The sequence below is a fragment of the Neltuma alba genome, unplaced genomic scaffold (assembly GCF_004799145.2).
Source record: "Neltuma alba isolate B1F8T4 unplaced genomic scaffold, ASM479914v2 tig00012838_pilon, whole genome shotgun sequence".
Classification (NCBI taxonomy): domain Eukaryota; kingdom Viridiplantae; phylum Streptophyta; class Magnoliopsida; order Fabales; family Fabaceae; genus Neltuma; species Neltuma alba.
In genome coordinates, this window is record NW_021637227.1 from 151,584 (window position 1) to 220,835 (window position 69,252).

At 36.7% G+C, this 69,252-nt stretch overlaps 9 protein-coding genes, 1 non-coding gene and 2 pseudogenes across 13 annotated transcripts; 3 read left to right on the forward strand and 9 right to left on the reverse strand.

The window, feature by feature from the left end:
• The first annotated feature begins 229 nt into the window (after window positions 1-229).
• On the forward strand, window positions 230-3,978 carry LOC114731605 (probable methyltransferase PMT27). The gene is made up of 8 exons (XM_028918818.1): window positions 230-1,754; window positions 1,842-1,991; window positions 2,198-2,468; window positions 2,553-2,663; window positions 2,744-2,918; window positions 3,016-3,282; window positions 3,499-3,693; window positions 3,777-3,978. Exons 1-8 carry the CDS (start codon window positions 345-347, stop codon window positions 3,976-3,978), a joined length of 2,781 nt encoding a protein of 926 aa, XP_028774651.1. The 5' UTR covers window positions 230-344.
• A 103-nt stretch (window positions 3,979-4,081) lies between these two features.
• LOC114731616 (uncharacterized) lies at window positions 4,082-4,811 on the reverse strand. The gene has a single exon (XM_028918831.1). It carries the CDS (start codon window positions 4,749-4,751, stop codon window positions 4,404-4,406), a length of 348 nt encoding a protein of 115 aa, XP_028774664.1. The 5' UTR covers window positions 4,752-4,811; the 3' UTR covers window positions 4,082-4,403.
• Window positions 4,812-8,832: 4,021 nt separating this feature from the next.
• LOC114731619 (epoxide hydrolase A) lies at window positions 8,833-11,350 on the forward strand. The gene is made up of 4 exons (XM_028918832.1): window positions 8,833-9,331; window positions 9,437-9,619; window positions 9,713-9,951; window positions 10,960-11,350. Exons 1-4 carry the CDS (start codon window positions 9,050-9,052, stop codon window positions 11,216-11,218), a joined length of 963 nt encoding a protein of 320 aa, XP_028774665.1. The 5' UTR covers window positions 8,833-9,049; the 3' UTR covers window positions 11,219-11,350.
• A 141-nt stretch (window positions 11,351-11,491) lies between these two features.
• LOC114731613 (folate transporter 1, chloroplastic-like) lies at window positions 11,492-16,964 on the reverse strand. Of its 2 annotated transcripts, none has more exons than XM_028918827.1 (11): window positions 16,547-16,964; window positions 16,363-16,439; window positions 15,547-15,623; window positions 14,880-14,973; window positions 14,308-14,401; window positions 13,631-13,704; window positions 13,136-13,246; window positions 12,224-12,295; window positions 12,090-12,110; window positions 11,904-11,971; window positions 11,492-11,685 (listed from the first exon to the last, which is right to left on the reverse strand). In XM_028918827.1, the coding sequence occupies exons 1-11, from the start codon at window positions 16,662-16,664 to the stop codon at window positions 11,553-11,555; spliced, it is 939 nt and encodes a 312-aa protein (XP_028774660.1). In that variant the 5' UTR covers window positions 16,665-16,964; the 3' UTR covers window positions 11,492-11,552. The 2 variants fall into 2 exon arrangements, with proteins under 2 accessions (XP_028774660.1, XP_028774659.1); XM_028918826.1 differs by having other exon boundaries at window positions 13,136-13,249.
• A 1,098-nt stretch (window positions 16,965-18,062) lies between these two features.
• On the reverse strand, window positions 18,063-25,176 carry LOC114731601 (succinate dehydrogenase [ubiquinone] flavoprotein subunit, mitochondrial). The gene is made up of 16 exons (XM_028918813.1): window positions 24,968-25,176; window positions 24,477-24,644; window positions 23,805-23,892; window positions 23,386-23,532; window positions 23,158-23,298; window positions 22,683-22,768; window positions 22,495-22,587; window positions 22,356-22,419; window positions 22,093-22,236; window positions 21,354-21,541; window positions 20,172-20,346; window positions 19,912-20,082; window positions 19,546-19,615; window positions 19,346-19,466; window positions 19,221-19,258; window positions 18,063-18,492 (listed from the first exon to the last, which is right to left on the reverse strand). The coding sequence occupies exons 1-16, from the start codon at window positions 25,061-25,063 to the stop codon at window positions 18,390-18,392; spliced, it is 1,893 nt and encodes a 630-aa protein (XP_028774646.1). The 5' UTR covers window positions 25,064-25,176; the 3' UTR covers window positions 18,063-18,389.
• Window positions 25,177-28,272: 3,096 nt separating this feature from the next.
• TRNAH-GUG (transfer RNA histidin (anticodon GUG)) lies at window positions 28,273-28,344 on the reverse strand. The gene has a single exon. It is a non-coding gene; the product is annotated as a tRNA-His (tRNA).
• Window positions 28,345-30,662: 2,318 nt separating this feature from the next.
• On the forward strand, window positions 30,663-33,526 carry LOC114731580 (transcription factor bHLH110-like). 2 transcript variants are annotated; one of them, XM_028918785.1, is made up of 7 exons: window positions 30,663-30,932; window positions 31,078-31,588; window positions 31,896-32,015; window positions 32,127-32,222; window positions 32,321-32,386; window positions 32,955-33,014; window positions 33,281-33,526. In XM_028918785.1, exons 1-7 carry the CDS (start codon window positions 30,823-30,825, stop codon window positions 33,383-33,385), a joined length of 1,068 nt encoding a protein of 355 aa, XP_028774618.1. In that variant the 5' UTR covers window positions 30,663-30,822; the 3' UTR covers window positions 33,386-33,526. The 2 variants fall into 2 exon arrangements, with proteins under 2 accessions (XP_028774618.1, XP_028774619.1); XM_028918786.1 differs by having other exon boundaries at window positions 32,127-32,192.
• Window positions 33,527-33,580: 54 nt separating this feature from the next.
• LOC114731606 (phosphatidylinositol/phosphatidylcholine transfer protein SFH12-like) lies at window positions 33,581-39,274 on the reverse strand (annotated as a pseudogene).
• Window positions 39,275-40,138: 864 nt separating this feature from the next.
• LOC114731621 (AAA-ATPase At5g17760-like) lies at window positions 40,139-48,865 on the reverse strand. 2 transcript variants are annotated; one of them, XM_028918835.1, is made up of 3 exons: window positions 48,846-48,865; window positions 41,679-42,636; window positions 40,139-40,969 (listed from the first exon to the last, which is right to left on the reverse strand). In XM_028918835.1, the coding sequence occupies exons 2-3, from the start codon at window positions 42,627-42,629 to the stop codon at window positions 40,457-40,459; spliced, it is 1,464 nt and encodes a 487-aa protein (XP_028774668.1). In that variant the 5' UTR covers window positions 42,630-42,636; window positions 48,846-48,865; the 3' UTR covers window positions 40,139-40,456. The 2 variants fall into 2 exon arrangements, with proteins under 2 accessions (XP_028774668.1, XP_028774667.1); XM_028918834.1 differs by lacking the exon at window positions 48,846-48,865 and having other exon boundaries at window positions 41,679-42,753.
• Window positions 48,866-49,272: 407 nt separating this feature from the next.
• Window positions 49,273-52,387, reverse strand: LOC114731600 (AAA-ATPase At3g50940). The gene is made up of 2 exons (XM_028918812.1): window positions 51,153-52,387; window positions 49,273-50,117 (listed from the first exon to the last, which is right to left on the reverse strand). The coding sequence occupies exons 1-2, from the start codon at window positions 52,176-52,178 to the stop codon at window positions 49,623-49,625; spliced, it is 1,521 nt and encodes a 506-aa protein (XP_028774645.1). The 5' UTR covers window positions 52,179-52,387; the 3' UTR covers window positions 49,273-49,622.
• A 1,566-nt stretch (window positions 52,388-53,953) lies between these two features.
• Window positions 53,954-60,691, reverse strand: LOC114731607 (protein HYPER-SENSITIVITY-RELATED 4-like; annotated as a pseudogene).
• A 2,728-nt stretch (window positions 60,692-63,419) lies between these two features.
• On the reverse strand, window positions 63,420-68,576 carry LOC114731620 (UPF0261 protein mll9388). The gene is made up of 9 exons (XM_028918833.1): window positions 68,395-68,576; window positions 67,434-68,081; window positions 66,800-67,006; window positions 66,268-66,483; window positions 65,939-66,155; window positions 65,007-65,254; window positions 64,322-64,500; window positions 63,978-64,231; window positions 63,420-63,773 (listed from the first exon to the last, which is right to left on the reverse strand). The coding sequence occupies exons 1-9, from the start codon at window positions 68,524-68,526 to the stop codon at window positions 63,622-63,624; spliced, it is 2,253 nt and encodes a 750-aa protein (XP_028774666.1). The 5' UTR covers window positions 68,527-68,576; the 3' UTR covers window positions 63,420-63,621.
• Window positions 68,577-69,252: the final 676 nt, after the last annotated feature.

Below are 69,252 nucleotides of genomic sequence, written 5' to 3' on the forward strand. Positions count from 1 at the left end.
TACGGGTCCAGTCTAAGCTTTGGGCTTCTGGATAATCACGGGGTGGCCCAACTCTTGGCCCATTGTTAGGGAATGAAGACTGAAGTGAAGTCTCAAGACTCGAGTCGCTTCTCGTCTGCCCCGACGCATGCATGATGCGCCAATAAAATCCCCTAATCCGACTCTTCTGGATCTTTGAATAATTTTCCATTTTCCGAGTTGCAGCACTTGCCTAGGTCATTTCTTCCCATCGTCTTCAGTCATTCGTTCATTTTCGTCGCCTTTCTCCTCCACACCTCCCTCCATGGTCGTCTTCCTCAACAAAAAATCAAACCCTATTTCATCCCCCCCGAGTCCATAATCTCATGGCATTGTCTAAATCCCGGAACAACAGGAGGTCTTCATTGTTGTCTTATGCACCAACCTTAATCGTCCTAGTCGTGATTGCAATTTGTGTTCTCGCTGTATGGAGGATAAACCTCAATCCCGTAGATCAACCTCAGAAGCGTACCACTGTCATTCGTAAGGCCATTGATGCCTCTGAAACCCAGAATGACATCTCTTCCTTCATGGACTCGGCCGAAATCACCTCCGGAAGTCATGACCAGAAAATCAATCGTGGCTATGAAGACAATCCTGATCATCTCTCAAATGGCGCCGTCAAGTTTGATGACGGTATCCTCAATTCTGACGTCAACAAAGATCCACATGACGACCAGAGTTTTACTAGTGAGGCTCAACTATTAGAGGGAGATACACTGACTCAAAACGAAGGGGCATCCGAGACAAATGAAGCGGATGCCGACAATGATCGCCAGCGCGCTGATGCGAAAATGTCTGGGTTTGAAGAAGTTCAGGGGAGTAGTATTGCCGGTGAAGCTTCTGATGGAAACCAAAATGATGCAGAAGCGAATGCTGGAGTGCAAGATGAAAACTCGGATATGAAGGAAAACAAAGACACTGAATATCAGAATGTTAATACCGAGGAAAATCAAGAAGTAAATGCAGAGCAACAACCAGATGTTAGGAATTTTGATAATCGAGATGAAAACTCCGATACAAAGCAAAACAAAAATGCAGAAGATCAAAATGAAAATGCCAATGAAAACCAGGAACAAAATTCAGGACAGCGACAAGGTTTAAATCATTTTAATAATCAAGAATCTAAAAATGATGAAGATGAACAGAATGAGAAACAACTGAGAGAAGACAAAGGGGAGATTGCAGAGGAAGATGAAAAGCAACAAGATCAGAAACAAGACAACAGCTCTAACGCTTCCCTAGACTCCGACATCCACAGCACGTCTACAGATTCACAGCTAGAATCCCATGCAGCACTTGAGGACGAAAGCTCTCAACTGACCAAGACAGAATTCGAACAGGAGACACAGAAACCAAAATTAGGAAAACAGAAGCGGACGAGTGGAAACAAAAAAGCAAAACAATCAAAGGAGATCAAATCTTTGTCTGAGGTGTACAATAAGTCATGGTCAACCCAAGCAGATCAATCGCAGAACGAAAAAGAGAGACGGAAGGACGAATCAAAAAGTACAGAGTCAGAAAGTTTACAAGAGTACGAGTGGCGTCTCTGCAATGTCACGGCAAGTGCAGATTATATTCCTTGTTTAGACAATGAGAAGGCTTTGAAGCAGTTACGCAGTACTATACACTATGAACACAGAGAAAGACATTGCCCAGAGGATGCACCAACTTGCTTGGTGCCACTTCCGAAAGGTTACAAGACGCCTATTGAATGGCCTAGTAGCAGAGACAAGGTGAAGTGCTTCAACATAATAATTGAACCATTGAACGAATTAGGGGCCTTCAAATAAAATTAAAACCATACTACTGTGTTTTAGCAGATATGGTACTACAACGTACCCCACACACTACTGGCAGAGGTAAAAGGGCACCAGAATTGGGTGAAGGTGACAGGTGAGTTTCTGACATTCCCTGGAGGTGGCACTCAATTCATTCATGGCGCTCTCCACTACATTGATTTTATTCAAGAGGTAACAAGCTACAAATCTTTTTGACCCGACCATTTGATGGTACCCACCTAGCACCCAGCAAAACGCATTTAAAAATTCATTCCATGCTAGCTCAAAATTTAAATTAAACATTACTTATGAGAATTTAAGTTGTTAGGTTGAACTCTCTTGCCAATAAAGCTCACATCTCTTGTAATTTTGGTGGATAAAATGGTATGTGGTTGTAGGCTGAAGCTAGTGTAGCATGGGGCAAGCAGACTCGTGTGGTTTTGGATGTTGGATGTGGGGTCGGCAGTTTTGGAGGTTATTTATTCGAGAGAGATGTACTTGCAATGTCTTTTGCACCAAAAGATGAACACGTAGCCCAAGTGCAATTTGCTATTGAGAGAGGAATACCTGCCATATCTGCAGTAATGGGTTCTCAAAGGCTGCCATTCCCTAGCATGGTCTTTGATCTTGTACATTGTGCGCGTTGTAGAGTGCCTTGGCATGCAGATGGTCCTCACTAACACTCTTGTTCTATTTAAAACTGATACTTCTACTTTGATTATAGCTTCTGAGAAATGTATAACTTTGTTCAAGGTGGCTTGTTGCTTTTGGAATTGAACCGTCTTCTTAGACCCGGCGGTTATTTTGTCTGGTCTGCTACTCCAGTGTACCAAAAGCTCCAAGAAGACGTCCAGATATGGAATGGTAGAAAAATACATACGTAATCTGCACTGAAAAAAGATGAGTAATATATACGAGGCTGACCTTTCCTAATTTTCTTCTAGAAATGTCCTCACTAACCAAGTCAATGTGTTGGGAACTCGTGACCATCAGCAAGGATAAACTTAACAGCATTGGTGCGGCCATTTATCGCAAACCCACTTCCAATGAATGCTATGAGCAAAGGCAGCAAAACATTCCTCCAATATGCAGTGATAATGACGATCCAAATGCATCTTGGTAAATCATTGCTTGAAGACGACAACTTCAGAGAAGCATCACACTTGCAGATTACAAATCAGAGTTCTAATCTTGATTAGCCATATCATATTTACAGGTACGTACCTCTGCAGGCTTGTTTGCACAAGGTGCCGGCTACCAAGGATGAAAGAGGGGCTAGATGGCCTGAGGCTTGGCCTAATCGGCTGCGCAAAGTCCCCTATTGGTTAAACGATTTGCAAATGGGAATCTATGGGAAGCTACCTTCTCAAGATTTCGTAGCAGACACTGAACGTTGGAAAAACGTTGTAGATGAGTTGAGCAACATCGGCATTACTTGGTCTAATGTGAGAAATATCATGGACATGCGAGCTGTCTATGGAGGGTATAGATAAAACTCCGGCTGCATCCTTCATTATGTGTATAAAAACTAATAAAGCCGTATTGTTCACATAGTTGTGAACAGTTGGTCTGGAGTTCTATGCAACACGAGCATGAAATCTAGTTAGAATATATATATATATATATATATCACACACACACACACACACATATATATATTTATATAGCCATCAAAGATAAGCCGTGTTTGTTTTTGCAGATTTGCAGCAGCTTTGAGGGATCTTCCAGTTTGGGTACTGAATGTGGTGAACATAGATTCTCCGGACACACTTCCTATCATATATGAGCGGGGTCTTTTTGGAATGTATCATGATTGGTGTGAATCTTTTAGCACCTATCCACGAACGTATGACCTATTACATGCAGATGGACTTTTCTCAAAGTTGAAGAACAGGTAGGCATGGAAGTTGTGAAATTTTCAACCTTCCACCCTATAGTGAAATTACTAATCCTGCTTTGTTGTTTTTTGCCCTTCAGATGCAATCTTGTTCCTGTAATGGCAGAGGTTGATAGAATAGCAAGACCAGGAGGTAAATTGGTCATCCGCGATGACTCTGACACATTTGGGGAAGTGGAAAGTTTATTGAGATCTCTACATTGGGAAATAACCTCCTCTAAAAGCCAAGAGGGTTTGCTCTGCGCCAAGAAAGGCATGTGGCGACCGAAATCTGTGTCATGACATGGGACAAACATGTACAGTTGATTTAAGAATTTCAGTGTAAGAATTTAAATTTTTTAATGTTATCTATCAAATTAACGACCAAAAACTAACCCCCGTTAGATTGGATTCAACATTCATATAGAGATATACACGTAGGTATATATAGTGCATCCACATATTATGGTCATTTTCAGCAGAATTAGAAGATAATGCAATTCCCGGGAAGTCAAAATTCAGCACATTTTCTTGATTAGAGCAGTTATGAAATAACAGGAAGAAAAATACAAATTCGTGGGGATGAAAATGAATGGATAGGAAGGACCTGAGATCAAATTGCACCCCACTTCATTTTATAGCTGTAAAAACAGCATGATAGTTCAGCAAATTACAACAAATCTGCCATCACAGGCGATGACTAAACAATCGGAAGTTATCCAAGAATGCTATGATTTAGGAGTCTGATTTTGTTTATACAGCTTATTATATTCTTCAAGCTCTTCATAGTAGACATCCCACACGCAGCGGACGCATCCGCTGCCACAACAATCACCGGGCAGAGGCTTCTCCGGCGGCGGAGGGACTTCTTTAGGTAGCGTCTCTGAATCTTTCTCCTTTCCATCAGCTTCCAATTCCGATCGAATCGGCTGGGAATCTGCCTTTTGGGCCATGAATTTTGGGTTGAAAACGGGTTGGGTAAAGAACGGCCGTGGATCTGGAAGCCGATTGCGGAGGACAATGAAATTGGAAGAGACGCATCGATGGGTGAGATGGCCGCCGGCTCCCGCTCTCATGGCCGCCACATTCTCCCCCTTTAACAACGAACCGAAACGCCAACTGTTTCCTGATGTCGCGTGAATTGAACGATAACACCTTTCCATACAAACCAATAAAGCGAACCCAAATTTTGCCTCTTTTATAGTCTGCGGCTTTACGCTGACACGTGTGAATCTTTAAGTCGCCCACCGGCTATTGACCCCCACCCCGCAATCTTCAGTTGGCCCGGCCCCCCAATTACCCACGCGGCAAAATGGCTTCCTTTGGGACAAGGCCGCCACAAATGCCCCGTCGATAATATGTTCATTTCCAAAATAAAATAATATAAAAAACTAACTCAAAAAGTATTCTATAAACTCCTTTGGTATTCAGAGAGACAGGGAAATAGCTATGCTATTTCCCAGTATATTATATAATTAAGTCTATTGGTATAAAAAAATCATATGCGGTAAATATACTAGTCCGTTATCAATCTCTTAGTCTTTTGACATGTTAATCTAAGTAAATACTTTGTGGTCGTTAAACTTATGGATTTGCGATATATAGTATTGAGGGGAAAAAGCACCACAGTCCTTGTATTGATTTTTTTCCCCCGACCTTATAACAAGCTGTAGGTTGAACATATTTATTGTCGATTTATAAACAATGTGAACTATAGCAAATGTTGTTTTAGTAAATATTTTGATTATTTGATATACTGATACACTGATTTCTGTTTTCTGCTGTGGAATTGGCAGCTGACTTAAAAACTCGTTTTTAACTGAACTCAATTGTGATGCTACTGGCTCAAGTTACCGTAGGAATGATGTTTAACACATAAATGTTCTCTTGGGCTGTCTTCATAAAATGACCCAATTGGAATGATGAAGGATAAGCCTTCCTCTGCTTTTCGGTCGTATTACCTTCTTGGATCGTTCCTGATCATTATTGCGACTCCCTGTTCTGCTACTTCATTGAACTCGGGGAAGGTCGCAAATCTGTATTCAATTACTTCTTGTAGTCTTGCTCCTGGATGCCTTACCCATGACATTGTATAATTGATCAAAATCTAATACTTAATATAAAAATTAATTGACTAAATGAATAGATTAAAAAAAATTTTAAAATTAATTATTTGTAATAAATATATATTATCTTCTTTATAATATTTTGTTAATCATATGTATTGACTAGAATTACGATTTGATAAAAATTTCAATATATACAACTACTAAAAAACTATTTTAAAAATAAATAAATATAAAAAATAAATTAAAGTTCGGGAAAAGACAGAAAAAATGCACCTCCAACTCCAAAAGCCTAGAAACGTCCGCCCAATTCCACAAATCTCATTTTGGTACCATGAGACCAAATTGGGATTATTATGTGAAAGGAAAAGACCACATTGCCCTTCATTTTAAATATTATTTTTAAAATATCACAGCCCCTACTGGCCGGCCGGTCACTGGACCTCCGGCAGCGGCGGTCACCGGAGCTCCGGCGACTAGCCGACAATTGGTCACCGGAGCTCCGGCGGTCGGAATTTTTTTTTTTGAAAATTTTTACAACTTCAATATAACGGTTAACAACTTTTGTAATGCTATTCACAACTTCAGTATAGCAATTAACAACAGCTTTTCTGGAAAATTCAACAAACTCCGGCGACCGGAAACAATTATTTTGAAAATTTTTACAACTTCAATATAACCATTAACAACTTTTGTAATGCCATTCACAACTTCAATATAGCAATTAACAATAGCTTTTCTAGGAAATTCAACAAACTCCGGCGACCGGAAATAATTTTTTTGAAAATTTTTACAATTTCAGTATAGCGGTTAACAACTTTTGTAACCCTATTAACAATTTCAGTATAGCGGTTAACAACAACAAACTCAAGCGACCGGAAACAATTTTTTTGAAAATTTTTACAACTTCAATATAACGGTTAACAACTTTTGTAAGCCTATGAACAACTTCAGTATAGTGGTTAACAACAGATTTTTGAGTTTGTTAAAGGCATTACTGAAGTTATAAAAAAGCCACTTTTTGAATTTTTCGAAAAACTTGTTGTTAACTGCTATATCAAAATTGTTAACCGTTATATTGGAGTTGTAAAAATTTTCAAAAAAACGTAATTGTGAACGTTATACTGAAGTTGAAAATTTTTACAACTCCAATATAACCGTTAACAACTTTTGTAATGCTATTAACAACTTCAATATAGCAATTAACAACAAGTTTTCTAAGAAATTCAACAAATTCCGACGACCGGAAATAATTTTTTTGAAAATTTTTACAACTTCAATATAGCGGTTAACAACTTTTGTAACCCTATTAACAACTTCAGTATAGCGGTTAACAACAACAAACTCAAGCGACCGGAAACAATTTTTTTGAAAATTTTTACAACTTCAATATAACCGTTAACAACTTTTGTAAGCCTATGAACAATTTCAGTATAGTGGTTAATAACAGGTTTTTGAGTTTGTTAAAGGCATTACTGAAGTTATAAAAAAGCCACTTTTTGAATTTTTCGAAAAACTTGTTGTTAACTGCTATATCAAAATTGTTAACCGTTATATTGGAGTTGTAAAAATTTTCAAAAAAACGTAATTGTGAACGTTATACTGAAGTTGAAAATTTTTACAACTCCAATATAACCGTTAACAACTTTTGTAATGCTATTAACAACTTCAATATAGCAATTAACAACAAGTTTTCTAGGAAATTCAACAAACTCCGGCGACCGGAAATAATTTTTTTGAAAATTTTTACAATTTCAATATAGCGGTTAACAACTTTGTAACCCTATTAACAACTTCAGTATAGCGGTTAACAACAGGTTTTTGAGTTTGTTAAAGGCATTACTGAAGTTATAAAAATGTCACTTTTGAATTTAAAAACTTGTTGTTAACTGCTATATCAAAATTGTTAACCGTTATATTAGAATTGTAAAAATTTTCAAAAAAACGTAATTGTGAACGTTATACTGAAGTTGAAAATTTTTACAACTCCAATATAACCGTTAACAACTTTTGTAATGCCATTCACAACTTCAATATAGCAATTAACAACAGCTTTTCTGGGAAATTCAACAAACTCCGGCGACCGGAAACAATTTTTTTGAAAATTTTTACAACTTCAGTATAGCGGTTAACAACTTTTGTAACCCTATTAACAACTTCAGTATAGCGGTTAATAACAGGTTTTTTCAACCGCTATGCTGAAGTTATTAACCGCTATACTGAAATTGTTAATAGGGTTACAAAAGTTGTTAATCGCTATACTGAAATTGTAAAAATTTTAAAAAAAATTGTTTCCGATCGCCGGAGTTTGTTGAATTTCCCAAAAAAGCTGTTGTTAATTGCTATATTGAAGTTGTGAATGGCATTACAAAAGTTGTTAGCGGTTATATTGAAGTTGTACAAATTTTCAAAAAAATTGTTTCCGGTCGCCGGAGTTTGTTGAATTTCCCAGAAAAGCTGTTGTTAATTGCTATATTGAAGTTGTGAATGGCATTACAAAAGCTGTTAACGGTTATATTGGAGTTGTAAAAATTTTCAAAATAATTGTTTCCAGTCGCCGGAGTTTGTTGAATTTTCCAGAAAAGCTGTTGTTAATTGCTATACTGAAGTTGTGAATAGCATTACAAAAGTTGTTAACCGTTATATTGAAGTTGTAAAAATTTTTTTTTAAAAAAATTCCGACCGCCGGAGCTCCGGTGATCGCCGCTGCCTGAAGTCCGGTGACCAGCCGGCCAGTAGGGGCTGTGATATTTTAAAAATAATATTTAAAATGAAGGGCAATGTGGTCTTTTCCTTTCACATAATAATCCCAATTTGGTCTCATGGTACCAAAATGAGATTTGTGAAATTGGGCGGACGTTTATGGGCTTTTGGAGTTGGAAGTGCATTTTTCTGTCTTTTTCCCTTAAAATTCTATATTTAGAATTAAATTACACAGTATTTTTTATATAAAAGAGGAGGTAATATTTCCTAATAACAAAGGTTATTTTAATTTTCATTAATTATTGTCTTGTCTCAGTCTCCCTTGTCTGCCGGAGAAGGAGGGGGGAACTCGTCCGGGTGCATTGCATTACACGGTAGCTGGGCAATTGCTTTGATTGCTTTAGAATTCAACTTTCCTGCGTCATCTCATTGGATATTTTAAGGGGTAGCTAGTCAAAGGTGTGCTCTGACTTGTCCCATCAAAATCATCATCCCCTCCTACCTGCCATTTTACTCTGGATCATCTCCTCTCTTCTTGGTCCAAAAACCCTTCTTCTCCTCTTCCCTTTTGGATAACAGAAAGAAGCAAGGTAGCTAGAGGCAGCATGAGTGAAGTGAATCACCAAAGAATCAAAACCAACGGGATATGGATGCACATAGCGGAACAAGGGACGGGACCGCTTGTTCTCCTGCTTCATGGCTTCCCAGAGTTATGGTATTCATGGCGCCACCAGCTCAATTACTTGGCACAACAAGGCTACCATGCAGTTGCTCCTGACCTAAGAGGCTACGGCGATTCTGACTCTCCCCTCAACCCCGAGTCCTACACCGCGTTTCACCTCGTCGGCGACCTTATTGGGCTCCTTGACCATTTCGTTGAACCCCAGGTATTTGATGATTTGCCTATGTATCATCCATCCACGCTTGAATCTCTCTCAGAATTTGATAATTTCATATTTCTGCCTTTATCTTCCCCACGAAATGAATAAAAGGCATTTGTAGTTGGACATGATTGGGGAGCAGTGGCTGGGTGGCATCTGAGTCTGTTTAGGCCTGACAGAGTCAAGGGGTTCGTTGCCCTATCGGTTCCATACTTTCCAAGATCTCCAACCATCAAAACAGTGGAAGGTATCGTTCAGAAATTTGGGGATCAGGTTCATGTCTCCCAGTTTCAGGTAGTCTTATCCGCTTGTGTTCATAGAGAATCATATGCATTATCCATAGAAGGGATTTCATGAGTTGGTGTGTTTTGTGGGGCTGGTGAGCAGAAACCTGGACGAGCAGAGAGAGCTTTTGCCAGATACGATTGTCTGACAGTGATGAAGAAGATATTGCTCACTACGGCAGAGCATCTAACACCTCCTGAAGGCATGGAGCTTGTTGATTTCTTGCCAACGCCATCAGTTTTGCCTTCATGGATGAGTGAAGAGGATCTAGAGGTTTTCGCTGACAAGTTTCTGGAATCTGGTTTCACTGGCCCTCTCAATTACTACCGGGCAATGGACCTGTAAGTATTTTCACGGCTTCCCCTGATTCTCTGTCTACTTCCCAAATTTACCATTTTCTCAGACCTCAGGCTTTGAAATCGACAGATAACTATATAAGCAGAGCATCCACTCTAGGAGGTTTACCAGATAACATTTGGTGGAAAGAGAATGATAATCGCCAACGTATCTGGGGAAAATTTAAGAAATAAAACCCTTGAATAAAACTATTGAGCATTTTTAAAGAAGATAACAACACCGTGTAACCCGTAGAAGCTTTAAAACTTGTAAAAACATTGGTAGTGCTAAGGTCCTCTAGATCCTTTCCCACCTGTGTCTTGGAAAAATTCATTTCACATTTCATCTTCTAAATGTCAAACTCATTTTATCGCTCAACATTGGCCCACGTAATAAAGATGAAGTTCCACATTCGGACCTTCCAAAATTGGTAGAAAAATATGTTTATTGCTTATTCAGATAACATGCAGATTTTAACATTCAAATCGTTGCACATACAAAACATAAATAACATGTACTGCACAATTTCTATGCAGCTAAAAATTTATGTTTTTTAAAATTAAATTAGATTTCCCCCATGCATTGCAAGGATTTATTATATGAAGTTAGGACTCTGCAATAAGCAATATCCAACAATATAAAATTGCATTCATTTACATTTTGAGGTAAATAAGCACATTTATTTTCCGACAATAATTTTTAAATAATAATACTTGCACTGCAGAACAAATAATAGAAGTCGCATTTTTGTGTCCAACTCCCCCAAACATTTTTATTTCAACCTATGCTCGAGTTTTTGGCCCAAATAAAAAAAAAACCTATGCTCGAGTTTGTTGATATACTAGTGTATTGGATTGCTGATGGATAATCTAGAAGTATCTCAATTCTTCACATCAAAGCAAATACCGTCTCAGATTGCTATCTTCTCTCACCTATAATCACTATATTCACAAGAAAAATAAGCAAATTAGGAAGTCTTAAATTGAGAGGAAAAACCGTCATTGTTATTACAGGACTTGGGAGCTTCTCGCACCATGGCAAGACGCAAAGGTCACAGTTCCTACCAAGTTTATAGTTGGAGACAAAGATATTGGTTTTGCTAGTGGCGGAACAAGAGAGTATGTGCAAGGGGAAATGTTCAGAAGCCTCGTCCCTGACCTTGAAGTGGTTATCATAGACGGCCACCATTACATCAATCAAGAGAAAGCTCAACAAATCTCCGATGAAATCCTTTCTTTCATTCGTAAACAATCTTTGCAGAGCAATATGTAGACTTCCCTGGATTTGGGCTAAACGTGGCGGACAGAATTCATCAGTATGTCTTATCATGTACAATAATTTAGTTTTGATGGGTCTAGGTACATTACATAATGTCAGTGGAAAGGTTCATTAAGCTTGAATTAACATTGTATCTACCTGGTTTTCATCCCGAACACATGATTATGAACTAATAAATTATTGCCCTTCATAAAATGTTCCCACTGTATAAGCTTACATATTGTGCATAGGACCCCATCAATGTAATGGGAAAAATGTGTACGATCACAAATGTTAGAAAGGACAGGATATGTGCCCCCAAAACGTTTAAAAAAATAACAAAAAAAAGCTAGTCATTCCTTCTAGTTAGTTTAAGCAATTTAAGCACATTTTCATAGACAATAAATGTTACTGATGAAGCAGGAACATTTTTCATTAGGCTTGGGGTGATCCCTTTGTAAAAACCTCGAACACCTTCAAACCTGCAGGAACAACGGAGACTATAATACAATTTTGTGAGAATGATTTCTAGATTCTTGACACAGTAGGTTGTCTTTTGGGGGGTATGGGGCTTATTGTTTAAGAACCAGCATAACTGTATTTTGAATGTCATTCAAATTACAAAAGATTTTTTTATAGGACAAGTCCCACCACACGCAATTTATGCAAATCTGAATCTGGAAGAATTGTGTCTACTTACCGTGCAGTTTCCTTCACGACGTGCCAACTATCCATATATCTTGGAATCCCATCAACACTTGGCCGTTGCTGCAGAGAGGAAAGAAATTTTCAGCTCATTCCTGTGATCTATGAATAATGCAACCTGCTATAAATTTAATATTTTATATTGATATTGAGTCGTCATTTTTCAATCAGAATCCCATACCTGCAATCGAGCCCGTAGGACCTGGAAAGGAATAAAAGCCAGTCAGTATGTCTCATCAGAAAGCAACTTTTCAATTTGATTCACTACATCCAAAAACTCTATGATCCATGCCTATTAAGGAGGTGGGCCACTACCTGAAACGGATAGCTTATAAGAGTGGCAGCAACTTTTGAAGTTGCTCCAAGAACAGCGTAATCCATAGAATTCTGAGGAGAAAAGGAAATGCAGAAAGCAATATAATTATTAGGCTTGACAAAGAGTCTTTAGCAGATGCAGATAATACAGGGATCTAAGTAAAACAACTCGTAAGATACAAAAGCAGGGAGTTATTAGTTCTATGTAACAAATCAAACACGGAGGGAAAAGAAGAGTGCCGGTGGGTATATTGTTCGGAAGTTATAGAGAAAGCAAAGCTAAATTTCTTTCATCAGCGCATATTCAATGCAATGCAATAAAGAGCAGCACTGCGCAACTCCTAAATCTAAGATTTTATTATTAAACTTCAATTAGATTAATCCTTTTATATTGAATAAATGGTAACAAGAAAAGAAGAGGGATAGGAAGGCATGCAATTAGTGGCATACAAATAATGTTACCTGCACCAATAACCAAGCTTGATGTACCCGACATTTAAAAACAAATTTGATGTTCTGGATGGAAATGCCAATATGAGATGCACTATTATACTGCCCATCAAAGGGATTCCAATGCAAGTTTTGAAATTAACTTGAATCAAATATTGGATGCGTCCCATACCACACAAACATTCGGGAACCAAGATTTTGTCTCAGTAGTTGGTTATAAGCATGATGAGGCAACAGATCCCTCTGTGTGTGTGTGTACTTTGTCCAATTCAGTCAAATCTATGACACTCACCATCCATAAGGAATCACTTTTGCCCTGCGTACCTGGGGCAATGGTTCCTAATTTGGCCTATGGAACAGCCACTAAAAGAACCTAGGCCAAGAAGGTCAACATCCAGCAAACACAGCAAGAATCAAAATATGCAATAGCAAGTTAAGTGCATACAACGTCCATCAGCTCACCAACAGCTTATCGGGTTTTTGATGATGCATCTCACTTTCCTTGCTCTTCAAATCTACAATCATCTTCCGAAGCTCTTCATATACCATGAACTGCATGGCACCATGAGAGACCTGCTGAAGTACACATAACTTTTAATATATAGTGCCATGGTAGGTATATATACATTGCATTTTGATGAACATGCGACCTCAGAAATAATTACCCCAGATTAATACAATTAACAATGAAAGCTCATAGTGCAACTAAAATGAAAGGCTTCATTTTGATGAACATGCATTAGTTAAATAGAAGAAGTAATTCAGCCATCATTCAAGTTTAACATTAACAGTATGAATGAATTCTTCGAAGATCCATTATGACTGGAAAATAATATAGAATACACAAACAGTCAAGTTTCTGCATTTCATAATCAGAATTCTCACAGCATATCGATCATGCAACTAAAGTTTCTGAGCTAAGGTTCATAAAAGAAAAATATCAAAGAAAGCACGTACCAGAAAAAGACTAGGAACAATTCCTCTGTACAATGCCCTCAATCCTTCTTCTTTCATGATGGTTTTAAATGCATCTGATATTTGATTTTATAGCAAAGAAAAATGCACAATTTATTAGCAAATCATATAATAATGAATGTTATCACAGTAAGCAACATGTTCTCTAATCATCGAGTGTAAGGTGATTGAAACAAATAAATTCACCCCCTCCCCATTTAATTCAAAAAATTAATCATTCCCATCTCCAAAAAATTGAAATCACCTGAACAAATACTACAATGGAAACAGGTCAAAAAACCATATTTAATTCACCAAACCCCCACAAAACCAACTTATGCAAAGTAATGTTGTAAAACGGCTTAATATGACAAGAATGCATGATATTAATGGCTGAGTGCTTGTACTAGGAAAAAAAAGGTGGTCAAGGCACCATGACCATGACCAAGACCAAGTGAAAAGGCCAAATGCTTTACTACTGAATAGTATACGTCAAATGCAATCAATCTGATAAATGAAGCTATATTCCCGCTTCTAGAGTAGTTAAGACGAAGAAAGTCGTGAGTGTAGAAAATAATGATTATTCTAAATTTAATAGCTCATAAATGGAATATCACTAATAGAAATAAAAACAGAGAGATTCATGCACATTCAAGCATAGAGCAAGATGGAGATATGACCATAAATCCCATTATACGGTTGTGCTTGATGCAGAGGATTCTGAAGCTGCATTCTTGTTTTTACTAGCCAAACAGGATTTGTGCATAAGCAAACCTGACAAACATCAACATGGGTCAATGAAAGCCCAAAAAAGACAGCCAAGGTCACTGGTATTACAAAGAATGCAGGCTCAATCTCCACAAAGTTCAGAAGCAAGCAGATGAAAATTTGGCAGATTTTGAAGTTGACCTTCTAGCATCCTACTATAAAGCTAGCTAGGGAGTATCTTGAACAGGAAGCGAAGTTGCACTAGAACTATAACCATGAAGGGTTTTTCTATTTTCAGATTCCCTTCAGGCAATAATTTTCATTACATAATCTAAAATCATTAATCTTTGGTAGTACTTTGAGCCTCATATACAAGAAGATTGTACAAAGACTTCATAAAAACGTGGGGAGAAGCAGAAACCCACTCCAGGGAGCCAGAACAAATAGCAATAGCATGCCAGCACGGTTGAGCAATATATTAATATCTTACTAAACAGTAATCCATATGCTATAAATTCATATTATTAAAATTCTACATACTCACCAAAGTCCCTGCTTCAGCGGCTGAAGCAAGATGATAACCAGGGCTCAGCTTCTCCTCCCTGTTCCTCGCATACCTTTGTTTGGCTTTGTCATAGCTACAGTTTGGGTGAATAACTTGGTCTTTTAGGAAAGCAAACAAATAGACTGTTTAATACATAAAAAGTAACAACCAAGTTGTGCAGGGAAAGACAGAGAATTTCGTTGAACAAACACACAAAAATTAAGAAGAGAATCACCTGACATGCTAAAGAATAAGCAGATATAACTTCCAAAAATATTTAATTGAAATAAAGTTTCCAGAATTCCCACTCCTTAATCACTAACAGCTAAAGAATATTATGCATGTTTTACTTTAGAGAAGAAATAATTCCTTCATGAACTATTGCCAACCAGAAAATATCCCTTGTGATCCAACTAAAAGAAAAGATATTTAGATAAAAGAGAAAGAAATTTCAAGTTCACCAAAGCTTAGACATGAGTCACATGTGCAAAAAATTTTGGACGATAAGATACATAAAACATGCACGCGAGATTAAAATGAAAAATATCAAACATTCAACCATCCTATATAAAGTTATCATTTCCAATTGAGCATCTGCTACAGAACTGATGTATTGAATATTGACTTGATACAATTATTTCCTCATTAATCAAAAATTGGTACTCACAAATAGAAGTATAGACCCCATGAAATAGTTGACCCAAGGACTGCAGGAAGCAAGCCTGCGTAAAGACCTCTTAAGCCCTGCAACATGATAAAGCATGGTATTTATACAGCATATTCATAGAATGGTACACACAAAAGTCTTAAATCTGAAGTTGGTCTCCCATAGTAATTGATGAGAACATTAAAACCCTCAATTACTAGTGGGAGAATGATCCGTGCATTATCATCCATGGCTGTAAACATTTTCATTGACAAAAGCCTAATTGCAAGACTATACACAACAACAAGTCTTATCCTACTAGGTGGGGTCAACTATATGTGGATCACACAACGTCATTTTACTCTATCAAGAACTAAGTCTTTAGATAGGTTGTTAACAATAATGTCTCGTTCAACTTCATTGAACATTCTCCTTGGCCTTCCTCTAAAAACTCCAAACTGTTTGATCTACCCTTCTCACTGACGCCTCCTATGGCTTTCTCTTCACGTGCCCAGACCACTTCAAATGATGTACAACCATTTTCTCCTCTCTAATTATAAAATTCCTCCCCGCAACAGTTGAAAATTAAGGAACCATCTGAAGTAACATGTCATTGACAATTATAGATCCACAACGACCCCACGCCAATGTTGAGCATTATGCGACGAGGATAGGTACATTAATCAACAGCAAGATGATAGGAAGTAAAGATCATAATCTACTAAGCACTCTTAAGTGCGCCGAAAGTAAAAGAAATCGAAAGTCAAGCGAGAATGAACCAAGAAGTAAACATATAACAAACATAAGTTAAGAAGGGGGAAAACTGGATGAACAAACCTCTGAGCGAGCAACGGTGATAACGGCGTGAGCAGTATTCTTATAACTGGGAACAAAGGGAACTCGACCATCATTAACTGCCAGAAAAATTACAAAAATCAGAACATCAATTGCGCAGTGCTGGACCGCTGGCTAGCTTTTACAATGATATATTGATCCCTTTTTTAGTCAGTGTTGAAAAAACCTTGGAACCTAGTTCGGACAACGTCTAGGGGATGCATGACAACGACGGTAGCAAACCCCGCAACGGCGCCGGCAGTGGCGTTTTCCCACTGCCATTGCTCCGGCTTTGTGTTTGACATGAGAATTTTTCTTCGAAACTCAATGTCTATAGAAATTGGGCATTTTTAGCCTAACGTCAATTGAGACTTTGTCCAGGCCTTGGCCCCAGGTCAGGGCCTCAATGGCGGTGGCTTCAGAGGGTAAGCAATATTAGACCTGCATATTGTCCAGTGAATCTACTCCAACAAGAACATGTCTATTTAAATGGCATCACCATAACAGTATCGAATCTCCGCCCTACTTTGCCAGAGGCTAAATATTAGAATTAAAACCCTAATTTTCAAGAACGCTGGATGAAACAATGGAAGACGACGATCGTTAAATTCGTTTTTTTTTTTCCCCTCCCTGTGCCTGGTCGGATAGCTATTATTTTCGTTTGACTACTTTTTTTTGGGCCAAATTTTTGTTCGACTACTTGCAAGTTTGATCGGGGTCGAATATTTTACGACAACATTACTCTTGGCAGTTGAGAATGCAAACCCTTTCCATTTTCAAGATAAAGTCGGGTCATCCGCGCTTTTATTAAAACATCGTACCTCTGTTTTTTAATATAAAATCTTATTTAATTTTTATTTTAGTTTTAAATTTAAGATTTCAATCTATTTTATTTTTTATTTATATTTTTTCTTAAGGTGATTCTATAAATAATAATAATAATTCTAACCAATACATTTTATTAGCAAGAATATTTTAGGAAAGACAATACTTATTTATTATAAATAACTAACTTAACTTATTTTTCTAATCTCTTCAAATTAGTCAATTAACTCTTATAACAAGAACCGGAAGTAGTATATTAAAAATTAATAATCAACTCTTAAATTTTTACTGCGGAGCTCCAAATTTCACATTGTCAACTACAATACTCAATTTAACAATAAAAGTAAAATTCTCACTTTTTATTTTTTAAGTTCAAAGGAAAATTTTAAAATTTAAAAAAATAATGCATTTCTTATAAATATTATAGAAGTGTTATATATAATATAGACACACAAATAGCTATCCTATATTTAATATATATATATATTTTTTGCTACATATAAATATCCTTCTATTAGAAACAATTTTATTTGAAACACCATCCGACACTAAAAATAGATATCTCTCTCAGCAAAAATTCAAATCTTGGTTCACCACTTTGCAAAAAACTAATATCTTTCGTTAAACCTAAACTCCTGTTAGTATCTTACATTCAATATCATTTAATTAAATTTAAGCAAATAACAGATTCAATTAGGGATTGCAGCACAAATAGCTGTTAAGACTCAGACTCATATTCAAGACTTCATATTGAAACTGTCGTAATCCCTTTCATTGAAATTCTGAGAGTTTATTTGGAATTATTTTCAAAGACATTTTTCCATTCATATTCTTGCCTCTTTCACAAATATTAAAAACTAGATTGAAAAAACAAAGTATTCAAGTTGAAAATCGCGGGGTATGCTTGCTTCACTTGAATAAGAAGAGAAGAAAAGAACATTCAAAAGCCATACACCTCTCTTTGATTCGCCTGAAATACAATTCTTTCAATTGTATTGCGATTATTGTGTGATGCAGATACAATGTACTCGTTCTCGCCTTCTCATTGACTATGCCTTGATATAGATCAATTAAACCTTGATGATGAACGCTACAGTTTATCGTCAAAACTACCATCTACAACACTTTATTGCCTGCTCTTGCTAGCAGAACCCATTCGACAGAGAGATTCCGCACAAGCCATACACGATAGTTTAATGAGTATATTAATACACACGAGCTTTAGGAGGGAATGATTCCACCTCATCATCCAATGTATTCATGTGCACCGGCCGGTAATCTAGGCGGACCTTCTCATTCTCCCAGTATCTGCAAATCAAATGCATAGCAACAAATTCAGCAAACCAACAGAAACTATTTCAAGCAACCGATCCAAAAGCCACCGCAAATTTGCAACGCTACCAAAAAAAAAAAATCTTAAAAATACTTCCATTGTTGCCGTGGCTATGGTTAAGTGCATTAACTTATGAAGACCAGCCACAACTACCACGCCGATGGTCAGAAACAGTGAAAATGAACTAGTCTTCGACTTCCCCTATGGTTTATAAAATCTAAACTTCCTGTCTATACAGCAGCAAATTAAGAGTTTCATCATTGTATCAAATTTCACTGTTCAACAGAAACAATACTAGTGTTAAGACAACTACTGGAATAGCAATGATTGGTGATCTTCAAATAAGAACCACTCATAAGGGACCAACATCCAGATGGAGTTGCAATCATTTATTATCTATAAATATAATACGACCATCCATGTCAATATAACTCTCACTTTAGTGTCAGGTTTGGTGACTGCTTGGCTGTTGTTGTTCACGTGTTCTTTCAGCAAGAATAAGCATAAACTTTAGAGTAAGCATGGAACCCAAGATAAACCTTGTCACTATTGTGACCCAATGCTCCTTTTAGATTTTATATTGATGTTAACGGAAACAATAAAGATCAAAGTTACCGCAAGAAAGAGTGACTGAATTCTTAATTATAGTGACTTCTGTTGAAGCAAATCAATGTTCAAAAGATAAAATTTGAACATGACTTACCCTAATGTGTGCTTCATCCAATTCTCATCATCTCTTTTCTGCAAAGTCAAACAAGGTAATCAGTCATCACTATTCTTTCATGCATAATAAAAATCTAGACAGTAGATGGGAAATAAATCACTCACTGTAAAGTCCTCGCGGGCATGTGCTCCTCTACTCTCTTTCCTAGCCTCAGCTGAGCGCATGGTGATGCAAGCATTTATCAAAAGGTTTTCCAACTCAATCGTTTCAGTTAAGTCTGTATTCCTGTAAATAAACAGTCAAGAGTGAATAAGCAGAATTTCCTGAATATTAATTCTTGTCACATTTGCAAAATAAGTTTTACCATATCAGACTCCGGTCCTTCAACCTTACATCATGGAAACTCTCCCATGCTTTATCAATTAATTCACAACCTGCCCAGTAGCAGAAGTTCAGAGGAAGAAGGTAAATATAGTACGGTCAAAACCCTATATTGGTCCCATAACTATATTGTGATATTTTTAGGAATTTTTTGTTCCAAATAAATGTAAGTTTTGAAACTCTCAGGATCTATTTGGGACTGGAACACTCTCAGGATCCATATGAAATATCAAACATATTTTTAGGGCCAAATAGGGTTTTGACCACATAGAATTGGTCAAAATGAAGGATAATTGAGGAATAGGAAGGAACCTAGGGGATTGAGTATATGTAATATAATAATGATTACCTTCTGCTAATGTTTCCTGTGTACGGAACACAGCAGCATTGTTTTGCATTACTCGCTGCATATTTAGTCGAATGTTTGAAGTTGGTAATGAACCGTTTGAGTTTCTCAATTTATCCAGCCATGCAATTGTTTTTTGACCAGCGTCCTTCTCCAAAGGCTTCTGTTTTGCTCCTGCAAAATGAGAAGTAGATGCATTTCTATTTCAATCATGACAATTTCAGTGCAAACAATCCATTTTAAAAACTGGAAAAGAATCTTGCCTGGCCTTTGGATCTCTGCAACCCTATTTGCACAAGCTCTACCAAAAACAACAATGTCCAGAAGTGAATTTGCACCAAGCCTATTGGCACCATGGACTGACGCACAGGCTGCTTCCCCAGCAGCCATCAGACCTGGTACTACCGCATCTGGATTATCACCTTGAATGGTAACCACCTAAATAACATAACGGCACATTGGTCAACAATTTCTTCTCCCTTACTCCCCTACTAAACAATAAAAATAAAAAGCACAACGGCTAAAATTGTTTCTACTGAAGAAATATAGCAGATAAGACTATTACTTGAACTAATAAATCCATTTATTCCCCCTTTTCCCACCACAACAGAATTAAATAATCCCAAGCCCACAGTCCAAACAAGTTGTCAGGAAATCTAGGAACAGAAACTCATAATGAAAAAGATCTGGCCATTTTTTGTGGCAAACATACACAAAATACCAGAAGCAATGCCGCCACCTCCACCATGTACGCACATAGTGGTTCACATAGTTATTACCAACACCATTTTAGTACCCTCCAACCAAAAATGTAGCCTCGCAAAAGTGAACATTGCCACATTTTCATATTTTCTCTGAACTTGCTACCATTATGCACTTTGAGCCCACTTGGTAGCATGAAATTTTGAACTTCAGAAAGGAAAATAAAAAAAGCATTAAATTACCTCATTTAGTATGCTGGAAGACACCCCCCCCCCAAAAAAAAAAAAAAAAAGAGTTTCCTCCGCCAGATATGGGAAACAAGTTAACATTAGGGCAACTCAGGAATGAGACTCTTCCATAGAAGCCAATGTTTTTGAACCATTTTACCCTTAGTTGCACAACTTGACTACGCACACATGATTTAGCTTTGCTTGCATTCTAGTTTCCCTTAACAGTCCCCTATTCCTCCATCCTTGCACAGACACCCCAGATTGGGGTCCATCAATACCACATCCTCAAAATTCTACCTTGCCCCAAGGAAGTGACTGGGAGTCTATTGATATGGAAGTTACGCTACAGGTTAAAAAGGTTTTAATATAAATTATTGCCGAATGACATCTATGTGTTCGGGTCAATAACTAAATCCATAAGAATTAACATGCCTTTATAGGCAGCAGCCCGTGTCTCAGTGTCAGTGAATAGCTCAATGACCTTCCCTCCCCCCCCCCCCAAAAACTTCATACCTCTCCATAATGGTTTGTGGGAATACCGCCCATGTTATAGTGCACAGTCGGCAAAACCGGAATGGGTTCCTTTGTAACATCCACACCAGCAAATATAGCAGCAGTTTCAGAGATACCAGGAAGCCTTTCCTTGAGCACATCAGGGGGCAAGTGATTTAAGTGTAGATAGATGTGATCTTTCAGAGGTCCTGCAAAGTAAATTTATCTTACTGTCAATGCAAGCATATCCAAATTAAACAGGGGCATAATCCACCAGGGAGAAGGGGGAAAACAGAAGAACAAACATTCCCTGATTAGTAAATACAAAGGTCAAGGTTCCATGCAGCTGTAGGTCAAATAAGCCACAAATTCATAGGTTTTAAATATTAACGTGTATTTCTAGAAGGAAGCAAAGTTGACAAACAGCTCATTATGTTCAGACACTAGATTTCACGCAAGGTACGTTGCATCAGTTATCAACATATCACCACGTGATATGGAAATGATCCTGGGTAGTGCTCTATGGTCCCCCAACCTTGGACCCATATTGAGTGGGTAGCACACTACCCAGAACCAGACAAGACACTGACAATATTTATAAAGATCCCCATTCCCAGTTTTGAGCTGGTAAATTTTATTGGCATTCATACGGTCTTGTCCATCCCCAAATTAATAGCATCCATAATTCCTATTAACTCCTGAAGGACAAAAGCATATATATCTCCCAACACCTGGATGTATAAACAGAAAACCAGCATACCTACACCACGGCCTTCTCGTATCTCCATAGTCATTGACCTAGAAACAACATCTCTTGATGCAAGATCCTTTGCAGTAGGAGCATAACGTTCCATGAATCGCTCACCTTCACTATTCCTAAGAATTCCCCCTTCTCCACGGGAACCTAGGGCATTCAACAAGAAAATGAGAAACAGTATTTTTCAACTTTCATTGGATGAGGTGCCTTGTGAGATGAAACCAAAGGCATGTAACAGGTAGCAATTAAGAAAGTAAACTATCAACCTTCTGTGATTAGGCAACCAGCTCCATATATACCCGTTGGGTGAAATTGCACAAACTCCAAATCCTACAAATTTATGCCAAGAAACTGTGACAGAGAAAATTCACAGCCTAAGATAACCACAAACAGTTAAAAAGGAACCTGGAGCGGAAGCCCCGCACGTGCAACCATGGCATTGCCATCTCCTGTGCATGTATGTGCTGAGGTCGCAGAAAAGTATGCTCTACCATAACCCTGAAGGAATTTAGAAATTTCATGCACAAGTTATATGCATAACAAGACGTAGGCAGATAAGAATTCCAGCATCAGACATTCTTATAAAGTCATACTCCTGTGGCCAAAATTGTTGAAGCTGCTTGGAACCGGTGTAATGTTCCATCCTCCAAATTCAATGCGACCACTCCTTGGCAACTACCTGAATTTCCAATATGAAGAATTAGTTAATTTTACCATAAAATATAACATTGACACATCAAAATTGTTATTCTTTTGTCACTCCATGAGTTGTGTAAACAACCTGAATTTGTCTTTATAAATAATATTGATATTGATTGGAACTCTGAGAATCAAAGGAAAAAAAAAGAAGCTGGGGCCACCATCATATATGATGAACAGATAATCATTACAAGAAATTGCAACTTCCTAAAATCAATTTTGTGCAGCACTTTATGGACATTGTTGCATATAGTCTCTTTTAAACCTTCCCCAACCCCCAAATTCTCAGTATTTGACTCTTCTGACCTTGTTCAATTAATTGATTGTAGGTTGCTCCATGAGAAAGTAAGTCTTCTATGCAACACTTACCATCACTATTCATTAAAAGATCCAATGCAAAATATTCCACAAAAAATTGTGTATTATGTCTCATGGCCTGGCCATAGAGAGTGTGCAATAAAGCATGTCCAGTTCGATCAGCAGCACATGCACAACGGTATGCCTGTCCGCCTGTGCAACAGCAGCATAAGGAACCCAAGGTGAGAATTCTTTTAAAAAGAAAAAAGAAACCACTCCCACTTCAAAATCAGCACTCACCTTTTCCAAAGTTCAAGCTTTGACCACCAAATGCACGTTGGTATATTTTTCCATCCTCCGTTCGGGAAAATGGTAATCCATAATTCTCAAGCTCAATGACTGCTTTTGGTGCCTCTCTGCACATATATTGGATGGCGTCCTGATCTCCTGTTCATGGTAAGATAAATTTTATTGGTTCACTCATGTTCATGCTTACACAGCAAAACCTTTAGGCCTTTGGCAAATTCCATGAAGCTTCTTCTTTCACAGGAAAACAACCATATGCACATATATTCTCCTCAAGAGACAGAATACATTCGAGAATGAAGGAATCAAAGAATCTCTACATGTCATGATTTTCATGATGGTAAACTGCTGTGCTTAGATTATATTAAAATTTTGCAGGGCATAATACTTCTGAGATTAAACAAGCTTCGCACCTAGCCAATCACTTCCCTTGACTGTGTCGTACATGTGCCACCTCCAGTCATCTTCAGTCATATTTCCCAATGCAGCATTTATACCACCCTATAAAAAATTTAAATTTCATTCATGAGCATGAATAATTGGTTAAGTCAAAATAGTTCTATGATGTTCAGTCACAAGGCTTGTGGTGCTTTCCACATTTCATGAACCAATTGAAGAAGCGACTAGTAAACAAGGATGTAGGATAACCTCAAGACTTGTTGTTTCTAGAAATCATGGAAAAAGATTTTTTTTTTTCCCATTTTCACCATTAAAGTGTCGAACAAAGATGAAGTGGTAGTATTACAGTAGTGATGGGATAAATAACGTGACCAAGCTTTTTACAACCAAATCTGATATCAAATTTATACAAAGACTGATATGTTGCTCGCACATCATATCAACCTGTTGGAACCCGGAAATGATGATCAAAAGGTAATAGAAAATGAATAGATGGAGGGTAATGAATTCAAATAACAAATACGAAACTAAACATATGGTGCAATAACAATAGAATGTAGCCCCTTTTTTTTTGGGCTGAACAACAGAATGTAGTCCTTACAAGTACCACATGAAGCACCACATGAAGCATATAAATAGTGGGATGAACCGCACTCGCTAAAGCTTGAAATTATAATGTATCAAACCTGAGCTGCAACAGTATGTGAACGAGTAGGGAAAAGCTTAGTAATGCAAGCAGTATTGAACCCATGTTCCGAAAGTCCAATAGCAGCTCTCAACCCTGCACCACCGGCCCCTACAACGACTGCATCATATGTATGATCTACCACAGTATATGAGGAGTTTCCTCCAGTCTGCACAAGCAAAAGATGGTGTGTTGAGTAACATGTTAGAATTACAACTATAAAAAGAAGCAAGAAAAATTCAGCTACATAAAAATATGCTCCTGCCAAAAATCAATCAAGTTGAATAAAAATTGCAAAATCCAGTCAGTTATAAACAGAGAGGCTGACAGATATGCGACCGGTACAATAGGCTCGGGCATTCAAATGAGATTAAAAAATAGGCTAAGGAGAAAGTGAAGCAAAGGCAACCAAATAAAATTCAATAATCTTCAAGAGAACCAGGAGCCAGAAATTGGGAAGATGGCAACAATCGAGGGAAAAAGAGATCGTACGGAGAACAATCTAGAAATGTGAGATCGAAGAGAGTCATTAGGGGCAGATCTCTTGGAAGCCGAAGAACGAAGTCCACGAGCGACGCACCGCCACATTTCCTGAACAAACTGAGTCTCCAGGTACGTGTGCCTACCCCACGACACTTTTCCAATTTCTTTCCCTCCCTCAGCTCGCCGTGGCTCGCTCCTGTAATTCCTGTTCCTGTTAATAACTACCCTCGCTGGGCTGCGGGATGAGTCAATAACGGGGGCTCAAGGGCCAGGCCCGCGTCTCTATACATACAAACCTGGATTTTCATTTTTATATTTATGCATTTTATCGTATTCTAATTTTGTTTGTTCTTTTTTCCTGTGAGATTAACAGACTAAATTACTGATAAAAATGGGATAAATGCCAATCATGCTATGCTTTGGAAGAATTTTTAGTAAAGCGTTAGGATAAGATTGCTAGTCGGTAATGCACATGACATTCTTCGCTTTATTATTGACTATTTTTAGATTTATTATATGTCGTTTTTCTAAATTAAAAAGTTGGGACCTATAGGTTAAAAAAAATCAAAATTTTAAATTTATTTATTTATAATTAAAAAAATTTCTTCCTTCATAATTGATAAAATTCTTAATAAGAGAATTTCCAAAAAAATATTTTTAAATTTTTAAATTTTAAATTAGTCTTATTTATCATACTTTAATAACAACTAATAACATTTAAAAAGTAAATAATAACATAATTGTGTAGTCATTTCTAATTTGGGATTTTGAAATTTTAAAAAAAAATTTGGGGAGATTTTCCCTTTCTCAGGCCAAGTATTCTGTCTTGCACAAACTTTTTTTATTTTTAAAACCCGCGTCTTCTATTAAAATAAGAACCGGCAGAAATGCGACAATTCTATCGAGACATACTGTAAAACAAGGAAAATATGCTGCGGATGAAATTTTCAATATTATCTGTGCATTTTGAAAGAAGATAATTAATAGTGGCATGTTGTAAGCATAATTTACATTTGTAGCATTAAATACGCCTTAGATGTTACCTGGATTTACTGGAATATTTGCCTATCGTCTAAATAGATACTTTTGATATGAATGTAGTTCAATTATAACCATTTGGGAATAAAACCATGCATATGATTGAATTAAATGGCATTAATTTAGAGTGATTAATTCCTGTTAATTAATGTACTACTTCCGGTCTTTAATATAAAAGTTTGTTTGATTTTTATTTTAGTTCTAAATATAAAATCCTTATCTACTTTATCTCTCATATTTTTTTTATTTTTTTCAATGTAATCTTTTTAATAATAATAGTTCCGACCAATATATTTGATTAGCAAAGATATTTTAAGAAAGATAATTCATATTTATTACGGATAATTAACTTAACTAGTTTTTTTTAATCTATTCAAATTAGTCAACTAACTCTTATATTAAAGATTGGAGATTGTAATTGCTAAAATAGTACTCATACTAGACACTAGATTAAGCAACCGTTGATAGGACCAATCTTCCACTGTAAATACCCATTAGTTTTTTTTTAGGCAGAAGTAAATACCCATTAGTGATGCGAAGCTCCTAGCAGCTATCCTGCATGCCTGATGAAAATAGCTGCACACACACATATATGAGAGAATTACAATAAGATCTCAGGAAATAAAAAAATTATAAAACAAATCTCAGAAGTTGTGATTCCCCACTTTAAAATTTGTCATTACAATCTGCTCAGATTAGAGACATTTAGAAATTATTTCTTTTTCTCAGGACTTAATTATAATTCTATATATATATATATGGCCCATAAAAATTTAGACACTCAACAAAATTATATGGTCTGCTGTTTTTATTGTTCGCGTTTTATTAGGTCAACGAGTTTGAAAACTTAGACAATATGCCTCACTCGGCATTGGATGATCAGTATGAAGATGATGGATCTTGACTTGGGTTTATGTGCCGATGATTGGAGATATATATATATATAGGCACACACACAGAATGCTCGGTCGATGGCTTTGTGTACATCTACATTTTTGTCATGTATACGATCGATGTACAGTCTCTTACATGACATGATATTCCTTCCTTTGTTACCTTGCTTGCCATTATTAATTTCGTCCCTGCTCTGACTCCTAACATCATCATAGCTAGATATCAAGTTTCAAGAAAAGTAACAAATAATACACGCAGCTGTATGTAACTGAAAGGACGGTGTTATATAGAGGACATCCGATGTGGACTACAGCAAGATAATTCGCCACCAGAGAGCTGACATGGTTAGGTGATGACGATGGTTATTTGGAGGCTAACCACCTTTGCAGAATCAATAAGTGGAGCAGACTAATTAATCAGTAACGTGCCCGCGATCATATCTCTTTGGCACTAGCTTGAATTTGTACAGGTTACACAGTTAAACATCGATCATAGTTTTGGTTTTATCCTATAAAATAACCCATTTTTTCCAAACAGATCAGACCTAAAACTTGGCTAAAATCCATGTGCGTCTCAAATGGCCTTTCTTAAACAATAGATGTGGAAGGATGGGGGAAGAATTTAATGACAATCACTCGGCAGTGTCATGGATTATGAACCAATTCATCATCTACAATATTAGAATGTAATTACCTAACCTACCACCTTTCCTTAAATTGAACCGTGACTGCACATTATCTGTGTGCAACAAAAAGTCATTGATATGTTTGAGATAGTAACACTACAAGGAGACACTAACGCCCATTACTGCGACTTGGATCTGAGACTCCCGAACACAAACCCTACCCGAAGATATACTAACGCATTCACGATTCTGACCTTCTATTCAAGTTTTTCATTTTCCCCCTTCCCCCCCTTCCCTCGCCTCAAGATCTTTTATGGGAAAAAGAAATTGAGTGATTAATTGTTTGGAGCTGAAACTTGCATTGATCAGAGTCAATCTCGCCCAACCAATTTCTTAAATCTTCTATCCAATACTACTCGTATATTTGATATAAGAACTAGCTAACTAATTAAATAGATTAAGAAAATTAGTTAAATTAGTTATTTGTGATAAATATGTGTTCTTTTTTCTAAAATCCTTACTAATCATATCTGTTAGTTTAAAATTATCATTTGATGAAATTTTTAACATGTATAATTATTATAAAGACTATATTAAAAAAATAAATGAACATGAGAGATAAAATAGATTAAAAACTTATATTTAAAAAAAAAAATATTAAACTAATTTTTATATTAAATATAGGAAGTAACACAAAAAAGGACCGTGTTCTTAAATCTTAAATGAAGAGAATAATAAAACAGATGACAAAACAATTTGTGGCTGCTGGGATTCGAGCCCAGGTCTCCACGGCCACAACGTGGAATTCTTACCACTAAACTACAGCCACTTTGCTGGCTTCTGCTGTCAGATAAATATTAAGACATCATATTCTAGTAATGTCATTTCGGAATGGCATTATTCAACTGTTATTGCTTGATATTGAACCATTCGATATATACAGAGGGGAACCGAATTGCAGAACCGTCCTATTTATTTACAAATGAGTCTCGACACGTTTCCCATAAACGAAAAAAAAATTAAATTTTATTAATTTTTATTTAACATTTAATAACCTTACAACTGTTTAATATACATTATACCTTATATAAATAAATCAATACAATAATAAATAAAAAGTAAAATTGTACATGTATACAAAAAAAAAAATTTCAGTGCTTTATAAATAGAACCAAAAAATATCTTTTCTTTTTTACTATTTAAATAGGACCAGATAAGTATCTTCGTAGACACACTGTGTGGGCAAATTTGAAAATCCCATCCTTCTTAGAACTGTGTGTGTCCAAATGATAATGGGCTATTTTGTTAAGTTGATGGCTCTATTTATTATCACGATTAAAATCATTTATAAGTATATTTTATATAAGTTAAGATAAAAATTATCTTATATACTTACATCATATTTCGTAAATTATAATTAAAAATTATTTATAAGCTATTTATAATAAATTAAATTAATAGAAGTGGCTCCCAATCATTCCGTGAACAGGGCCCCACTATCAAACTGATTTGTCTGGGGAAAAGCACATATTCGCAGGCCTGCCATGCCTTTGTCTTATTCTCTCACTTTAATCCTAGCAACTCTCAGCCTCTCCTTTCGTTTATTTTGCCTATTTCTTAATTAATACCGGATGGGTTATAGCAATTTAAATATAATAAACGTGTCAACAATTTAGTAAAAAAAAATTTTAAAAAAACCCTGCACAAGAAGGGGAATCTTGTCCTGCTAATGCCCAATGGTTGGACCAACTTTACATACTAATACGCATTAGTTGTTTATTGCCGTAAATTTTAGTGCCTTTCCTTTTGTTACCGATTCATGTTTACCTTCACCGTGCGCATGTTTCTTTTACTTGACAATACATGATGATAGTGATAGAAAACTCTATATTTAGCTTTTTTATGCTGAAATCACAATGATGAATTAGTTTTTCACAATAAATAAGGTTTCAAGCGTGTGCACGTGCGTAGTCTTTTGCAGGTTTATTAATGGAACACGAATGAGTCAATATACTTTCATTAGTGATAAAATATGTAATGGTTGACTAACAATAATTGAATACTCATAGACTTGAATACAGCTAACTATTTTCTCGTCTAATTGCTAGTATTATTATTTGAAATGTGTTATTTGTGATGTATAATTTTCATCATGTCGATGCATATGCATCCAACGTGGATCCCATACTGGCACCTAATTAATTTTAATTATAGGACTGAAGAGAGAGAGAGAGAGAGATTAGCTCATTAGAAATACAACCCACTGATGAATGATGGCCTGCGAGCACAGGAATGGCATCTTCAGATACATTCTTTAATTTAGAATATTCATAGCAGTACAAAATTTTTTTGTTATTTATATGATCTCTATCACTCTAGTATTTAAAAAATTTGAAGAGACCATAAAGCTTGCCCACCTCCGGCCCACCTAACTTTGCCGCTTTAATTAATAATTAGCTAGTTTAAATTCTTCTACTTCTTAATCATCAAATATTAGCACTATCAGCATCATCAATCACTGTTCACTCCCATTAGGACGGCGTGAGAATAAACTTTTGGTCACTACAAGACCAATCCAATAAAAAGGTGACAAATTAAAACCGCAAGCTTTCTGAGCATCAGTTTCACTTGTATGCTTGCTGCCAAGTGCTAACAGTGAATTTTAACAATGGCCATTCAAAAAATACACAGAAGCTGGCACAAAGAGACGATATATGAAGGTATAAATCAGATATTACCACTAAAGCTACAGCACAAGTAATACATCCATATATATATAAATATATATAGTTATTGGGTCAAATATATAATAAAAAAAATTCAAGACGAATTGTCAAATGGCTCGTTTTTCATCCTAAACCACCAAAAGCAATTTATTCGAAACGGAGTGCATATGAAAAGGGGGTCCGCTCAATTAATGAAGAGAATTGAACATGCACGTTATTCATGAGTTTTCCTTTTCTGACATGTTATTTATATATATAGCCCATTTCGTCCACAGAATTGGAGAGAAAACTAGCGATATATATGCTGTAACAAAACCTTCATGCCCATATCTAGGACGTGATCGTCAGGGCTTGTTTCTAGGACGTTGTTTGGTTGCTCTAGGGTTTCTCAAAAGAGTGTGCTAGTATTAATTTCTCAAGTAAGAGCAAGAGACTTTGCTGGGGTTCAATTCTGAGTTGTTACGCCTTGTGCAAAGTGAACAATTTCTCGAGCCTGCCAGCTAAGCTATACCCTTTAATTTCACTTCATCATCAGTTTCTTAACTCCCTTGTCTTGGGATCTTCTTGTTCAAAAACCAAGTATGGAGTATAGGGATCTCCACTTCCAGCATCAGCTCCAAGAAGAATATGCTCGCTACTATAAGCCTTCCTTTACTTATGATGAAGAAGCATGGAACTCGAGCAATTTGTGGTGAGTAGAAATCGTATTATGATACAAAAATAAAAGTGCCAGCTTTTTTGAAAATTTTCACGTGCATCATGGTTCGCCAAATGATTTCACGATCACTTGTTTTCGTTGATAGATTCATATATGTATGCGTGGGCTTCTTTTGCAGCAATAGTTATGGCAGTACGTTTACTGAAAGCAGTCAAAGCACTGAAATAAATTTAAGAGATAAAGAGAAGAGAGAATATGATTTGGATCCTCAACGTTCATCAGGTGATGATATGCTTACGAAAGACGAGGTTTCTGATCATTATTTACCCAGACTGAGTGAAAGGATTAGCAGCCGCCTGTCTGGTTCTTCTGTGGATGACTCGCTAGTCTCATCAACCAGTGAACATTATCTTCATCATGTGACCGGGAAAGAGACTTGGCCCGCGGGGATATCCCTGACCAATAAGACGACGTCGTACAACACCTTGGGTGCTGCATCTTCATCGTCCAGCTCCGATTTATCAACCCTAGAGATGCCTCCTTCTTTATTACTGTCATGCTCTCTTGGCTTAGGTTCACAAATGTTGCTGGGCGGGAGTTCTTGCGGTGGCCTTCATCTTTCCTACGATTCTTTTGGTCTTGATGACATGCAACAGCCAGAAAATAGTCCATCGGACAGCTCAAATAAAGTGAGTGTATGTGTGTGTCTACATATATATAAATATATATATATATATTCCTCTTCATTTTAAACCTGTAACGTCGCCAGAGAAGAGGCTAGGGTGCTGATAAAACTAAGGAGCAAGCTTCCTGTTGGTTAATTAGTACCCATTCTCACGATAACTGGCTAATTAATTGCTATCACGACTGCATGCTCACGCCTCTCAAACATGTGAAGTCGTCATAAATCCTAGTAACTTACCCCATATATATAAATATATATATATATAGAGGAAGTAATAATATAGGTAATTAATGATTGAAGTAAAATGATAGATTTCAGGATTCATAAGTGGAAGTGGAGTTGAACAGGCAAGAACCATTCGCGGTTGGCCTGAACAGAAGGAATATGAAGGCAGAGCAAAGAAGTCAAGATCTTCATGCCCTGCTCTGAAGGTGACAATTAACTGTGATTATACAGAACTGAAGAATTGTAAGTTATTAGTTTTATTATTATGGAATCACATGATCTGGTGCGGTGTGGTGTGGTGGAATGGCATTAAACAGGTCAGAAAGGAAAAGCTGGGAGACAGGATTCAGACCCTTCAGAGGTTCGTGGCACCTTTTGGGAAGGTACGCCGTCCGTATGTCTTCACTGGACGGGTCTAGTTTTTTTCTCCCTTTTTTTAAATGGCACGATAAATTTATTTTTTCTCCCAGTAACTTTTTGATGATTTTATATTTATCTATTTTATTTACAGACCAATACTGCCTCCGTGTTGAATGAAACTATAGGCTACATCCACTTCCTTCATGACCAAATTCAGGTTTCAATATCTTTCTTCTCTTTTCTTTTCCTCCGCAACACCTAAATGTAGTTACTGGTAATCTGGAAAATACATCCAACGACTAAACTTTGCGCTTTAAAATGCAGGAACTTGCATGAGTTAGGGATTACTAACGAACTAAGAGAATTCTAGTTTTATCTCGAGAGACGTTGTATATTTTGAAACATAAGTTAATTCATACTATTTTATTTTTTGTTTCTTATGTCATCGTTTTCTATAATTTGAAAGCAAAACTTTAAACTAGGAGTGCCTTGATTAGTTGTTAATTAACTGTAGTGTTACCTGTTGATTAACTGCCTAGATGTGAGTGGAAAAACCCAAGAATAGTACTCCTCTAATCCTAAATATAAAGGTTAGTGTATAATAGTCTTATATTTAGAATCGGAAAAGTACTTTTTAGCCAACCAAGGTTATTACTCGATGGACTAGAGAATGATCAACTAGTAAAGCGCACAATCATCTTATTTATTGATTTTGTTGGGCAAATATTTTTTGAGTTGTTGAGACTTAGCTTGACACTTGTCTAAAGCTAATTCAATCACTGCAGACTTTAAGCATCCCTTATATGAAACCGTGGAAAACCAAGCCCTTCGGAACGGTGCAGTTGGTAAGACATTATTTAGATTCTTTCACGCATGTTATCTTTATGCATATCTACTATCTAGTCGCCATGTGGAAAAAAGTCTTTATAATAATTTGCAAAAGCTATTAGCTTCAAACAAAAACAGAATAAAGAAATATAACGAGGTTAGGTTAGGGCTGAGAAAATCACGCCTAAATGGTATTCATCATGAGATGGGGTACAATGGATTAATCGAATAAAGCTACTCATCACCCTGCATGCTAAAATTGTTATTTTGGCCTCAATCACAGGATTCTAGAGAAGAAAATGGCAGAGAATCGAAGCCAGACCTTAGAAGCAAAGGCCTCTGCCTTGTGCCCCTTTCTTGCGCTTCATATATTCATAATTTGGACTAGGTATTGATTCATTTCCTGTGCATATATCAATAAGCAGATTTGCTTTCTTCACCACCATTTGCTTTGCTATCAGTGTTTGACGCATCCCTTGGCCTTGTTTCATGCCAATCTTCGGATATGGAGTTAATTTATAGATTCGAATTAGACGTACTTTCTAACACAAGCCTGAATTGAATTGCATTATTCATGGCTTAAAAATAACTTCACTTGGTATAAATTGAATATTATGTATGGATATACGCTACTGAAAAAAAGTCACTCGGCAAATGAATACGGGCAGCTGGATGTTCATATGTTATTTGAAACATCCTGAGATATGGTTGCAACTGCTGTCTGGCAACAAAACGGACAGGCTTTGCAAGTTTTTTCACAGCCAGAAAAATGAAAGACAACATTTGAGGTCAAAATTTTGATTATATATGTGTGTGTGTGTGTGTGTGTGTGTGTATCAAATGTAAGAACTTTGAGAGGGAGCATCACTTTCGTAGTAGTCCGCTTGATGAAAATTAACAGACCAGATGGGAAATCTCTACCACGTACAAATGAATTCCCTTCCTGGTGTATGTCGCGTCTATGAACCTTTAACATTTCTCCCTCACCAGGCGAACTGCAGCAGAGAGAACCAAATATTAATTTCACCAACCCAAAAAAAAAATAATAATGGACATTCAGTTCACTAGTAACCGTATAGCAAAGTTAAGGTATTGCCGTATTGATAGCTGGTAAACAATAGAAAACGTCAAGGTATTGGCAGCATACTAATTTCTTCTTCTTCTTCTTCTTCTCAACATAAGCTGAAAGCTCCTCTTGCCGTGCAAGGGAACTCTCCAAAGCCTGAGAAAACAGTGCTGTTAGGCCAGAAACTTGTTTTTGTTTTTGTTTTTTTTTTTGGGGGGGGGGGGGCGTTGTTACGCATTAAATAGAACTAAGTTATGCCTTCGACAAGAATCAAAATATAAAAGAGAATCTCTCATATTTGGAATAGGTAGGCAGACTGATACAGGAGCAGTTTAGTGCTGTTTCAATTCTGCTGACCTGTTTGGATTTCAGTTTAAGTGGCCCTTGCAAAATAATGTACATCACACAAAGCTTCTAGAAATCCAGCTACACTAACCTTCTTTGTGGCATTAAGTTCTTGCTCCAAAATATCAGCTCGGGATATAGCAGCATTCAGCATTTCCTCCTTTTCGGGTGGCAAGGCAGCGGGTTTATTCATAATGCTCATTTTCGCTTCCAACTCAGCCATGCGTTTCATCACAGCCATAAACTCTGCAGCAGAGAGGGTGGGGACAGGCAATTGGTCAGAAGGGACCTGCCTTTTGAGTCAGCAGAGTAAACAGAATTGGAGTAGAAGTTGTTGGGCGTGTTTCGTGTCATTCTGACCACGGCGACGACACACAAATACTTTGGCAAAGACAGAAGTATACTTCAGAGATTTTGGGATCACGAGTGGAATATCCCAAAGATCAGTTAGATATGTTATTTCTGGGGAACTAACGGAACAGTGGGAAAATGGATAATTCCATCACAGAAAATTGGGTTATTGATTATTAAAGGCTGAGAAAATTGAGAGAGGCAAACAGAAGTTAACCACACTAACATATCATGACAGTCTTTTTCCCACCTAAATAATTTTTTTTTAATACCTACCCAGCAATTTCTTCTGATCGTGAAGTGTTTGATAGTGCTTAATAGTTGATGCATATGCAATACGTTCACATATTTACATGTTATACCATTATACCAGAGTTGTAAAGGCACTCATTATGAAGAGAATAGGTTTTTTCCTAGAAAAAATGAAGCGACTGGACTGAAATGTATTGAACAAACTAACTACAATTTTCTCCCAACAGGTCAAAAAGATAACTTCATCTTCGTTCCCTCTTTGCCAAGAAATAAGGAAGTCAGATATACTAAAAAATGTTGTGGCATGTCACTGACAGTGTAACTTAGCAAATCAAATCCACATTACCTTAAACCCGAGGAAAACAAGCCCAGCAGGGGGGAGGCGTGGTTTGCAAAGGGATGGTAAGAGTAAGCATGCATTTACATGATTTCTAAAATATTCAATCATCTAGCACTGCGGCTTAACAAGGCATGCATAATACAATAGAGTTGAAAAAGAAATATATAACACTATCCAGGTGTACCTTTAGATGCTTCAAATTTAATATTATCTTCTACTTTTTTCCAAGCAGTTTTATCACTCACTGGGATGATGTCCTCTGGCTTGCTAGCTCGCTTAGCAGGGACCTGAGGAGGTTATGCATTTTTTTTTTTTTTTAGCAAGTCAAAATCTGAGGGGTACCAAAGAAAATAAGTACAAGGAGGATAATAAATGACGAAGGAATTCCCGGGACCTACACACTACGTAGGTTTCAGAAGGAATTCCAGAAAAGGCTTCTTGTGCAAACCTATGGACTACATGAAATTACCAAAACCTACAATTCGAATCTAAAACCTAATTACTTAAAACACAGATAACATAAATTATAAATCAAGCATCCACTCAGGGGAAATGCTAAATTGGTTTATATTTGGTGATTTTCGAGCGCATCCTCAGAGGTCAACAACCAACACAGAAACATAATGTCCTTGGTGTTCAGAGTCATACCTCCCCAAAAGCACATTATTTAACATAGTAGCATAAGTACCATTTTCGTAAATCTTAAAGTTCAACAAAGAGTCATGATATTTTTTTATTACTAACAAAATTAAACACAGATATAACATACCTCATCACAAACAGGAGATGTTTGTGGGTGATCAGAGTGGTCCCTGATGGAAGACTTCTATACATGTGGAAATAAACAGGTAGAAAGTCGATTAATGATGAAAAGCAGCACGGGTCATAAAAGAAAAACAATATAAGATGGAGATGACCACAGCAATCACAAAAGCGAGGCAAAATGAAGGGCCAGGGAATCATGAGAGATTAGTAAAGACCTTAGGAGAAGGAGAAGCTGTCTTCTCTTCCACAGAGTCAGACTCACTTTTTCTTGAGCATTTATGATCACCATTCTGAACCATCTACAAATCCATACATCTCATCTGTAAGCTTGCTAAATCATAATGACACACCAATTATCGGCTGAAATCATATAAGGAGAAGCAAGGACAAAAAGAGGGGGGAAAAGCTTAGAAGCCTACTTTCAGTATTTCTGGATCTTTCCACGGGCCCTTATCAGAACTCATACAGCCTCCTTCGTCAGCACACGCACAAGTGCCCCCTAAGAACTCTGGCAACTCACTGGAAACCAAGCGCTAGAGTAAAAATTTGAGAAATAACGAAAATAGGCATCAAAAACTGTGCAATAAGGAGAAAAATTACTGCTTAACACTTAACTTGTTCATGAGCTTACCTGGCATCAATTATTTCAAGCAATTTGCTCTGGAACTTGTTGCCAAGAACCTGATTAATTACAATTTTCAAATGAGTATTTATTTAATTTACTTGCCTGAAAAACCTATCAGATTTTGAACAAAGTGTATGCTCACATTGATTTTTGCTGTGGTCTTAGGATCAAGGAATGACTTCACGGTGTTCCACAACATTCTGAATCCGGAACCTGCATTGATGATGAACATGCGATTCAAGGTCTGCAGTGAAGCAACCAATTCGATGATATTATGATACATTCAGAATATCATTATGTGGCAAATATCTAGATGGAAAAGAGGGTAAGCCTACCTCCGGATAATTGTCACCATCAATCTTCTGAAGGCGAGTAACGAGTTCCCTAGCAGCTTTACTGAAGTTCTTAAGCCCCTGCATGTTAATGCATGATTGTAAATTTTACAATTTTGTTTCCCTTTTTTAAAGTTCTCTTTCTCATGGAAACGAGAATTCATTTTGTCAACCAAAGAGTATCTTAGCATGCTGCCAAAAAATGGTGAAATAAATAAACATAGACGTTTTATCATATATTGCTGATTTATGATCAATTGTGAAAATTGCTTCAATGATGTCATATACTTAGATTATTTCTCATGCATACCACTCCTTGCACATCTAAAATGGTTGTACTTTGATCAATGTGCTTCTTTGCAGCAATCGAACAAGCAGGGAACTTTATATCAAATGTCTTCTCAAACTCCTGTACGTGGTACTTGACGTAGCGATCCATAGTTGTAACTTGCATCAGCTTAGTGGCATCTACTTGACCCAGTCTCTCAATGTACACAGGTCTTCCATCTTTGTCTATTCCATGATGTCCATGAGGATAATGTTTCATGACTTCATCGTGTTCTTTGAAATCAAAATCCTGGTTAAAAGGATTTCCACACAATATGAATTAAGACTCAGTAAGAAGTGCAGGGTACATACATTCTGCATACAATAAGGTTGGTAAGAAAGCAAGGAGGTTGATGATGTGTGACTATTTGAAATCTTAATTATTCTCATTAAGCCTCAGCAAATGTTGGTGTGAAAAATACCTCCACGATTGTGTCAGCACCAAACTCCTTCCTCCAATTGATCATGTCAGACCACATTTGCTTTGATTTATCAATTTCAAATTTCCTGGCCTTAAGGAATCTGTACAGCGAAGTACAAGTACATAACTAGATTAAGTATACATATTCTGGAGAGTCAAGGAGGGCGTGGATGCTACTTTGCGGCAATTAAATGGCATATATGAATAACTCAACTCTTATAAGATATGTTTTATCTGACACCATTTACTTACAGGGAACGTTTTGGAAAGAAAAAAAATCGAGTTCTTATTATTATTAGCGCAAAGGTATGCATACTTGCTACCATTAACAAAATTGGAAACATGCATGAAAAATTCAAGTCAGAGAAAGAGAGTAACCTGAGCATCATATGATAATCATCGTGCTTTGCAGGGAGTAGTTCATCCAATATAAGAGCTTGACGAAATTCTTCAACAGCTTTCAGCTCTTCAGCATCATGGACATCCTCTATTTCCACAGACATGACCTTGCTACTTCGCTTGCCCTTTCTAGTCAACGAATTCCTGAGCATGCTCGAGGCACTCATGACTCTCTTCTTGAAAGACCCAGGATCAGAATTTTCAAAAGCTACAAGCATAACAATATGATTATAATCTACCATGAGGGATCGACCAGTTCTCAAAATGATTGCCGAGTGCCGATAACATACCAAGGGGAAAAAATTAATTGTGAATGCAATGAGCAGCACTTTCTGCAATGCACGATGAAAACACAATTCCCAAATGATAGAGTTTCTAAAGGGCAGGTACATTTCTGCTCTTGTAATTCTGCACACAGTACATTTTTTACAAGCTAAGCTGCGGTACCAGATGCCTCCTTGATTACTTTACCTGATTTGGGAGACAGAGTTCCAGACATTACGTCGCGCAAATAGATCGCTTCCGCTCTGCTGGCTTTACGGGAGGGCAGAAGAACAAAGAACAAGCACTCATATCATACATGGCGGAAACAAAGCGCCTCACATTCTCCGCTGCAATCCCGCCAATAATCCATCAACACACAATATTCTCAGAGCTTCCGAGAACATATCATAAACACACAGTTTTAGGGGCCAACAACTACAGAATCAACATATATTTTTTTAATATATTGATAAGCACCCAAAATTTACAAAACTCCTACGAGTTAAAAAAAAAAAAAAAAAAGGACAGAACTCTTTAAAATCACTCTCATGTCCCCATAACAACCAAATTAACGCCCGCTGAGGTGTACTTTCAGAAGCAGAATTTAGGAATTTTAAAAAAGGAATGAAAGAAATGGTCCGGATTCGTCAATGGGTTGATGTTATTGACAGAGTAAACGGGAAGTAGCAGAGAAATGAAGAATGTACCTCTTGCAAGCGAAGAAAAGCAGAGAGAGGTACTTATATTTGTGAAATGAGAAAATGACGGGGAAAGAGAGTGAGACGCCCAGGAGGGGCAATAAGAAAAAGAGTGAGCGAGGAGAAATGCAAAATGGGAAGAAAGAGAGAAAGGGAAGGAGTTTCCGGTGAGAAAACAAATGAAGATGTTGACGAAGTCTCAGCATGGCTCCGCATTCTGTAATTTGCTAATTCGAGAATAACAGGGGGAGGGGGAGAGAGAGAAGGTAGCAGTGGCGTAGCCGAAACGTGAGGCTATTTCGTTCACAGCTCTGCCCTTCCCAGTTTCCCGGCAACATATTCACTGCTTGTCCGTCTGTGTTGTTCAGGCCACGTGGAACGTTCTTCGACAAAAATTACTAGGACGTTTGTTCCATTAGGAAGTTTGTTCTGCCCGTGCCATGCGAACCTCAGCCCGTGGTCAAAAGTAAAAACTTTCCCATGTGTGTCAATAATATGACGATTATGTTGGACATGTACTCATCTGGCGATGATTTGACGCATATTATCGTTCATTAAATGAATCATCTTCTGAAATATTCTACACATGATTTATGTGGTAAAATTGTGAACTTACATGAGGCCATTACGAGAATAGGAAACTTCGGCCCTTGATTAATTACTAGTGGGTTTTAGGCCATGAACCAACTCGAAGCATCCTAGTGCAACACACTGTTGGGATACGTTCGCATCAAATTTATGTGGATCCTGATGAGTTCCAAGCCACGAGTTTTGCATGTGGATCTTGGAATTCTCCTGATGATATATTATTACTATTTACCAGTTTGCAGCACTGGTGGCTGAAACCCTTTCATATATTACGTCAACCCTCTCAGCCTACTCCAGCTTTGCTTCAGTATGCTCATCCGTTTGAGGAAACCGGCCGGTACGAGGCGCAGATGTATGAGATTATCAGATTGCAAACAGAACTTCATTGGGGTTAAGCAGCACAGCCCAGAAGGTCCAAAAGGTCGATTGTGCGACTCTGTTTGGACGACCATACAAGGAAGAGCAGGGATCTACATCTATAGACATTTAAAAAGAAAAAAAGGTAGCGAGGACCTGACCCGTTCTAATTACTCTAACCAGTAAATAACCACTTTTTTGTTGTGACCATAACAGTATATGGATAGTACATGATATAAAGCTTAAACACGGGTGTGAAAAAAAGGAAGCGGACACCTAAAACACCAATTTTATTCTTGGATATTTGCCTCCCATCATCTGCTGGCCGTTTACAAGCTGGTTCCTCTTCTTGTCCTTCTTGGCGTACTCCCACTATTCTTCTTGCGGAGCCCCACAGTTCTGCCCTGCTTGCAGTCAACTCTTCTCCTTTTGGTTTCTGGAATCAAAGCTTTCTCTGGGCTATCATTCTCAGACACGTCGCCTTCCATCTTCTTCCGCTTAAGCAGCCCCACGAACCCTTCGAGCGCGTCTCTAGCGTCTTCACTCTTCATGAGCTCCTCTGCCACTTGAGCAGGGGTTACTTGCGTGTCGTCTATGAGCCCTTCTATTTCTGCAAACAGATTCTGATGCTGCTCACTGGAAATTCCCAAGTAATTCGAGGCCAGAAGCTGGAAGCCCTGGAAGGAACAGTAGGACATGTGAATGTGCATGTCCATTCTTCCTGGGCGTAACAGGGCTGGGTCTAATCTTTCCTTGTGGTTGGTGGTGAATATTATGATCCTCTCGTCTCCACAGCTTGACCAGAGCCCATCTATGAAGTTCAGTAACCCAGACAAAGTCAACTGTACAACCAACACACAAGAATACTACGTTGTCAACACATCTAAATTTTAAAGCAGATCTAAATTTTAAAGCAGTGATAATGGTGTGTGTTCTTTTGGTGAGTGAAGTATTTTAATATTTCAGGGGAAAACAACAATTCAATATGTTGGAAGAGCATCGTCACATTTGATGCTTTACACGATGGACGATTCTTTTTGTGCCGTCCACCATCCTATAACAACAACCCTCGAACTAAAACTCCTATTCATTCTCTCTCAATAAGAGGAAACAATGATAGCGAAAGGACGCCTGTTGCACGGTGATGCTACATGTGGTTATCGCTTTTCGTACAGTTGAATCAATTGGCGCATACTACTAGTTAAAACCTAAATCTTCTCACCCTCATTATGTGTTTGTACTAAACTTCACCGGGCCCCCACAAACAACCCTACGTGTTTGATGTCTCCACTTGCCGGAGGAAGAGGGGGAAAAAATAAGGTTTGCTCATAAATGGCTCTAAAGAGGTTAGTAAAGGGGTGCAAGCTTTCAAAATCAGAAGCCCTCATGTGGATGTGCCTGGGTTTTGTTGGGCTTTGGAAGGAAAAAAAAAAGGGGAAACATTTCAGGCCAAGAATTCTTTACCCCTTCGTCGACTCTACTCTAAACAACCCGTAATTAAAGAAAGTTCAGGCTCTGGAGGTCCGTGGTAATTCGGTACTAAAAACTAACCTTCTTCTGCGCGTCAGCTTGCTTACGTTCTTCTACATGGCGGCGCTCCGGCAGATCCACGGTACAATCAATGTCTTCGATCACTAGAATGGACCTATTAGCAGTAGCCAGAAGCAGCTTTCTGAGGTCCGAATCTCTGGCGATATTCTCAAGTTGAAGGTCATAGATATCAAACTTCAAGTAATTAGCCATTGCTGCAACCAAGCTTGATTTTCCAGTGCCCGGAGGCCCATAGAGCAAGTACCCTCGTTTCCATGCCCTCCCAACTTTCTTGTAAAAGTCCTTCCTCTTGATGAACCTATTCAGATCCTCTATGACAGCGTTCTTCAGCTCTGTCTTCATAGCCAGAGTCTCAAAGGTCGATGGGTGTTCGAGATTGACAGAATCCCACTTGACCGACGAGCAGCAGGTGTTTAAGGTATGCATCTTCAACATCCTTTCCTCGTCTTTCATGGCCTTGGCTTTCTCGAGGACGAACGGAATATAAGAATTTAACACCATCTCCTTGTGCTTTCTGTGGAAACTCAACTCGAAGTATCGCCTAACTGAGATGCCGTTGAAATCATTCTGGTTGTTCCCTGACTCTGAACAGAATGTCCATCTGAGCTGAACCCCATTATAACAATCCACCAGCTTCTCATCCTTCTCCAGCCGAATCTTCAAGGTCTTCTCCTTTTGGGTCTTGCTAATCCTGAGCCTCTCGTTTTCGGGACTGACTCTGGCCGATAAGTAAACTTCTGCAGCATCGTACACTTGGTTGCGAGAAATCCCGCTGTTTTCATCGATGACGAGAGTGAGAGAAGGGGAGTAAGGCTTGACGAAATAGCGAAAAGCTCTGAGGAGATAACCTCGAAGAGGATGAGGTATGAGGTCATTGGCCATGGAACGAAACAGCATGACAGAGGCAGTCATGGAGGCATAAGCCGAGAAAACAGAGGACGGAGAAGGCATGTCTCTGGCGGAAAACATGATGGCGGCAAAATAGTACAGAAAACAGAGACTGAGAGAGGAGGAGGAGGAGATGAGAGGGAGAATTACAATCGGAGTTTCGCTTTCGCATAACATTAATAAAATGTGTGAAACTGTTATTTATTGTCGTCCATGGGTGAGTGGGAATCCTACTAGGCGGCTGGGTTGTTCCCTTTTTTTCCGCGGGTAGGTTGAAGCGGGACGCAGTGCGCGGATCGTCCTTCTATTTTATCTAACTGTTCAATAATAATTATTGTTATTATTATTATTTTTGGATGATTCGTATTATTTCAGATATTCAAGTGAGATATTATTATTGCTATGTTATATATTTTAGAAATATTAAGGGCTTGTCTCTGTTTAGCATCAAAAAATATAAGTTTCAAAATTATTTCTAGATGTTATGAACAGTAGAGAAATTGTTTTCTGTTATAATTATAAAAAATTGAATTATTATCTAGTTTTTTTTAATATCTTCTTTATCTACATTATTTTTTTATTTATCATACTTGATTATTTTCAAAAGTTACATGTGATAGCTTTTCAAAACAAAAATGTTTAAATTGAAACAGACTAATCCTAAACTTGTTCATGAGAATGAATTTGAAACAAAACACATTTGAAGGAACATAAAACTTTCGGCCTATCATTTTTTTTCTTTATTGTGTTTTGATTATGAAACTCATTTAAATAAAAGAACAAATTAGCATTAATGCTTTTGAGAGAATTAGAGAACAAGAGTCAAGAGAGCTAATTAAATAATAAATTACGTGATCAGCATTGATCTTCTAATTGTTAACTGACAGGCAAGCAAGTAATTATCATATAATAAATGAGAGACATAACATATTGATCTGTGGTGGCCACATAAAAGTGTTTTTAAGAAAAAGTAATTTACTCATTAAAAAGATTGAAACAAAACTTGAAATACAACACAAAACTTTCGGCCTGCCTTTTTTTTTTCCTTTCTTAATAGTGTTTTGATTATGAAACTTATTTAAATAAAAGAACAAATTAGCTTTAATGCTTTTGAGAGAATTAGAGAACTAGGGTCAATAAAGCTAACTAAACGATAAATTGCGTAATTAGCATGAATTTTCTAATTATTATTAATCGAGAGCCAAGCAAACAATCATCATACAATAAATGAGACTATAAGAGACCGACTATGACAGAAATAACATATTGATACGTGGTAGTCACATTCACGATCACTTATTCCTCATCTTAATCACAAGGTTTTCTGACTTTTTCCTCTTTTCTTTTTACGCTTTCTCTGCCCCATCTTTATTGCAGGACATGTAGAATAATATTTCATTAGATTCGATAAATATAGTTGGTAAAGAGAAAAAAATACAGAGTAGATAGTCACATTAATTATTAGAATGAGCAAGGGTGGAAAAAAGGCATCCGATATCAACGACGATCACAAGCCAAATCCCACGGCCCGGCAAGATCAATGATTAATTTTTTTCCTGCATGAAGAACTGTGCTAATCATTCTCTTATTGATCTTGGATTGTAGATCTCTGGATGGTTGTGAATCACAGCAGAAGAACAAAAAACGCTTCCTTTTTTGCTACAAATGGTAACATGTGGCGTGCACAAAAGGTGCGCCTCAATTCGACAGTAGCACAAAACAAAGTGGAGTCTGATTGATGCACTTAGTGAGAGAGAGAGAGAGAGCAGTGCATTCGATTATTGTGTTCCTTTTACTGTACATAGGATTGGCTTCGGCACCAACGAATGAAACGCAATTCAATTTCCAAATGGTTGGGCGACACATACATGTGTGCCGGTGGACGCATACATATACATATACATATATTCTTCTGATCCACATATTCTGCTTTCTGCCCCTTGCCATTCTCTTCATATCTCCCTCTTCCGGCTTTTTTACCAATATACGATAAACAGTAAAATTATATATCAAAATACTACACTTTTGAAACTATTTGCTAATATACTGCATTTAAAATCATTATTGAGAAGAACGATTTTAAAATTACACACAAGTCGTTCTTGGCATGAATGATTTCAAAAATCATTCACGCCAGGAACGATTTTACTTTTTCCTATTCACTCTTTCACATACGAATCTCTGCCAATTTTACATGTAAAAATAAGAATCCTTGACAATGCTCCCATGAGGCTGCAACGTCTATGTTGGATGAAAATTTCAAAATCCCAATTTTTTTAATTTTTTAAATAGAGCTTGATGAAATTTTTTGTCATTTTCTCTTCTTTTTATTTTTCTCATACCAAACAATACGTAACAAAAAAAATTATGCTTTGATTGTAAATTTTAAATTGTAGCAATTAAGTTGCATGACTAAATTATTATTATTATTATTATTTTGGTCACAGGCATAGAACGATTTTAAGTACAGATAAATGCCACACAAGCTTTCATGCACATCAAGGATAGATTATGAAGAAATCATTCAGCAGATAAATGACTTTAAAAATTATTCACCTAAAGAACGATTTTAAGTGTAGCATGTTAGTAAATACTTTTAAAAGTGCAGCATATTAGTATATAATTTTACTCTTTGTAGTATTTTGGTAAAAAAAGCCAGTCGTGTGGCATTTGTTCGGTTTGACGAGAAATCAAGTATTGGGCATGCACTTTTTATGCCTGTGACCAAAATAATAATAATAATAATAATTTAGTCATGCAACTTAATTGCTACAATTAAAAATTTACAATCAAAGCACAATTTTTTTTGTTATGTATTATTTGGTATGAGAAAAATAAAAAGAAGAGGAAATGACAGAAAATTTCATCAAACTCTATTTAAAAAATTTTAAAAATTGGGATTTTGAAATTTTTATCCAATATAGACGTTGTAGCCTTATGGGAGCATTGTCAAGGATTCTTATTTTTGCATCTAAAATTGGCAGAGATTCGTATGTGAGAGAGTAAACAGGAAAAAGTAAAATCGTTCTTGGCGTGAACGATTTCAAAAATCATTCACGTCAAGAACGACTTGTGTGTAATTTTAAAATCGTTCTCACTAAGAATAATTTTAAATGTAATATATTAATAAATAGTTTTAAAAGTGTAGTATTTTGATATATAGTTTGATTGTTTAGTATATTGGTAAAAAAGCCCCCTCTCGCACTCGATTTCTTCCTATCTTTACAGATTCTCTTTCCTAGTGAAGTCCAGTCTGATTTTGTGCAAATGGGTGTGTGCCGTGCGTGATGGTCAATTCTTTCTCAAAAGCCGGGTCTTCGAAAGTCTCCGCCAACCACACGTGAAAGTGAAAGCTACACCTACGTGTTTAGTAATTCTTCGCTTCCCAAGCACGGAAATGAAGAAATTATTAATCAACAGCACCTACCTCTTTGGCACTTGGCATCTCCTTTTTGCATTTGGATATTATTTTTGGGTATCGCACGTGTCATTCAAATACCGATCGACTCACAAAACAAGCACAAAGAAGGGTTGATATCCTCTCATGATCTTTTTTTTTTCCCTTTTTAGTATCTCATCTTTACTGTTTAATTAAATAATAAATAGTTCAGATTTTATATTTATAAAACTATTATTATAACATTATATAAATAGAACAGAAAAATTAGATATTTGTTTTTTAAAATATTAAATCTGAATTATTTATTATTTGATTTATCAGTTGAGATGAGATAAAAAAAAAAAAGAAGTATCTGAAACAACCCAAATCCCACGCGGAAAGGGGGAAGGGGAGAAAGAGAGAAAAGAGTAAACTGAAATTGAGCAAAATTAGTGGTATCGTGATATATAGGGTCAGCTGTTTGATTTCAAAATGATATCTTGACGCTTTCCCGTTTGGGATTCATTAAGCCAAGCACAGAATAGGGCGGAGTGTGGCTGGCTTTTTGGTCCTCGTGTGTAGTAATTCCCCGATGCGCCTCAGGATATTCATTCCGTGATCCCATTTAACTTTCCGAAGCCAGACCCAACCCTGACTGTATTTTCCGCGCAAGTCATCCCCTCCTCAAAAGAAGACTGATTGATTCATGGATAGAAATCCAAAAAGAACGAAACTGATGTTCCTTCGCTTTGTGTAGTTTTGACGGTGCCGGAAAAGAAAAGTATCTCTGAAAGGCTTTTTACCAAAATATAATAAACAGTAAAACTACATGTCAATATGCTGCACTTTTAAAAGTATTTACTAATATACTGTATTTAAAATCGTTCTTGACAAGAACGATTTTCAAATTACACACAAGTCGTTCTTGGTGTGAACGATTTCAGTTTTTAATTTTTTTTTAAAATCGAAAAGTGAAATCGTTCTTGACATGAATGATTTCACTTTTTCTCCCCTGTTCAGGAGAATCTCTGCCAATTTTACATGCAAAAATAAGAATCTCTGACAATGCTCTCATGAGGCTACAATGTCTATGGCTTTATATATATTACATGTGAATTACTTCATTTGAGACTTATATTGGATTAAAATTTGAATACTCCAATTTTTTAATTTTTTAAATAGAGCTTGATGAAATTTCCTATCATTTTCTCTTCTTTTTATTTTTCTCATACCAACACTACGTAACAAAAAAAGTTATGCTTTGATTGTAAATTTTTAATTGTAGCGATTAAGCTGTAGGATTAAATTATTCTTATTATTATTATTTTGGTCACATGCATAAAAAGCCCATGCCCCACAACAAGCTTTTTTACCAAAATACTACAAACAGTAAAATTATATACCAATATACTGTACTTTTAAAATTATTTACTAATATGATACACTTAAAATCGTTTTTCAGGTGAATAGTTTTTAAAGTCACTTATCTGGTAAACGACTTCTTTATAATCTGTCCTTGATGTGTGTGAGGTGAATGAAAATCATTCTTCTGGTGAACGACTTTAAACTTAATATATACCATATATTTGATATTTAGGGTGTGTATATAATTATTTTTCAATTTTATCTTACCAAATTTAAACTTCTCGTGTAGTATACTTTCATAAGAAAAAATAATAATCATGTACTAAAAAAAAATGAAGCTTATATCAAAATCTTAACATCTTAAAATAATATAACAGATGGTAGTTTTACTGTTAAAATAAGAGGCACTAGCTTAGAAAGAGTACAAATATTCTAGATTGTTAAACCCACCACTCACCTCCTAAAATTTAGAATAATGAAATATTAACTCATTAAGGATAGTATGGATGAAAAATTAAATTGTATACCACAACTGTAAATTTTTTAAAAGAAAAAAATAGAAGAGAAACAACATATTCATAGCAGTAGCAAAAAAGCTTGTCTTGTTTGGAAGCAAGAGGAAAAAAATAACAATGCAAGAGAATAAAGAAAATGAAACAAGTGAAAAGAAGAAGAAGAGAGAACTTGGATTTGAAGAAGAAGAAGAAGAAGAGAGCAAGACATGAAGTAATTCATATGTAATATATATAAGCCACAGATGCTGTAGCATCATAGGAGCAATGGGATTCTTACATGCATTGTCAGAGATTCTTATTCTTGCATACATAATTGGTCTTCACGCATTGGGCAAAGATTCTCTCGCATGGTAATGAATAGGAAAAAGTAAAATCGTTTACGTCAAGAACGACTTATGTGTCATTTGAAAATCGTTCTTGTCAAGAATGATTTTAAGTGCACCATATTGATAAATACTTTTAAAAATACAGTATATTAGTATATGGTTTTACTGATTATCGTATTTGGTAAAAAGCCACCTCTGAAAAGCTTGAGTTCGAGCACTACCGGCCCCCAGAGTTCAAACCTCCTGCTTCATTATTTGATGCCGAATCAAAATTTTTGGCAAGGACATGTCATAAGTTGACACCTCTAACCCACTTTTCTTTCCATATAAAATGGGGGGAAAACAACAGGAAACAACTAATATTGAGTACGAATTTATGCATAGGCTTTAGCTTTGCCTAATCAAACGAGTCGGTCGAGTCCCCGTGCAGGAGGCCATGGACAAACCAAAACAATACTTTTGTGACTCGAATAGCATAGCGCCATCAAATGGCCCACGAAGAGCAGCTTTCGGCGTCCCAAATATTAAAGGCTCGAGGAAAGCTGGCTTGCATTCACTTTAATATGGGCTGTGGTTTCCTACTCAAACGTGACCTAATTAACTCGATTGTTTGGATTCCATCGTCGTCGTGTCGAATCCACACAAATTCCACATTAAAAAGGAAAGCAAAGGAAACTCGGGAATTATTTAACGTTATTCTGTCTTTTTGCTGCCAACATGAACGGTGCTTGCTTAAGGATGTGTAGATTACGCTATCAAGAGTTTTAAATTTTTTTAAGAAAAGGAAACAAAACAGAGATGATCCTCTTTGTCTTGGGCAATCAAATTTCGTTTCGTCTCCCTATGTTTTTCATTTTCTCTTGACTTCACAGAATATTTAAGTGTTAATGATGGCTAATGGGTAGGGCCCAGCCTTTTCTTCTAAACGTCTCTATTAAGCGTACCATTTCAGTTTCTTTGGAGGCTACAGAGGAAGAATCACTTGGTTTCGCTTTCATTTTGACAATGACTTAGAACACACAAATCCTTGCCCGAAACAAGAACCAAGAATTTACCATCCAGCCTAATAAATCAGCACAACATGCTCATGCAGAAAGAGGAAAAGAAATACAACTTTGAAGGCATCTGAACTTTTATAGAATTTTACTTATCCTCTGACAAGATATATAAGACGCTAGTCCCCTTTGATACAGGGAAAATCCAGTTTGATTTACAGCAGAATCCGAAAAATAGCCTCCAAAAGTCACAATTGTCCTTTTTCCCTAGGCCATCAATCATCATGCCTTCAATGAGTTCGATCGGCTGTTAAAACATACAATGGTCCCGTCCCTCCATTAAAAATAAGTCCAGGAAAGGAATCTAAGAAGCCCAAAAGGAGATGCACACTCCTTAGAAAAAAAAAAAAAGGGTCCAAATCATGCTACTGCTCAACCTTATTTGGCCCTTCTCGATCTAAAATACAAGCTTATAGTTAAACTGCTTGCTCAACTACTACATCACTCTCGTTTTGCTCGTCATCCGCTGGTTTGTCGTCATCATCACCTGGCTGCTTTTCTTTATCACGAGACAGAAGCTCTGTTTCCCTCTTTCTGGCCTCAAGCTCTTCATTCTGGATCTTTTTCTGTGCAAGAAAGTGCAGAAGGTCTTGAAGAGTAGAGTGATAATCACTACTGTTCATCTTCAAAAGCTGCTCAGCCACTTCGGCAGGAGTGACGTGGGTGACAAGGATTGCTTCTTCAATTTGTGGGAAGAGAGGGTGTTGTTTAAGTTTAAGGTAATTAGAAGCAAGCTGCCTAAACACAGAAGGAGTGCAATATGACATGTGGATGTGAACATCCATACGACCGGGACGCAGCAATGCCGGGTCAAGCTTCTCTTTGTGGTTGGTTGTAAAAACTATAATCCTTTCGTCCCCACAGGTTGACCACAAACCATCAATGAAGTTCAATAGCCCCGACAATGTCACCTGCTATGTTTAAAATACACACACATATATATGAATATGTCAATATAGTGAACAAGAGTGTTATTACAGCATCATTAGTTTAATACAATGAACCTTAGCATAGGGAGTTGGGTTAAATTATTTTTAAAAAGTAAAAATAGAGACTCTTGTTGAACTCAATGACAGATCTCAAAGTGCAAGTCCTGATTTTCTACATATCGGTGCTTTTAACTTTTAAGCCAATGAAAGCTTAATTATCTTCCTTTCCCTTACACTCTACTTCCCTTTCCATCTCAACTATAAAAATTTGAATGCTTAAAATTTAATACTCCTCCGGTCCTTATTATAAGACCCCATTTGACTTTTTATTTGGTCCTAATTATAAGACCCAATCCATTTTGTCTCTTATATTTATGCATTTTTTCCAACATAATCCTTATAATAATGATAGTTTTAGCCAATATACTTAATTAGCAAGGATATTTTAGGAATGACAACACTTATTTATTATAAATAACCAACTTAACTTACTTCCTTAATCTCCTCAAATAAGTCAATTGGGTCTTATAATTAGGACCGGAGGAGTATTTTATAGTTATTAATAAAGTGTTAAACTATTAAAATAAATAAATAAGTTCAAACCGTTAAAATTTGGATCGCTTACATTTTAGTCCAACGATGTTAAAAGAAGGAATTGGAAGAAAAGTTGACAGAATCCATGGGAATGAAACTACAGAAGTTGGCTGACGTATATAAACCAAATTGTAAATAAAATGATAGTAAATTACTCCTCCGGTCCTTATTATAAGACCCAATTTGACTTTTTATTTGGTCCTAATTATAAGACCCAATCCATTTTTTCTTTTATATTTATGCATTTTTTTTCAAGATAATCCTTCTAATAATGATAGTTTTAGCCAATACACTTAATTAGCAAGGATATTTTAGGAATAACAACACTTATTTATTATAAATAACCAACTTAACTTACTTCCTTAATCTCCTCAAATAAGTCAATTGGGTCTTATAATTAGGACCGGAGGAGTATTAAATAACCTGCGGTTGTGAGGATCCACATCCGGAAGCGGTCATTGATTTTGCCATGCGATCCTGAAATTCAACGGTGCAGTCAATGTCTTCTACAACGAGAATAGACCTATTCGCCATAGCAACCAGTAACCGTCGGAGCTCCGAGTTGCATCGTAGTTCTGTCAGCTCCAAATCGTATATGTCAAAATGTAAGTAATTCGCCATTGCCGCAATGAAGCTCGATTTTCCCGTTCCAGGTGGGCCATACAGTAAATACCCTCTCTTCCATGCCTTACCCACCTTCTTGTAATACTCTTTTCTCCTCACAAACCTCTCCAGATCCTCCATCACGAATCTCTTGATGTCCGGGTCTAATGCCAGCGTCTCAAATGTCGCCGGATGGTCTAGATTCGTTGGTATCCACGCGTCGTTCAGATTTCCATACATGCCCTCATAGTCCACTGTAAAGATCCTCAAGACCTTCGCTGCTTGCTTCATTAATTTCGCTTCCTGCATAATGAAGGGAAGGTACGACGTTAACACCAACTCTTGGTGCTTCTTGTGGAAACTCAGCTCCAATGATCGAATTTCCGACCGCAGCGTGGAATTCAGGTCTCTAGGATTGTGAAAACTCCTGGATTCAGCCTCTTTGCATATAAAGACCCATTTGAATTTGATGCCGTCGAACACGTCTTCGATGACCTCGTCACGTTCCATGGTGATTGCAAAGCCTCTGTCCACATCGGGCTTACTAACTTTGAGTCTGCGAGTGGAAGGAGAAATCTTTTTGCCCAAATAAATGTGTGCCGCATCGTAGATTTGGTTGCCAACGAGACCGTCAAACTCATCGATTACTATGGTGAGTTGGTTAGAGAAGCGATGGAAGATTCCACGGATGCTGCCGAAGAAATAGTCCTGAATCTCCCAAGGCAAGAGGTCTCGAGCCACCGATCGGACAAGCATTGCTGTGGCGACGATGGAAGCGGCCGTTGAAACGAACGTCTTGGCGGTGGCAAGGCTGGTCTCAGCGGAGGAGGAAAAGAAGAACGCCATTTCTGGGCTAATGAAGCGAGCCGAGGGGAAGATCCTTGAATGGAGTTGGATACGCGGGAGGGGTTGTGCTTGTTAAGTAAGAATGAGAAGAGGACGATATTCAAACGAAAGGACCGAGGAGAAGAAGAACATGGGAGTCAACGACCTTTGGGGGTTGAAACTTGGCCAGGTATGCTGTCTTCGGAAATGGGAATGGAATTTTGAATTGATGGCCACGCAGTCACAAAATTACCCTCCCTGTCTTCGTGACGCTTGAGAAATATTCCCTGTTAGAACTGAGGATGGTATGAGTGTGTTTGGAATCACATCTGAACCTTCAAACTGACTTTTCTACCAGTAAAAGGAGCTTTTTTGATTTGGGATATGTTTGGAATCATATTTTTACAATCTGACTTCTGTCACTGAAACGGATTTATACAATAAGCTCACAGAAGCTACTTTTATCTAATCTAACTTCTGTAAAAGTCAGATTGAAAAAAAAGTTGCTTTTCCAACGCTAATCCAAACACACCCATCATCTTTTACCTTTCCTTTGGCGTATAGGCTGGTGCATATATGCAGGAGACTCCTGGTTGTTTATAACTATAGAACCTCTATTTTTTTGCCTGATATAGAAGCTCAATATTTAAGCATATAGTGTAATATAAAAATTCTTACATAATTATTCGTGAGTCAAATATTGGGGGCGCTTTCTTTCATGACTTCATTGACTTGCCACCCGAATGGCCCACAAATGCTTGCCGTCCAAGAAAAACCCAAGTTTAAGTATTTTTCATATAATTTTATTTTCTTGGTTGCTATTTTTTTTCCTGCCATCTTTTGGTCGCTAATTTATATTTATGAATGCACACGCATGACTTGTTAATATACAATATCAACTATATTTTTAATTCCTTCATCGTTTTTAAAGTCATAATTTTCTTTCTATCTTGTAACTAAGGGCTAATTACTTATTTGGATTTTTTAATTTGTTTTCTCAAAAATATTTTTTATTACTCGGGTAAAACATATTTATATTATGCATATATAATATAAAATATTTAAATTGTAATGGCGGTAATCCCTAGAAAAACTGCCAGCTATATTGTTTGATTCTGCTATTGGAAAAATCTGATTCCTGGTCAAAAAAAAGAAAAAGAAAAAGCTGATTGATTTTTTTTTTTCCGTTACATTCATTCAAGTAAAACACAAATAACAAAATTAACTATTTCGAGATTGAATTCTCTGCTTTTTGGTCCCAAAAAAAAGATTGAATTCTCCGCGCACTTGCGCGACAAACATTTGCTGTTCTTGATTTTAGTGAGACTTAATTTTGTAAAATATCATAATTTTATTTTTTTTATTCATTATATTGTCTAATGCATATTTTTTAAAATAGTTTTCTTATATATATATTTTCAACTATTGATACCAAATTTTTGTTATTGATTTTTGCATAAAATTTTTTTTCACCATCAAAACTAAAAACTCATTGCTTATTTAAATTTTTTAAAAATTATTTTCTCAAAAAAAATTTTGGTCAGATAAAAATTATATATTTTTGCTTTTTGTAACAAGAAGAATAAGAGATGTTCCCTCGATTTTAAATATAAAACTCATTTTATAATATAAAAATAAATTTTATATTTAGAACAGATGGGCTACTATTTTTTATCTACTAACTAATAATAGAATGCAAATAAAGGTCCACACACGTGCTAGTGATTGATCTTATTGGGCCTAAGTATGCCCACAATCTAAATTCAAGATGATCCATGGATAAACGGTTTGCTGAACTACAGTGCATCACTTTCTTTCTTCTCGCCATCCACTGGCCTGTCGTCATCATCACCCGCCTGCTTTTCTTTATCACGAGATTCTTTCTTTTTGGCCTCAAGCTCTTCATTTTCGATCTTTTTCTGTGCAAGAAAGTGCAAAAGCTCTTGAAGAGTAGAGTGATGATCAGTACTCTTCGTCTTTAAGAACTGCTTAGCCACTTCAACGAGAGTGATGTGGGTGGTAAGGATGGCTTCTTCAATTTGTGGGAGAGAGAGTGATATTCAAGTTGAAGGTAATTAAAAACAAACTGTCTAAACACGGAGGGAGAGCAATATGACATGGGGATGTGAACGTCCATGCGACCTGGACGCAGCAATGCAGGGTCAAGTTTCTCCTTATGGTTGGTCGTGAACACTATAATCCTCCCATCTCTACAACTTGACCAGAGACCGTCAATGAAGTTCAGTAGCCCCGACAGTGTTACCTGTTAAGTCAATCACCCATATGATGAATATGTCAATGCAGTATACAAGTATGTCACTACAGTATAATTAGTTAATTACAAGGAATATTGGCATGGGGAGTTCAGATTATTAAAAAAGAAGTAAAAATAGATTCTCTCCCTGAATCTAAATTTCCTACAGGCCTTTAGAAGGAATCATAGATCAATGAATTTGCATAGAAGTGGACCTGGTCATAAACCAAACTGCAGATTAAAGAGAACGGAGTATTAATGAATAACCTGTGGTTGTGGGGATTCAGATCCCGAAGTAGCCGTTGATTTCGCTATGCGATCCTGGAATTCGATGGTGCAGCCAATGTCTTCCACAACAAGAATGGACCTATTCGCCATTGCAATTAGTAAGTGTCAAAGCTCTGAGTTGCATCGTAGTTCCGTCAGCTCTAAATCATATATGTCAAAATGTAAGTAATTCGCCATTGCAACAATCAAGCTCGACTTCCCTGTTCCAGGTGGGCCATAGAGCAAATACCCTCTCTTCCATGCCTTCCCTACCTTCCTGTAATACTCTTTCCTACTCACAAACCTCTCCAGATCCTCCATCACAAATTTCTTCTCGTCCGGGTCCAATGCTAGTGTCTCAAATGTAGACGGATAAGTTTATATTTATTCAATGATTGTTTTGAGAATTTTAAATTAAAATTTTAATTTAAAAAAATTTGTTATTCAAAGACATATAGAATGTTTTTACTGATTAAATTTAAGTTAAATAGTTTATTTGGGTTATTTAATATATTATTGAGGTCTTAATTGGTTTGAATATTGAATAAGTTAAATATCTATTGTTGAAATAATTTTTGAAGGCTTGAAAAATTATAAATTCAGAATTTTAATATAAAATATTTATATTTTGGCTAATAAAAATATATTTGTTTAAGTTATTAAATTTAAGTAGTCTTATACGAAAATTTTATTTTCAAAATAATATTGTATCTATTATAAATAGCTAGATCTGGGAGAGTTAATATATTTTTGTAATTTTAGTTTAGAGGGTAGCATTAAAATTTTAGAATAATTTTAAAATAGTTTTGTTATATGTTAATAAATATTTATGTGCAATTTTGTAGACTAATAAGAATTTTAGAGTAATCATTGTGTGAATATTTGTAAATTAAAGAGTAATAAACTAAGTATTCTTTCATGTTTATATGAATTGTGTATGATTATATTGTAGATTTATTAATTTTTATTATAACATATTGAAATATATGTACGTATTATGACTTTTCAAATAAATGTTTTAATGTTATTTTAATTTGTTAAAAATTATCGCTATTAATTATATTTCAGGGCCAACGAACGGAGCAAGGAAGAAGAAAATACTGGAATGGAGTTGGAGGGGAGAGCCGTGTTGCTTCTTAAATAAGCATGATAATGAACTTCAAGGAAAAGGAACAAAGAGAAAAATACTGAAAGCAATGGCCATGTGGTAATCGGAAGTTGACGGAGTGTTCGCGTCATTTGAAAACAGCAAGGACGAAGGCTCTGTGACTGTAACTACTCCAATGAACCAGCCCAGGCATTTCCTTAGCCACCGACCTCATTGACCTGACCACGCCAGACGCAATTTAATTGATATTAATTAAATTCCTTGTTATTAGTGTCCTCATAAGGTAGCTGATAAGTTAAAGGAAACTACTATCGAGCTGCCATAAGACCAATCATGTTATATAATAGTGAATGTTGAGTTCTAAAAGAAAAATAACAACATAAACTCATGGTAGTAGAAATAAGGATGTTGAGATTGATGTATAGTTATATAAGAAAAGATATTATTTGAAATGATAATATTAAAGGAAGAGTAAGCATAGCGCTTATGAAAGGAAAAATAATTAAATATCGTTTGAGATGATATGTACAGAGAAAATCATTGAAGGTGTCAGTAAAGAGTATTGATTAAACAACTTGGAGTCACTTCAAAAGACGAAGAAAAAACCAGAAAAAACTCTCAAGGAGACCATTGAACAAATTTTTTTTTGCTAATACTCCTTCGGTCCTTAATATAAGATCCATTTAACTAATTTGATTAGATTAAGGAAGTTAGGTAAGTTAGTTAATTATGAGAAATATGATGCGTTTTTCCTAAAACACCATAATCATCTTTCTTAATACCCCATCTCCCTCTTCTACTTGATTATAGTCAAGGGAGTATCTATATGGGTAATTTAGAGAAAATTGATAAATATGAAAAATGGGTCTTACATTTAGGACCAAAACCAACTCAATAATTAGATCCTATATTAAGAACCGGAGGAGTAACTTATTTAAAGATTTGGTTATTGATAAAGTACAATGACATCAGTTGACAAAGCATAATAACATCATGCAATCCACGTGACTAATTTTATTTAGTTGAATATGACTTGTTTTGTTTGTTACTATTATCCTTCGCATTAAGTCATTTTTCGTTAACTTATGTTCCTACTCCCCTTTGCTTCCCTAATGAACTTATTCAGTAGTACTGGCGTGTTTCCGTTGTGTGAGATTATTCAATCAGATAAAGTTTGTAAGTTTGCTTTTTAAATTCAGAGAAGCATCTATTCATGTTCCATCATCAAAGTTCTCTAATAATTGTTAAATAATGTGTGCTTCAATTCCTTCACGTTTTTTAATTTCATTATCTTTTGTTTTTCTCTCATTCTTCTTCTTCTCTTCTTTTTTGTTTGGGTGCTCAAACGTTATTGCTTTTTTTTTTTTCCTTTTTTACGAAAGACCAAACTTTATTAAAAGATAAACTGATTACACACATAAAACTCGACTCACGTACGACCAAGACCATATGAGTTTGGGTTAGAAACAAAACAGAAACATAACATGAACAACAGAAAGTGAAAACAAATCAAAAGATAGTGAATAAGAAAGAGAGATTTGATGGGGCAGATCCCCATAGGACCATGGTAGACGTCATGTGGCTCAAACAGCTCCAAGTGCGCAAAGAGCAGCTCTGATCGGTCTGATGAAGAAGCATCTTCATACCGAATCAGGTCAAAGGCTAATATCACCGGATCCCTCGCGGGATTTGAAAGAACATCTAACCGCTGAAGCAGAAGATTTGATGAAGCACACAAGAAAGGAGAGAAAAGGAAGAACATGGCCCACACATTATTGTTTGGTTTCATATTACTCCTCCGGTCCTTAATATAGGACCCAATTTTTGAGTTGGTTTTGGTCCTAAATATAAGACCCATTTCTCAAGAGTAGAAGGGGAGAGAGGGGTATTAAGAAAGATGATTATGGTATTTTGGGAAAAATGTGTCACTTTCTTATAATTAACTAACTTACCTAACTTCCTTAATCTAATCAAATTAGTTAAATGGGTCTTATATTAAGGATCGGATGAGTATATAGAGATTTGTTCGTGGGAGAAACTTCGTGCTAACTTACACTTTTATGGAAAGTTGCATGCATGTACGTTTCCACGGAACATGGAAAAGAATAACTTTATCTCGGAAATTATCAAAATTCGCTTTCAACAGAGTTTCGAACGTAGCTTTAACCTCGACCAAAAAGATTCATTGCCATAATATGAATGACTACGCAACGGATACTTTTTTTTATAACATTACTTTACACATTATAAGAAATGCAGAAGATTCTTCTTTAGCTTCTCTCTTTACATTAAAGTAGTTATTTTTTTCATATTCAGTTCGGGGGGCAAAACAATCATGTGCGGGTCAAAATAAATTTGAAATTTACAATGTGGATTAAAAAAGTAATTATAAAAAAAATCTCCTAGTAGGTTAATTAATGTCAGGTTCTAAAAAAATGACAATAAGATTAATGATCCCCACTTGTTATTAAATTTTTTTTAGTGATAATAGTCTTTACTTGAAATCTCATAATAATTTTTCCAAATAAATTTACTGCCTTAACTCGGAAATAGCATTCCAATTCCAACGTCATTGCATATAATTACCGACCCACACAAATTATGAATGCGGGGACGGAGCTAGCCTAAAAAAATTCTTCATTCAGTGCTCATCACAACGATGAGTACCGTGTGCTTATTACTGTAATGCAATATAAACCATTCAAAATCTAATATGGATTGTTTAAATTTAGAATTTTTAATATATATTTTTTGCAATGATAAATTTATTTTTTAAATATATGTTAGTTATAATATTATAATTATTTTAAATGATGTATCTATTAGAACAAAAAGTTGATTAAAATATATAAAAAAAACTTAAATTTAATCTAAACCATTCAAAATCGATCTGGATAGTCCAAATTGTGATGAGCACTTCATGCTCATATTGTGATGAGCATGGAATGTGCTCTCAACCTTAAAAAGGCTGTGATTGGCAGGAATTAGTTCCAAGGCTTGCCTCAAGACCAGCACCATAATACTTGTCATTGTAGAAAAATTTAAATTATTCAAAATCAGTTTTAACGGTCTAGATTTACAATTTTTAGTTAATAATTTTTAAATAAAAATTTTATTTTTAAAAAACTTACAATTAAGATATTATATTTATTTTGGATTATGTACCTATTTTAAAAAATAAAAATGTTAAATGTTAAATCTCGATCATTTATATTAAATTTTAGTGGCTGAGATATGATGAGTATTAATGAGCACTGGAATTGGTTGCGTGAGAGGCTGGGTCTTTGATGAGTAATAATGGCTCTGCCTTTGGCTCGTCGTCTATTGGGCGTGAAATTGTGCCGCCCCCCAAACTTCAAAGTCATCATCATCAGGCAACTGATCCTTTTCATCATGGGGGTGAAGTTCTGTTTCCCTTTTTTTGGTCTCAAGCTCTTCATTTTTTATCTTTTTCTGTGCCAGAAAGTGCAGAAGGTCTCAAAGAGGTGAGTGATGATCATCACTCTTCATCTTCAAGGGTTGTTTAGCCACTTCAGCAAGTGTGATGTGGGTGGCAAGGATGGCTTCTTCAATTTGTGGGAAGAGAGAGTGATGCTTAAGTTGAAGGTAATTAAAAACAAGCTGCCTAAACACGGAGGGAGAGCAATATGACATGTAGATGTGAACGTCCATGCGACCTGGACGCAGCAAGGCAGGTCAAGCTTCTCCTTGTGGTTGGTGGTGAACACTATAATCCTCTCGTCCCCACAACTTGACCACAGCTAGTCAATGAAGTTCAGTAACCCCGATAGTGTCACCTGTTAAGCCAATGACTTTGTTAAGAAGTCGAGCTCGTGATCCCAAGCTAAATTGTCAAGACTAAAGAGGAGGTTTATCAATGAGTAACCAGTGGTTGTGGTGATTCAGAGCCTGAAGCGGCTGTTGATTTTGCTTGGTGATCTTGGATTTCAACAGTGAAATCAATGTCTTCCACAACGAGAATGGACCTATTTGTCATGGCAATCAGATATAGTTGGAGCTCCGAGTTGCATCGTATTTCCTTTAGCTCCAAATCCTATATGTCAAACTGTAAGTAATTCGCCATTGCGGCGATCAAGCTCGATTTCCCTGTTCCAGGTTGTCCGTACAGAAAATACCCTCTCTTTCACGCCTTCCCTAACTTCCTGTAATACTCTTTCCCACTCACAAATCTCTCTAGATCCTACACAACGAATCTCTTGATGTCCAGGTCCAATGCCACCGTCTCAAACGTAGCTGGATGGTCCAGCTTCGTCGGTAGTCATGCCTCATTCAGATTCCCGTAAAGGTTCCCTGCCATGAAAATCCTCAGGGCCCTCGCTTCTTGCTTCTTCACTTTCGCTTCTTGCAGAATGGAGGGAAGGTACGACGTTAACACCAACTCCTTGTGCTTCTTGTGGAAACTCAGCTCCAATGATCGGACTTCCGATCGCAGCGTCGAGCTCAGGTCTCTCGCATTGTGGAAATTTCTGGACTCAACCTCCCTGCATATAAAGACCCAACTGAATTTGACACCATCGAACACGTCCACGATGGCCTCGTCGGGTTCCACGGTGATCGCGAAGCCCTTTTCAGCATCAGGCTTGCTAACTTTGACTCTGCGTGTGGATGGGGGGATTTTTTTGCCCAAATAAACGCGTGCGGCGTCGTAGATTTGGTTACTGGCAATACCATCGAATTCATCGATCACCATGGTGAGTTGAGAAGAGAAGTGACGGAAAATTCTAAGATACCGTTGAAGAAAATTTCTTGAATGTCCCAAGGCAAGAGGTCTCGAGCCACTGACCGGACAAACATTGCGGTGGCAACCACAGAGGCGGCTGTCGAAACGAACGTTTTGGCAGTGGCAAGGTTGGTTTCAGCGGAAGAGGATGAGGAGAAGGCCATTCCTGGGCTAATGAAGCGGCAGGAAAGAAAATATCGGAACGGAGTAGAATGCAGGGGAGGCGTTATGGTTCTTCATTATGCAGGAGAGCGAGGGAGAATACTCAGAGAAAAGAAGCGACGAGACGAAGAAGAAGAATATGGGAAGGAATGACGAATTGGTGGTTGAAACCTGACGAAGAGTGGCGTCTTTGAAAATGGCAATGGAGTTGAAGAGTAAAACTCAAATCTCAAAAGCCAACCAGGAGCCATGGACCTGACCAGGCACACTTGAAGAGCGCCACAATCACAGAATCAAGATCCCCGGTAATGAAATATTTTATGGTTTCGTCTTTTACTCCCTTTGGGTTATTGATTGTTTCACAATTCAATTGTATTGCATGCTTAATTGGCTTATTCATTTGGTTTTCTATCTGCAGAACTCCCACTTAAGTTGTTCAACTAAAACAAACGCTGGGGGAAAAAAAAAAAAAAAAAAGAGCTAAATCTGATATGTTTCTATTGATCAAGGCTTTTCCTTCTTGTTTTTGGTCAGCACTTCAACCTTGATTACGACTTGTCAACGTACAAGTGTTTCTCTGTAGAAGCTTTTGAAAGTCGAGGATTCAAGATTGCTCGTGTTAGTTTTTTGCCCACAATGGAAAGATTTTGTCCTTTTTTTGAATTTATGAAATCCAATTCCGATCCCTTGTCCTTTTCTAGAATTTATAAAATTCAATCTTATTTTAATTTGACTGATTCATTTGAGCTTTCGATTTTAGGGCAGATGTGGATCAACACCATGATCTTTTACTATGGTGCATCTAGTACTCTAATTTTATTTTTTAGTTATATTGAGAACCTTAATGTTTAGGGTGCTCAATGTACTATGAGTAAGATTAAAATGATAGATACACTAAAAAAATAAGATCATATTACTGAATGCACCATAATAAACATTGGGGAGTTACATGTACCATATAAAAAATTAGAGGGCAGCATGGGCATGAAAAATTAGATCAAAATGTATGATTCACCTTTAGCCTGAATAAAATTATCATGAGAAATGCCTCTCTTTTTTGGCCTTTCTGCGGTGCCTGCTGTATATTTCTTATTAGCGGCATTTGAACAAAATAAGATGCGGAGAGTGTATTTACAGGAAGACCATGTCAACTTGCTACACATAATTCTTTCAAAAAGAAAATTCTTAGTGTAATTATGTTATTACCTTTTTAAGCATAGTGTAATTATTTTTAAATTATTAAATAATTACTAGTATTATTTTTTTACATTATTAATTTTTAAATTATCTTGCACCCCAATTTATGATCTATTTAGAATAGCTTATAAGTAATTTTTTAATTATAATTTACGAAAAAAAATTTTGTCTCGATTTATATAAAATGTACTTATAGATATTTTCAACATTATTCCGAACGGGCCCTTAAGTTCTGGGACCAACGTATAGATATTATAAAAGGTACCTTGCATTATTACTTCAATTAATATTTCGAAAATTTGTTTTCATGGTATTCTAAAAGGCTAAAAAGCCGTAGCTCAATTTACATATCATCTGTAGCTACAGTAAATCAAGCTGGCGGCAGGCATGCCCATCAAGCAAGGAGAAAAAAGGAAGGAACAAAATAAAGAAGTACTACCTCTGGTCCTAATTATAAGACCCAGTTGACTTATTTGAGAAGATTAAGGAAGTAAGTTAAATTAGTTATTTGTAATAAATAAGTGTTGTCATTCCCAAAATATCCTTGCTAATTAAGTGTATTGGCTAGAACTATCATTATTAGAAGGACTATCTTGGAAAACAATGCATAAATATGAGAGACAAAATGGATTGGGCTCTTATAATTAGGACCAAATAAAAAGTCAAACGGGGTCTTATATTAAGGATCGGAGGTAGTACTTTCGATGGCCAGATCTGAAATCCCAAGACAAAAGCTCGGAATATACAGCTCTAAAGTCCAAGATGAGTATTGAATAATATGATTCACGGAATTACACAATATTTTACTTCTATTTAAAATAATTAAATGCTAAAACTGATAGGATAGAATATCTTACTTCTATTTTAAGATTTAACATTACATTTAATCATCATATCGTCCAATATCTTATGCGATTAAATTTTTATGCAAGCAAACTATTACGAGAATATATTTAAAAAATTGATTAAGGACTCCATAAAGTATATCTTTCATTGTTTTGTTTCAAACACACAATTTTTCAAAATAGCTAGTATTAGATATTTTCTGAGAATTAGGTTTCAACATAAGACTTAATATATCCTAATATCCTTCCTACAATTTTCTTTTGGCACTCGTATTTCCTTCTTCTTCTTTTTTAATTTTAGAGAATTAGACACATACATGTCTTTATCTCAAAATAGCATGACAATTTGTTAAGATTCGTCTCAAGGTTACAGAACTTTGATTCATCACCCAGTTAGTGGACATGGAACTTAATATATTCTAGATTTCGAACACTCAGGCAGGTAAGAAACATAACTAGAAGGAACATGAAGTAACTTTTAAGAGATAACCGTCTACGAAACCACCATGTCTAGTGCATGCATCTTTGAACTTTTCCTTTTAATGTCGACTCTGGTTCTTGCCGCGCAGAGGCTCTTCGAATAGGAGAGGACTATTTCATGTGTAACAGGGCATGGAGCGTATGTGATTCCGTGAGAAGCAGAAGAGGACACAAGACGCAATGATTTTGCGCCATTCAACTCAGAGGATAGCCAATCGAATGACGAATACATTTTCAAACCCACATTGGTTTCTTGTGTAAGTGAAATTATACATTGCTTTTGCCTAATTATTTCCGAATCTTCACATCCTCAGTTCCTCAAAATTTTATTATGTATTAAGCATTCACAAAACATGACAATGATTATGTTACATAACATTAGCATTTATAGATCACAAACAAGTTGCGCCTCAATTAATAGCCATTGACTTGTACTGTTTAATTGTGCTTGTTATTGCCTGTTCCACTGGCAGCCTTTCCATGCTTGAAGCTCCATAAAAGCCATGGACCCCCTTGGTTCTCTTTAATATGGATTCTGCCTCTTTCGGACCAGATATAGGACCTGCAACGTGCAGCATGTGCTTTTATTCATAAACAGTTGCGAGATACGACATTGATGCGGGAGGTTATTGCTCCCATGATTCACTATAGGGCTAAAACAAAAGACAACGTAAAGATCTATTCACAATCCTAAGCAGTAAATTTCGTAGAAAAAGCATGAAAATGTTGAAAAAAGAAACATAAGACTGCTAGGTGATCTGTTTACCTCCATGGCAGAGCACAATGACCCCCGGATTGATCCTATGTGCCGCATCCGCAATAGCTTGTACACGAACTACGCTTTCCTCAAGGGAAACAGCTGTTTTTGCTCCTATGGAGCCTGCTGTAGTGAGACCCATATGGGCCACTATAATATCAGCACCCACTTTAGCCATTGCGATTGCTTCATCTTGGTTGAATGCATACGGGGTTGTCAAAAGACCCAACTTATGGGCTTTATGGATCATTTCAACTTCCAAGCTGGTCATTGGAAAGAAAAAAGTTGCAAGAGATGTAGCAATCCAACTAGTATAATATTTGAAGAAGTATTTCCTCACAAGTCACACCTACCTGTAACCCATTCCTGTTTCTTCAAGATTTTGTCTAAAATTACCATCAAATAGCCCAACAGTAGGAAAATTCTGCACCCCACAGAATCCCGTTGATTCCACCTGCTTGAGGAAGTAATCCATTCGTCGGAAGGGATCAGTTCCACATACACCAGCAAGAACGGGAACCTTCTTCACCACCTGTAAAGAAAATTTCGATGTGACTAAGAAAACCAAAACAGAGGATGAGAAGAAAATTTGGCAAACCCCCTAACCATATTCAAAATCTCAACATATTGGCTATCAGTTATAAAATAATGAACCTTACTCCAAAAGTAAGAAATTAAGGATATAAAAGCTACTTGTAATTGACCTCAACGGTAAGTTACCACGGCAGAAGATGGGTAGTGCCAAAATGATTTCATGCAAATCTTTGTTCAATAGTGTTCATATGAGAACCAGATCAGTCAAAATAACAAAGTCAAACCCTTTACTTTCATCTTATTTTTCAAAATCAAGCTTACCAAGGCAAAAAATGCTGATATAAGAATCAAAGGCAGAAGCAATCAAATTAAGTGGTCCCATAACTCATCACACCTTTTTATCAACTATTTTAAAATATCTTCTCTTAAAATTAAGCGACATATGAAAAACCAATTGATTATATGCGCAAAGCACTGGGATGGAACAAAACAATGAAAGCATACTGGCAAAACTTCATTGGCCATGTCAAGCACTACAGCATTGGCATCAGCAAAAGGTAACAATCCTGCCAAAGATCCTCTGCCGGCCATGCGGAAACGCCCTGAATTGTACACCACAATCAGATCAACCCCTCCAACTTCTTCAAACTTGGCAGATATTCCTGTTCCAGCACCAGCTCCTATTATAGGAATTCCTTTATCTATTTGATGCCTCAATTGCTGTAAGATCTGCTGTGTTTTATCCACAGTTTCTGCCAGTTAGAAAACAACAGTGCTCAGAGTTCAGGCATGAGGAAACCCCAAAAAAAAAAAAAGACTGCCTAAAACAATGGTAAAATTTGCACCAGCTATTTTTGCCTAGATAACACACCAAGGGGGGGGGGAAAGGCCATTAGCAACGGATAAATAGTTGTCAGATCAGCATAATTCAGGTTCCAAGCAAAGAACTAAATAGTGCAGGGAAAAAAAACGTAATTTTGTGGCTGACAACCCAGTGGGGAATTCGAACTTTTTTTGGCAAGATCAGATGATTCTGGACAGTATCATTCCTCACAGATCATATGCCTTTTTCTTCTAAGATGTTCTCTCTCCAGAGAGTCTCTGATATGGGAGAGAATCTCCCCTGAGAATTGTGCACACTTGAATGCATAATGATGTTTAACTGCTACAAAGAGAGATGATCTTAATGACATATCAACATGCCATAGACCAGTTGTAACTTAAACTACTCCAGTACGAGTCATGGAGGACAAGACATCTTCCTTCAAGTAAACAAGATAAGGGATACCAAGCTTCATTAAGAACGGTCTAGGCAATTCAATACAAGAATAAGGCGTGTTGTATAACATAACTTTATTTGACTTCTTTTAGCCATTATTGAAAGTAGACATGTAACCAATATTTTCAAGGCAAAAAATGTTAATTCAAACTAGAACCTGGTCTTGCATCTGGGAAGTCACTTGGTGTGTAGAGAAAGGTTCCGATGCTTGATGCAGTTGAAACATGATCCCCATGAGAGGTTTCAACGGATCCAGAAATGGCAACTTGTGGATGACTAGAATTGTTAGTATTTTTACCATTGATCTCTAGGAATGAATCAACCAATGCATTTGCAAATTCAGGATCATTGATATGGTATGGATATACTTTCACCTGCACAATACGAGACTTCTTAAAAATAATTTATAAAAATGTTTTTAAGCAATATAAGCAGAACTGAAGGTTACAATTAAGGGGAAAAGCCAATACTGGGCAATAAGTGTACCTGTCTATCATCATTTGTCTGAATTAGACTTTTTAATTCATGAATAAGAGCACTTGTTGCTTCTGGATCATAAAAAGGCTTTCCTGGTGCATCTAAAGCAGATACACCCTTTTCTGGAAGACAAACACATATCTTAGATGATGATTTGTTCAGTTTATTTGCTATGAAATCAGCAAATTTTTTGTTCTCCTCTACTGTTGTTCGCATGAGCGAAACCTGGAAAGATAATAATTATCTATAATGTTACCTCAGACACAAAACTATCACGGTCGTCAAATTGCATCAGACATCTCTAATTCAAGCAGATGATAACATGCATTTGCAAGACGGAAAAAACACGGATGAAACTACGAGGCTTTTGCTCTCTATAAGAAAGTGTAGAGAGGAGGCTAATTTCCATTTGCATAAAAAGACTGACAAAATCATCTGCAGCAATATCAATATCAAACTAAAACAACGGCCCAGGCAAAATATGACAGTTATTCCGCATTCGTACAGAAACTAATAAAGAATATACAAGCCGATTTATGACCTGGTTATTATGTTCGTAAGTATTTCTCTGCTGAAATTGGTGAGGTATGGTATCTTTGGCTCCAAAGTTCACCATGTCTAATGCTCCCACGCTAAGGACTAAAGGGACTTTCTTCTCTATGATAGCATTGAAGCGTGAATTATCACAAGCCATGACACCTCCAACTATATAGTCCGCTACCTCTGTTGTAGTGACATCCAGAACACCCTAAGAAAAGATGAAAGAAAAGGCTATGCATGAAAAAGTTCAGATAGAGGCAGGAAAACATAAAAAGAATCTAAAATCAAGGTAACATTAGTAATTCCAAAAGGTTATCATAATTCATCTGATGAATCACAATGTCCCTCTGTACGTAATATTCCAAAAGATGTGAGGCTTCAGAGTTTAGCCTTGAAGGTTCTACATAAATATAAGACATCTCCTCCCAGTACTAAGTAACAAGCATGTCAATTAGAGATTGGTTTATCATAAAGGTGATGTAAGCATTAACAGCAAACTCGTTTTCAAATTCACTGAGGAATTTTCTTATGTTGATCTTCTAAACAAGAAAAACTCCACTTCTTTGAAAAAGTTGATAGATAGGTAAGGACACACCCCTGGGGGGGGGGGGGTGCCGCGGGGGGCTTCCAAATACCTGTATAAATCCTTCTCTAACTAAGTTCTCCATGGCCCTGCCGCCAACTCCGGTTGCATGGAAGATCAATGTCTCATAGCCTTCATTGCGCAATCTATCTTTGACAGCATTGACACAAGAAGTGGTAACTCCAAACATAGTTATACCAACTGTAGGTTTATCTTGGACACGAGAATCTTTGAGGCTCTGAATCCTTCCTCTAACCATGCCGGCAAAAGCAGCAGCTGCATTAGATAAGATGACCCTACCGACGCTGTTAATACCGGCAATGTCCACAATTGATGGGAACAACACTAAGTCTGATGTTCCAATGTAAGGTTCAGTTTGACCACTTGCTACCGTCGATACAAGAATCTTAGGTATACCAAGTGGAAGGGATCTGAAGGGGGACGACATTAGAGAAGTCCCCCCACTGCCCCCTATACCAATAACTCCAGCAAGATATGGATGCCATTTCTTTAAGAACTGTTGAAGCGCTTGACTCATTATTGCAACAGCTCTGCCTCTGTCATCCGGAAGCAATGTTGGAGCCTGCCCATTTGATCCCCCATAGCAAGAGAGAACATCTTTTCTGCAAACAAAAGAAAAATCATCTAAACTGTCTGCCTCGTTTGGACCAGCAGACACATCAACCACCACCACGTCTACCTGTAATTCCACGAACAAAAGGTTAACAACTGCTTCTAACATATATAAACAAGTCAAGTCGCATAATAAATTTTCCAAGGAGAATTTAGCAAGTTGTTCTAATTTGAGTGGAACGTAAACATGTTTTCAGCTTGAGCAACATCTGGTACACGCAAAGATGACAAATGCATTTTATGTTCGATAATTTCGCGCGCACAATCAATTAACTGAATAAAATTTGAAATTCACTGATTTTTGTATTCTCGCATCATCGAACAAAGACAGTTGCAGGGAGTAGAATTTTCACTCAGACAGCAAGATAGTAGCTAAGTACCTTGACAGAAGAATGGTTGGAGAAGTGATTGAGATTGGAGCGAACTGAATGAGAGAGGAAACGGAGCTCCTGGAGTTTGGTGTCGAGAGTCCCAATGCATAATACTGCAAAAATGTATTTGGGGTCCGCCATTTTAGAGATCGGGAAGGGGGGCGGGTGGAGGTGGGAGAAAAACGAAGTGGGATGAGTGCGAAGAGAAAGATGTGCTTCCTAGCTCACATCACACTTCACAGTACTATGCATGAGCAGTTGGGCACATCTGGGGCAACCACTGCGATTGTAATTTATGCGGATCCTGTGATCTGAACTCGTGCCACGTGGTTGTTACTAGTTAAGCTGGCACCATCTCCCACCATCCATCTGTTTTGTTTTCTTTGTTTTTTTCCAACGACGGGAGATGAGGGTTTGACCTTGAGAGCTGGTGGGCTCTTGATTTTAACTCTTTTCCAAGTATTACTTCATATTCTAATTATAAAAATTAGTTGACTAATATAAAGAGATTAAAAAAATTATATTAGTTATTTGTAATAAATAATTACTCGGGATTAATTGAGTATTATTTTTCTTAAAATATTTTTATTAATTAAGTATATTTACTAGAACCATCATTGTTAAAATGACTATATTAGGAAAAAATACATAAATATAAGAGACAAAGTGAATCAGAGTATTATATTTAAAATCAAAACAAAAATTAAACAAGATTTTATATTAAGGATTGGAGGTAGTAGCATCCTTTTGGGTAGGACTGACGGCATCATCCCATTTCATTCAAGTTGTGTCTGAAAACATTAATGCACAGTGCTCGGGATATTATATTTGAGACATGTTATTTAATTTGATTAAATTATCTTTATC

Coding starts and splice junctions, on each gene's coding strand:
- LOC114731605 (XM_028918818.1), top strand. CDS start 345: ATGGCATTGTCTAAATCCCGGAACAACAGGAGGTCTTCATTGTTGTCT. Junction 2,469..2,552: donor AGTGCCTTGGCATGCAGATG/GTCCTCACTAAC, acceptor ACTTTGTTCAAG/GTGGCTTGTTGCTTTTGGAA. Junction 3,694..3,776: donor TTCTCAAAGTTGAAGAACAG/GTAGGCATGGAA, acceptor TTTGCCCTTCAG/ATGCAATCTTGTTCCTGTAA.
- LOC114731600 (XM_028918812.1), bottom strand. CDS start 52,178: ATGGCGTTCTTCTTTTCCTCCTCCGCTGAGACCAGCCTTGCCACCGCC. Junction 50,118..51,152: donor GTGGATCCTCACAACCGCAG/GTTATTTAATAC, acceptor TAAACATAGCAG/GTGACATTGTCGGGGCTATT.
- LOC114731616 (XM_028918831.1), bottom strand. CDS start 4,751: ATGAGAGCGGGAGCCGGCGGCCATCTCACCCATCGATGCGTCTCTTCC.
- LOC114731613 (XM_028918826.1), bottom strand. CDS start 16,664: ATGTCAAACACAAAGCCGGAGCAATGGCAGTGGGAAAACGCCACTGCC. Junction 11,972..12,089: donor TCCTACGGGCTCGATTGCAG/GTATGGGATTCT, acceptor TCCTCTCTGCAG/CAACGGCCAAGTGTTGATGG. Junction 11,686..11,903: donor GTCGTGAAGGAAACTGCACG/GTAAGTAGACAC, acceptor TTGTTCCTGCAG/GTTTGAAGGTGTTCGAGGTT.
- LOC114731580 (XM_028918785.1), top strand. CDS start 30,823: ATGGAGTATAGGGATCTCCACTTCCAGCATCAGCTCCAAGAAGAATAT. Junction 31,589..31,895: donor CATCGGACAGCTCAAATAAA/GTGAGTGTATGT, acceptor GTAAAATGATAG/ATTTCAGGATTCATAAGTGG. Junction 32,223..32,320: donor CGTATGTCTTCACTGGACGG/GTCTAGTTTTTT, acceptor TTTTATTTACAG/ACCAATACTGCCTCCGTGTT.
- LOC114731619 (XM_028918832.1), top strand. CDS start 9,050: ATGAGTGAAGTGAATCACCAAAGAATCAAAACCAACGGGATATGGATG. Junction 9,332..9,436: donor ACCATTTCGTTGAACCCCAG/GTATTTGATGAT, acceptor AATGAATAAAAG/GCATTTGTAGTTGGACATGA. Junction 9,620..9,712: donor TTCATGTCTCCCAGTTTCAG/GTAGTCTTATCC, acceptor GCTGGTGAGCAG/AAACCTGGACGAGCAGAGAG.
- LOC114731601 (XM_028918813.1), bottom strand. CDS start 25,063: ATGTGGCGGTGCGTCGCTCGTGGACTTCGTTCTTCGGCTTCCAAGAGA. Junction 22,588..22,682: donor CAACAATTTTGGCCACAGGA/GTATGACTTTAT, acceptor AAATTCCTTCAG/GGTTATGGTAGAGCATACTT. Junction 22,420..22,494: donor GTGCGGGGCTTCCGCTCCAG/GTTCCTTTTTAA, acceptor ATAAATTTGTAG/GATTTGGAGTTTGTGCAATT.
- LOC114731621 (XM_028918834.1), bottom strand. CDS start 42,743: ATGTTATGCGAAAGCGAAACTCCGATTGTAATTCTCCCTCTCATCTCC. Junction 40,970..41,678: donor AAGCTGACGCGCAGAAGAAG/GTTAGTTTTTAG, acceptor TTGGTTGTACAG/TTGACTTTGTCTGGGTTACT.
- LOC114731620 (XM_028918833.1), bottom strand. CDS start 68,526: ATGGCGGACCCCAAATACATTTTTGCAGTATTATGCATTGGGACTCTC. Junction 66,484..66,799: donor CTTACGAACATAATAACCAG/GTCATAAATCGG, acceptor TTATCTTTCCAG/GTTTCGCTCATGCGAACAAC. Junction 63,774..63,977: donor CATTGTGCTCTGCCATGGAG/GTAAACAGATCA, acceptor TGCACGTTGCAG/GTCCTATATCTGGTCCGAAA.